Source organism: Macaca fascicularis, chromosome 14, assembly GCF_037993035.2.
Source record: "Macaca fascicularis isolate 582-1 chromosome 14, T2T-MFA8v1.1".
Lineage (NCBI taxonomy): Eukaryota > Metazoa > Chordata > Mammalia > Primates > Cercopithecidae > Macaca > Macaca fascicularis.
The window spans coordinates 17,008,127-17,076,078 of NC_088388.1; the positions used below are offsets into that span (position 1 = coordinate 17,008,127).

Here is a 67,952-nt window from a genome sequence, read left to right on the forward strand (position 1 = left end):
AATTATTATACTTTGAGTTCTAGGGTACATGTGCATAACGTGCAGGTTTGTTACATATGTATACTTGTGCCATGTTGGTGTGCTGCACCCATCAACTCATCAGCACCCATCTTTAACTCCATTTTGATTCTGACAGCTTTCACATTTCCCCCTTTTGATCAAAATATTTTTCCAAAAGCACCACTAGTAATTCATATTGTCATTAAGTTTTAATATTTTTTTGGTGCCAAAATAGACTTGTTCTGAGTTCCTAATCCCATCTCACATTAGAGAGAGTGCTTACTGACTATGAGTAAATGACAAAACTCCATTAGCCATATTGAGCAACATGAGAGGTTTGAAGGAAGAGAATAACAGGCTGAGTCTACCTGGAATTCATTATTAAGTTCAATTCTGTCTGTTGCATAATCTTTTTGCCATCATCTCAAAGTGCTGAGTCAGCATTGTTTTGTTAGAAATTGTATTTCTGGAAAAATTTAACGAGTGACACACACAAAGTTTAAAAGTGGAAAATACAGAGTAAAATTAACAGTAGTATGAAAGTCCCAATTTGTGTAATAGTTTTGACCCTAGGCTTAAAGACAACCAATTGAATAAATCAAATGACTTTTATGCTGCCAAGTGAAAAAGGTAGGCCTGAGAATAGGGAGCCTCATTATAGAGTTTTATTCTGACATCATGGGAAAAGCTGCCTATGGCATTAAGACATCAACTTTTTGTCCTGGTTTGTAGTTTGACTGTCTCTGATTATGATATCAGGTGGTTTGGTAAACATTTTCTGTGGCCCATATATGAGGCAGGAGGCTTGTTCCTTAAAATTTATCTAGTTTCAGCTTATAGGGCTTTTGGAACAAAAAAAGTTTCTGTTTTTAGTAATTCCATAGAAAGTTGTATTGGGAGAATCTAGAAGAATTGAAAATTTAGTGTAGTCTACAGGTAAATAACAAGAACTTAAAAGCAATGCAAACTGCTATAACCGAATAATGGATATATTATACCTTTGCTTTAGAAACATGACTTTTGCTCTGCCTTGATCACATAAAAATCTCAGATTTAAAAACCTCTTAAGCTAGAAAGCCAAACCAAGGCAGACTTTGGATTTTGTTTAAATGCTTACAATCTTAAGGTTCCTAGGCCTGTCAGGAAGTGATAATTTTTACTTAATTCCTTGTAAGGCTGGAAACTGTTGAAATCTGGCATTTTATGCAAATTTTCAAATATGACATATTTTCAGTCAAATCCATGGTAATATGACCAATATTTCTGATTGTGTCCTCCTGTAAAGATAAATCAGATTTTTACTGAAATTATGTTATTACATAGATTGTCATAAAAATTAAGAATACTTATGAATAGTTTTTGAATTGTCAAGGAATTAAATTGGGAGAGAAATCAAAGGGTTTTAATTTTTTTCACAAAATTATCGTTTACCAAATTTGTGTAAATCATCTATAGCTTAAGAGATAATTTTTTCTTAAATCTTGAAAACAAACTACGTAAAGAATCAATAATGTTTTAAATAATGTTTTAAATAAAATAATAAAAACACTATTTTCATCAGTTATTTTTATTGCTTGATCTTGATTAGCAGTTTTATGAACCTATAAGTTTTATGAACCATGAGTTTTATTAATCCATAAGTTTTATGAACCTATAAGTTTTTAAAATCAGAGTTCTAGACATTTTTATTTATGTCATTGCCCTTAAAGTTGTCATAAATCTGCTCAAGAATACTTGTTAGAGTCCTTTCCATGAAAGGCAATTTTGGATTATAGCTAATTGTAAATACTTTTAGAGAAGAATTTAAAGCAATAATTGTGAATGACAAAAAGCTAGAATAGTCATGGATAAAAATCTGATGAAAGTTTTTAATTGACAAGGAAATTTATTTATTATTATTACCTATTACATTTTAAAATATCAATCAGAATTATGACTGGCTGAATCACATCAAGGCTATCAGACTTTTGTAAATGTGATACAACTGAAAATCATAAAATGCGCACATCAATAATACATCCATACAAATATAACTTTAAAGAAGATTAAGCTTAACCAAAATTATGACTGACAATATATTAGATTTTTGTAAGTTTATGTGGATTTTGAAACAACTATATAGATAACATAGCCCTGAATGTAACTGAAAGAAGATTTAGCATCACTTAGTATTTGACAATGTTTTCCCCTTATACTTTACTAAATAAGACTAATCATTTAACAAGACATATGTTCTTGACATATGGGCCGAACTGAGAAATTTCAAACTTAATTATAGATCAGAAAATCTTCATTTTAGAGCCCAGAGCCCCATTTGACTGCCTCTGACACCTGCTCAGCTCCCTGTCCAGGCGAGGACGCCATCTTGTGGGGTTGAGTGTCTTGAACTGAGGGCAGCAACCATGACTGAGTTGCTGTTGGTGGTAACAAAAGCCTCAGCAGGTGGGGAAGATGAAAAGTAGCAGGATCAAGCTGGGAGATGGGACACCAAACAGTTGAAGAGACTGAATCAGGTGATCTTTTCAGTCAGCTACAATGGTAAGTTCTACAAGAATGTGATGGAGGTGGTGAATGATCAAAACTTGCTTATTTCAGTGATGTTCCTGTAGGTGCAGTGTACTCTCGGGTGGCTCATTCACAGAATCAGAAAAGACTTTACATCATGATACTAGGATATCTGGCTCCTTACCAAAGGCTAGGAATAGGAACTACAATGTTAAATCATGTCTTAAACATGTGAAAAATATGGCACTTTTGACATCTGTCTGCATGTCCAGATCAGCCATGAGTCGGCAGTTGACTTCTATAGGAAGTTTGGCTTTGAGATTACGGAGCCCAAGAAGAACTACTATAAAACCATAAAGCCTGCATATGCTCATGTGCTGCAGAACAATCTCAAGTTGTCTTTTGGTCAGAATGCAGATGTGCAAAAGACAGACAACTGAACAAATTACCTTCTCAAAAGGAGAAAGAAAGAAAGCTGAAGGCAATAATATATAACCTGAAAATCATGTGCAGTGAGATACAGCAAAAGTTGAACTTCTGAGATACGAATCTAAAATACTTTAAGAGAAAAAATCTACCTCTAGAAGTAATATTATCATTTTAAATAAAAAAGACAGCATTTCCAACCTGAAAACAGGGAAATTAATTGGATCTCAGGAAGAAATTTGTCAGAAATAGATACTGTTTGCAGTTTAGAAGATGACTGTTACAGAAACAGATTTCAAAATTAAAAATCAAAACTTTTTGAATTTTATTAAAAGCAAATCAACATTTCAATAAAACCATACTGTTTTACTGTAAGGGACAAAGATTTAGTTTCATATTAGTTTATTTTAATACTAAAAAACTTATAAATATTCTTATACATTTAGTTATAGACAACCTGATTACAAACAAAATTTCTTTTATAAATTCCTCTTTAAAATTGTTTTCATGATTTATTCAGACCATTGTTGGCATGTTTGGAATTTTAATCTTGTCCTATGCTTGCTCCTTTTAAAACAAGCATTTTACTTTAGTACAAAAATTATCACACAAGATTTTTTTTCTACAAAATTTTTTAACCTCCTTTGCCAAAAATACATTTTCATACCCATAACTTTTGTTACATCTCTCTCATCTAGTTTTTTTATCTTGTTTTAATTTTTTTCCTAAATCTATTTGTTGAAATAATCTTTAAACAACCTCTGAATTTTACAATATTATTTTTAAAAGAACATATTTTAGGTTTGTAAATAGTTTTTTATGAAAAAAATCTTGTTTTTGATACATTTTCTATGCAGAATTATATTGATTTTGATTTATTTATTTATTTTATTTATTTATTTATTTATTTTTGCGAAGGAGTGTTGCTCTGTCGCCCAGGCTGGAGTGCAGTGATGCGATCTCGGCTCGCAGCAACCTCTGCCTACCAGGTTCAAGCGATTCTCCTGCCTCAGCCTCCTGAGTAGCTGGGATCACAGGCATGTGCCACCACGCCCAGCTAATTTTTGTATTTTTAGTAAAGACGGGGTTTTGGCATGTGGGCCAGGCTGGTCTAACTTCTGACCTCAGGAGTTGGCCTCCCAAAGTGTTGGGATTACAGGCGTGAGTCACTGTTTCTGGCCCAGAATTATATAGATATTAGGTTACTAAGAGTTAAAATTCTAATTAATATCTACCAGGCAGTGTTAAACCATCTGTCATTTATCAGTATTTTATAGAATGGAAGCCATTTTATATATTTCAAAACATGTTTTCCTATAGCATAATTTTTGTATGTACTGATAGACTCTAGTATATTTACTATTTCTATATAATTTAAGAAACCATGAACAAATGTATTTTTGTTCAACAATCAGTTGATTTTGTTAAATTTGGAAATGACCCAGTTATTTAGTGAATGTTTATTATTTATTTAACATAAGATAACTTTACAATTTTAAATTACACGAAAAGTTTATAAACATTTATCTCATTTACATAAATTTTATTTAATTTTACCAGTTTACCTTTATTATCTATGATAATTGACATATTAAAACTAGAATATTTTCAAATTATTTTCCTATCAATTATAGCCTGTGACTCTCAGGTGTTCACTTAAGAACTTAAATTTAATTACATGAGTATTTTATCAATAATTCAAAAAATACAGTGGTTTTCATTAAACTGACAATATAAAATTACCCTTAATGTATCAAAGAATTACAGAAAGATTATTCTGTTTTAGGCTGCGTTTATAGTTTTACAACCTGTGTGTCAAATCTTGACACTTTAAACCATCTAGCCCAGATAAATATAAAAGTGACCAGTAAATTCAGGCAGAAATATATGTTGACAATCCTGCAGATTTTTCTTTCTTACTTTACCAATAATTTTAAAAGCAGTGAATTTATTAAAGCTATACCTATGTCACATGAACTAAAAGTCATTTGGGTTATATATTGTATAATTTTATATGAGTGCTCACTTATTTAAGCCAATTTAAATAAAATTTCATAATGAATGTCTGGCCAACTGCACTAGGTTTTACCATGTAGATACAACATACAACAATATATTTACATATCAATAAGTTTACCTAAACACACGTATATACACACAGTGATTTTATAGTCTTTGTTTTAGTCATGAGACAGTAAACTATAGAAACTCACTGGTTTATTAAAAAACAGTTGTATTCAAATTATATTTTTTATAAAATTGGTACATCCTCACATGACTAAATTTTATTTGCCTGATAGGCAATCTAATGAAGGCTGTGGACCAAAATTTTGTATAAAGCAGCACTTTCCATAGCAATTGGACTTTTTTACACTATTTTTTCCTTTTTTCCCTTTCTTTTTAGCTTTAAGTAAATTTAGGATTAAATATTTGACACTTACATTTTTGCTAGGATTGGCTGAGTTGTACAAGAAAAACAAATTTAAGAGTAGCCTTGAATCTTTCTTTTGTTTTTTGACTAGACAAATAAGAGCGGGAAACCATTTTAGTAAGTCTGGATTTTTTTCCTTTTTTTTTTCTTTTTCCTTTTGGCCCTTGCATAGCAGACAATGTGAACTTTTATCTTATTTAACAAAGACATCTTATATTATTTCCCTGATCTTAAGAGTTTGACTTGTTTGATCTGTTAGCCAAACTTTTATAAACTTTAATTTTGTTTTTTAGACTATTAATCTTTTAACTATTCTACTATCCTAATTGTTAGTCAAACATAATTACATTTATATTTCCAAATTACCATGAAGCTGTTGTAGCTTGTAAAGCCATTGATTTGAAAATTCTTTAAAATCTATTTTTTTAAAAAAATGCCTTGGCTGGAATGTCATAAGAATTGAGTTTTGGCTTCACACCAGTACAAAAGTCAGTAGATTTAAAATAGGCAGAAAAGAAAAACAGAGAAATAGAAAACCTTGACAAATTTACATGTCAATTCTCTAGTTTCAGGGCTCTTTTTTTTTTTTTTTTTTAAGAGAGTTTGACTGATGACCATTTGAGCTTTTAATTTTTCTTAATGTAATTTTCCCATCAATTAAACAATGTATATAAGAATGGACCATATTGTATTGCTAGCTGTTATCCCAGAAAACCTAGCATGTCTTAATATTTGAAAGTAACGTTTTTATACATTAATCTCTTGAGAGAAAAGAGAAGCTTATAAATCCTGTTAGAAAATGTCAGGAGTTTTCAGGACACAGGCATGGGCAAGGACTTCATGACTAAAACACCAAAAATAATGGCAACAAAAGCCCAAATACACAAATGGGATCTAATTAAACTAAAGAGCTCCTGCACAGCGAAAGAAACTACCATCAGAGTGAAAAGGCAACCTACAGAATGGGAGAAAATTTTTGCAATCTACCCATCTGACAAAGGGATAATATCCATAATCTACAAAGAACTTAAACAAATTTACAACAAAAAATCAACCCCATCAAAAAGTGGGCAAAGGATATGAACAGGCACTTCTCAAAAGAAGAAATTTATGCAGCCAACAGACACTTGAAAAAATGCTTATCATCATTCGCCATCAGAGAAATGCAAATCAAAACCACAATGAGATACCACCTCACACCAGTTAGAATGGTGTTCATTAAAAAATCAGGAAACAACAGGTGCTGGAGAGGATGTGGAGAAATAGAAACACTTTTATACTGTTGATGGGACTGTAAACTAGTTCAACCATTATGGAAGACAGTGTGGCAATTGCCTCAAGGATCTAGAACTGGAAATACCATTTGACCCAGCCATCCCATTACTGTGGATATACCCGAAGGATTATAAATCATGCTGCTATAAAGACTCATGCACCCGCATGTTTATTGCGGCACTCTTCACAATAGCAAAGACTTGGAACCAACCGAAATATCCATTGATGATAGACTGGATTAAGAAAGTGTGGCACATATACACCATGGAATACTATGCAGCCATAAAAAAGGATAAGTTCGTGTCCTTTGCGGGGACATGGATGCAGCTGGAAACCATCATTCTCAGCAAACTATCACAAGGACAGAACACTAAACACCCCATGTTCTCACGCATAGGTTGGAATTGAACGATGAGATCACTTGGACACAGGGTAGGGAACATCACACACTGGGGCCTGTCGTGGGTTCGGGGGAGTGGGGAGGAGGGATAGCCTTAGGAGATATTCCTAATGTAAATGATGAGTTAATGGGTGCAGCACACCAACATGGCACATGTCTACCTATGTAACAAACCTGCACGTTGTACACATGTACCCTAGAACTTAAAAGTATAATAACAATAATTAAAAAAAAGAAAATGTCAGGAGTTTAGATCAGTGTTTTACTTGGTGGTGACGCTTTAGTGACTTTCAATGAACCATCTCATGTCCAGCATTGAGTGTATATTTTTACTCCCAGAAAACTCAGAAGTAAAACAAATGAGTCAAATCATTTGCATATGTAAAATAATAAAATCAAAAGAAACCAAGATAAGGGTGTTGTCAAAATTTTTAGCCCATATGTGCAGATTAAACAAAATGTTAAATTAGACATGTAGGAAAAAACCAAAATAAATTCACCTGAAAAGACATGCCTCAGAGACCGAATGTAAATTCCATAGAAACCAGAGTACTCAACCCAGAAAGACACTTGTATTTATACAAAAAAAAAAAAAAAAAAAATTACCAGAAAAGATAAAAAGTATTTTATTATCCCAAGAGGCATCCTTGATTTAAGGCTGCCTTATACAAACATATACTATCAACTTATTCGCACATATGCTATCAACTGACATGATAGAGGCATCAGTGTTTTCTAAAAAAGAACGATGTTTTCGATAAATGGCATTAATTTATATATCTATTTTGAATTAAAAAACTAAGCATCTACCTCATTCCCTATTTAAAATCAATTTCAAATAGTTTAAAGATCTAAATATAAAATACAAATCATAAAGCTTTTAGAAGAAAGCATCAGGGGCATCTTTGTGACATTGGAGTATATACAAAATTTTGAACAGAATAAACAAAGCAATAAAAATATAAAATTAAAGATTAATCAACTTGGAGAAGCCCTTTTCATCAAAATTAACAGTGTCAAAAGGGCCACCCTTGTAATAAAAGAGCACATTTTATTACACGTGCTTCATCAAATATACATGTGTATCTGACAGAGGCCTCATCTGCAAAATGTGAAAGTAGTTCTTACAAATAAATACATAATTGATATGAAAATCAATGTAAAAGTGGAGAAAAGACATGAACACTTTTCAGAAGAAAATATGTAAATGACCATTGCACATATGAAAAGGTTCTCAGTGTATTCATCATTAGGATAATGAAATTTGAAACAATGATACCCACACCATACAGAATGGCTAGGTCTCGACAAGGATAGTGAGCAATTGTAACGATTATGTCTTTCTCATTGGAGTGCACGTTGCTATAATTACTCCGTAAACTCATTTGGAAATATTTACTAATGCTGAACTTGTGTTTATTATGACATAGCAATCCCAGTCTAAGAAGTATACGCAAATGGAAATACAGATTTATGTTAATTGAAACATACAATAGAATGTTCATATCATCACTATTCATAAAACCTCTAGAATAATGAATAACTAATGTGTGGTATACATATAATGTTTAATTGTGCACAGAAATGAGAATGAACCATGTAGAACTACTGTGACAATACATTGAATGAAAGAACCCAGGAATGGAAACATAACATACATAGGATTTTACTCATATAATGTAACAAAAATATCTGTACGTTATGTTGTTAGAAGTCAGAATAGTAGCTGTACATTTTTTGCATGTGTTGGGAGAAGTTCATGGAGGAAAAGAGAATGAAGGATTCTTATGGGGTCCTGACAATGTTTTATTTTGTTGTTATTGTTGTTTCTGTTTAATCTGGATTCTGGTTACGTAGGTTGAGTTTATAACAGTTGAGTTAAAAATTAGGTTTGTAAAAATTTGTTTTGGACATTTACTTATTTGCTTATATGCATATTCTACTTCAATAATAAACCTAAAATCCCACAAAATACAGAAAAAAAAACAACTACACATTTATTACTTTCTCATGTAAATTTTTGAAATAATGCAATAGGCAGTGTTTAAGCACTTTATTGTATCCTTAGCTACAAAGCCATAAAATTCACTGTATTGGAAAAGAGATATTAAGAGTTACAAGAAAAAAAATTATGTTTTAATTCCAGATCTCTGTGTTGCGATAGAGAAAATATAACCAAGAAAAGTGGTGGAAAGGTAACTAAAATAACTCTACTTGTTTGGAAATATAAATGTATTCTATAATTAGCAGATGTCCCATTGGCTTTGTTTGAAGCTTCCAAATGCTTTAGGCATAATTAACACATTGTGTTCCATCTCCTCAGGGAGGGTCTCAAAGGAGGAAAGAAACGCATAAATTTTTCTTATTGGGTTACTTTAGGGACACATGGAAAGCACAGAAAGATCCCTTTTTAGAGGTTAGTAGACTACACCTGTTTCTGTGACTACACCTCAGAGTTCCAGTTACACTTCATGGTCTTATATTCCTTTATCTGTAATTTCTAAAAACTGATGTAGGTGATTTAGCCACAGCCTTAACAGTCTGCTTTTAAGTGAAGTTTCTGAGCTAGTGCAATGTTGCAACCATCTTCAGTATAATCTTTGGTGAAAGCTAGATAATGACTTTTCTGTAGTTAGCTGATTATTTCTTTGAATAGTAAAAACAAAAAGCAAGAACTCAAGTTCTGAAAAAGAAGTTAGTGTTGTTAGCAAGCTCCCACTTTGGTTCCTAAGATTTTTGTGATGATTTTCAACCAAGACGTCAAATATGATCTTGTGATTTGTAGTTAATTGGATGTGTTTCAGAACTTTAACCTCAAGTAACAGATTTCCATGGTGATTTCCAGTTACCTCTTAATTGAAGTAATGTCAGTATTTTATGATTCTTGCATTTTCTCTTTCAGAGGCATGATGCATAGTTCACGTGTTTCCCAAATTTACCAGTATGATTGAAGGAATCAATGTCATTTGCAAAACATCACTTTTAGTTGTAGATAAGACCAAAGCAAAATACTAAAGCATCTATTTTACTACATAGTGCCTCCATCACACTGTAATACCTGCTTTGCAAGAGAACAGATCATCCCCTCTACCTATGAGGGTTAGAAGAGTCTTTGAAACGCTGTAGAATTGTCCCTTGCATGATCAAATGCACATCTACTGGAGATAAGAGCTAAGATTAAAACCGGCACAAATACAGGTATAATCAAAGAACAGTCCTTTAAAAATTACAAAGCAGGAATATATATTTTGCTTAACATTAAGGTGTCTTTTCCACTCCTTATTTATTTATTGGCTATTTCTGAAACTATTTTTTCCACGCAAAATTCACTTTGATGTTTAAATAAATGTAGACAAATGCATTAGTCTGTCATTGCATAACACATTTACTGTTGACTATTTTAGTGTTGAAAGTTGTATTTGTGGGGTGGGGAGGGTGGCAGGTCTGGGGAATGAGCTAGCTTCTCTTCTCTCTCTACCTGGCCTAGTTTCGTAGTGAAGGTCCAAGGCTAAGATACGTCCAGTGTGATTTTTTGTATGTTTAGAGAGTCTAACAAAATAAAATTTTCTTGAAAAACAAATGTTTAAATGTCCAGAACTAGGTCATTTTCATAGTCACATAAAATCATGAAAATATAAATAAAATCAAGTAAAGTGAGTTTAGGGCTTTATATGGAACTGTAAAGATAAGTTAAAGAAATAGCTCATGTATTTTCTCATACATAGGGAAACTAGTATTTACTACCATAAGCTTAGAAAAGAACACGTTTGCAACCTCTCACTTATGCAGCCAAACATGGGTCATACGACTACTTTTCATGTCCATTAGTATATATATAAAATGCATTGTCTCCAGAAAATTAATTCAGTTTTCCTGAATAAGCCAAGTATGTTAGTCTGTAGTAGGTAGGAAATGATATAAAAAAGCCATTGTTTTATAAGTCATCATTAGTGTGAGATAATTGTAGGTTGCTTATTACTATTGTAAAGTTCCCATAGAAATAGATGTTTTTATTTGCAGGGTGAGTGCAATCCAAAGAATGCTGATGCTGCTGTAATTTCACAATGGTCAAGCAATTTTATTTTATTAAATGAAAAACATGAATTCGCTGTTCAAAAATGCGTGACTCAAGGAAGTAGTAAACAGTAGTATGTAGTCACAATAAACATTACTCAATTATTTTTTATAAATTGAAATCCAATTTACAGACAACAGCATGTATCAAAATTTAGTTATAATTAAATAATAACAGGTATGTTATCAAGATGAGTAACATAAAGGTAAATGAAAGCAAAACAGTCCTAATGTGAGATAATTTTTTATTGGAATAAAATAAATTTGACATAAATTTGCATAATATAAAATTCAACATTTAAAAGTTTATAAGCTAGTGCCACTTAATGCATTCAAAATATTGTACAACCATTACCACTATCTAGTTACAAAATATTTTCACTACTCTGAAAGGAAACTCTTGTACCCATTAAGTGATTGCTATACCTTCTCCCCTCCCTTCTGGCCCTGGAAACGATCTGGTTTTTCCCTATGTGGATGAGTTTTAATATTCTGCAAATTTTACATACATTTTAATTAAACAATACTCCTGACAGTTTTTATTTATCATAATGGTCTCAAGGCTCATCTATATTTAGAATGTATCAATACTTCATTCTTTTTATGACTGATTAATATTCCATTGAATGCATATAACACAATTCTTTATCAGTAGATGGGCAGTTGGATTATTTCTACCTTTGGCTATTGTGAATAATGCTGCTCTGAACTTACATATGTTTCATAATGATAATTCTATGTGTAACTTAATGAGTGACTGTCAAACTCTTTTCATAATAGGTGTAATCATTTTACATTCCCAGAGGCAATGTATAAAAGTACAAATCTCTCTACATTCTTGCCAGTAGTTTTAATTTTCCTTTTTATTTGTTTTTATTACAGCCATCCCCGTGGTTACCAAGGGGTATCTCCTTACAGTTTTGATTGTATTTCCCTAATGACAAATGGTATTGAACATCTTTTCATGTGCTTGGTGGCCATTTGTATGTCTTCAGTGAGAAATGTCTGTTCAATTTCTTTGCCCACTTTTATATATTTTATTATAAATTGACATATTAAATTGTATATATACATTGGATACAAAGTTAGCTTATTATTTAAGTAGCCATTGCTGAATAATTAAATCATGCTAATTAACATATCCATCACTTCAAATGCTTTTTATTTTATGTGGTGAGAATATTTGAAATGTAGTGTTTTAGCAATTTTGAAATATGCAATGCAGTATTATCAACAGTCACCATGCTATTCACTAGATCTCAGTAAAACTTCTCTCTAATTGAAACTGTACACTTTCACCAATATCTCTCCATTTTTTCCTTCCCCAGATTGGTAACTACCATTCTGCTCTCTGCTTCTGAGTTCCATTGTTTTAGATTCCATTAAATACATCATAGAGTATTTGTCTTTCTTTGTCTAGTATTTTCTTATTTGCTTAGCATAACGTCCTCAAGATTCATTCATGTTGTTGGAAATGACAGAATTTCCTTCTTTTTGAAGGCTGAATAGGATCCCGTTGTGTATACATACCACATTCTCTTTATCCTTTCATCTGTTGATGTAAACAGGTTGTTTCCATATCTTGGCTATTGTGAATTGTGCTGCAATAAACATGAGATTTCAGATCCTTTGGATATATACCCAGATTTTAAATCCATTGGATATATATCCAGAAGTGGGATTGCCGGGTCATAGGGTAATTCTATCTCTTCTATCTTTAATTTTGAGGAACCTCCATACAGTTATTTTTTGTTATAATGGCTGTACAAATTGGCATTTACACCAACAGTGTGAAAGGGTTTTCTTTTCTCCACATCTTTGCCAACACTTATTATCTTTTGTCATTTTTATGATAGTCTGACAGGTGTGGAGTGATATCGCCTTGTGTTTTTAATTTGTATTTCCATAATAATTAATGATTTAGAACATTCTTTTTCACATACCTCCAGGCCATTTGTCTTTTTTTTTTTTTTTTTTGAGAAATGTCTGTTCAGATCCTTTGCCTATATATTTATATATATTTTGCTATTGAGTTTGAATTTCTTATCTATTTTAGATATTAACCCATTATCAGATGCATGGATGCAAATATTCTCTCTTGATCTGTAGCTTGTCTCTTGACTCTGGTAATTGTTTCCTTTCACATACAGAAGTTTTTTATTTTGATGCAATCCCACTTGTATATTTTTGCTTTTATTGCCTGAGCTTCCAGGGTCTTATCCAAGCAATCACTGCACAGAGCAACATCATCGAGATTTCCCCTATGTTTTCTTCCAGGATTCTTATAGTTTCCGGTCTTACAGTTAAGTTTTAATCCATTTTGAGCTAGATTTTGCATATAGTATGAAACAGGGGTCCAATTTTATTCTTCTGCATATGAATGTTAAGTTTTCCTAACACACGTTGTTGAAGAGACTGTTCTTTTTCCATTGCGTGTTCAACTCTAGAATCTCTGCTCCATTAGTTGATTTGGTCCATTTTTTGTTAGTACCATGCTGCTTTCATTACCAAAGCTTTGTAAAACAGTTCAGAATTTAGCAGTGTGATGCTCTCAGCTTTATTCTTTTGCTCGACGTTGCCTGAGCTATCCAGGATTTTTAATATGTAGTTCCATAGGCATTTTGGGATTTTTTGGTTATTTCTATAAAAAGTGACACCATAATTTTGATAGAAATCATATTAATTCTGTAGATAACTTTGGGTAGTATTAACACTTTAACAATATTGATTCTTCCAGTTCATGAATACAGAATATTTTTCCTTTGTCCATTTTTAAATTGGCTTATCTTTTGTTGTTGAATCTTGAGTCCATTATATATTCTATATACTATACTCTTACTAGATATATGACTATAATTTTTTAAAGTTATGGGGTTGTATTTTTATTCTTTGATAATGTCCTTTGATATACACAAGTTTGTGTTTAAAATTTTGATAAAGTCCAATTTATCAATGCTTTCTACTTTTGTTGCTTGTGTTTTTGTTGTCATATCTCAGAAAACTGTCAGGAACTCAGCTGAGTTTGGAGAAGGAAAATTGTACTGCGAGGTGGTGCAGCTAATTAAGGCAATAAGCCATAAATAAAAGAGTTAATCAGTTACTGCAATGGCATAAGCAAGAGTTTAAGACCCGAGAAAGCAACAACTCCTCCTGTTTCTTTTCTTTCATGGAATTGGCACATTGGTCTAGCATCCAGTGGATCAGTAAAGACACGGAGATTATCTCACTTCTGAGGGAGTCCCGCAAAAATAGGCACTGGCAGTTTTATGGACATTGAGGTGTGCGTATACAGGGAGAGGAAATAAAAAGAGTGACGGTGATGTCTAGAAAATACTGAATAGTGGAGCAAATTACCCTCAAGGTTTCCCCTTTCTCTTCTCGTAGAGGGTCTTGGCATAGGCACCTGGAGAAAACCTCTGCTCTAAGACAAAGAGTTGTAGGGATAAAGGTGCCAAGTTAGAAATTGAAATAAAGTCATGGGTGGCTTAATGATAGAAATATATTCTGAGAAATGTGTCGTTATATGATTTTGTTGTTTTGCAAAAAATCATACACTGTACTCACACAAACCCAGGTTGTATAACCTAAAATACACCCAGGCTATGTGGTACAGCCTCTTGCTTATAGCCTACAAATCTGTACACCGTGTAACTGTACTGAATTCTGTAGTCAACTATAACACAATGGTAATTATTTCTGTATCTCAACATACCTAAACATAGAAAAGGCACAGTAAGCATATGGTATAAAAGATTAAAAATGGTATAACTGTACAGGACACTTACTAAAAAATGGAGCTTGCAGGAGTGGAAGCAGCTCTGGGTGAGTCAGTGAGTGAAAGGTGAGTGAATGTGAAGGCCCTAATACATTACTATATAATAGTGCAAACTTTATAAACACTATATACTCAGACCACACTAAATTTATACAAATTATTTTTACTACTTCAATAATTAAGTACCTTAGCTTACTGTACACTTTTAACTTTATAATCTTTTAAATGTTTTAAACTTCTTGACTCTTTTGTCATAACACTTAGCTTTAAACACACATTTTATAGCTATACAAAAATATTTTTTAATATCCTGAGTCTATATGCTTTTTTCCATTTTTAATTTTTTTTTTTTACTTTTTATGCAAAAATGAAGACACACACATTAGCCTAGACTCACACAAGGTGAGGATCATCAATATCACTGTCTTCAACCCTGTCTTTTCCCACTAGGACATCTAGAGGGGCAATAACATATATGGAGCTGTCATCTTCTGTGACAACAATGTTTTCTTTTGAAATCCCTTCTGGAATCTTACTGTTAACTGTAGTCACCCTACTGTGCATTGAATGCCCTGGAAACATACAACCTCACAAGGCTGTGCTATTTGATTGTGTTCTCATATCGACTTTTGAATTTTTGTTATTTTTCTAGTGATTATCCTTGGGATTAAAATTTAACTCCTAAATTTATAATAACCTAATTTGAATTAATGCCTACTACATCAATAGTACCTAAAAATTTTTAGACAGCTCTACTATCAAATTATCTACTTTACAGATTGCATCCTTATAAATTGTGCACAAATTAATAAAAAATTGTAAGTATTTTATGAATTTGTATTTAAGTCATATAAAAGAGCAAAATAATGAGGAGTTAGGAACCCCCAAAACAATAACTTTAGCTTTTATACCACCTGTTTATTTACCTATTTAGTTACTTTTACTGTTTGGTTTTTGTTTTTAATTTCTTTCTATGGCTTCTAGTTGGTGTCTGGTTTGTCCTTTTATTTCATCCTAAAGCACTTTTTATATTGTTGATTGCAGGGCATGTTTGCTAGCGACAAACTCCTTCAACTTTTGTGTGTGAGTTTATTTCACCTTCAATTTTGAAGAATAGTTTTGCCAGATACACAATTCTTAGTGGATTTATTTTTCTCATGACTTTAATATACATTCCACTACCTTCAGGCTTTCATAGTTTCTTATGAACAGTTACCTATTAATATTATTAAGAATACCTTTTATGTGCTAAACCACCTATTTCTTGCTACCATTAAGATTCAAAGTGCTTTCAACACTTTGATTGTAATATGTTGCACTGTCAGTCCCTTTGAATCTATCCTCTGTTGGGTTTATTAAGTTTCTTTGGATGTGTATATTCACATCTTTCATCAAATTTGCGAATTTTTTGTCATTATTTCCCCAAGTGTTCTTTCTTTCTCTTTCTGTCTCTTCTTTCCTTCAGAACTCTCATTATTCTTATGCTGATAAGTCAAAGTCCTTGTCTAGTAACTCCAGTTTCTGGGCTTCCTCACAATAGTTTCTATCAATTTATTTTTTATCCTTTTCTGAATAAAACATATTTTCTTGTGTCTTGGCATGACTTTTTTTTTTTTTTCATTTAAAGTTTAGCTTTTTGAGTATTTTAATGAGGTTTCTTCAGAAATCATGTATTATTTCCTCTACAGGGTTTGCCTTATTGTTGTGGACCGTAGTTTTGATTTTTTTTTCTAAATTGTTTTTAGATATTATTCTTTCCTAAATTTACTTTTCTAATTTTTTTCTTAAAGAAAATTCTTTGTTATGTATGTTTATTAAAGTCTATTGTGTCATTTTGTCTGCCAGTGATTTTCCAGAGTGAAAATTTTTAAAAAAAGAAAGAAAATAATCTTCTCATATTTTTTAACACTGACTCTGTTTTGGGATAGTCCTTAAACTATTAGCCAGGCAGTTTAAAAACTTCCTTTAGCCTTCACTTCCTGCTTGTGTGGAGCCTAAAGCTCAGCCAGAGTTGAAATCTTAGGGTCTTACCACATCTTTTCCGAGCAATTTTGTAGACCTAGACGTGTATAGCTCTCAAAATTCTCTGAAGCCTTTCAAAGCTTTTATTCATCCATTTATCTCCTTGCTTAGCCTCTTCTTTTTTGGGCTTATTGGTCTATATGCTGTTTGACTTGTCTGTTATTTCCTTTCCCCATGCAACTGCAGTTAGGATATTTGCTTTTAAACAGTTTCAACAAAGTCCTATCAGGAGACTACTCCAGCTCCAATTTCTGAGTGGATCCTTCATGGAACCACTGGATGGGTCAAAACACAACTACAATTCCTGCAGAACAAGGCTTATTTTGTTCCCTTGGTCACCAGGCAGCCACACCATGATGTGGGTCACCATCTTCATGGCTGCCACAGTGCTGGGCAATGGGCCTAGTAGGCAGATAAATTGAAACATGACAACAATCTCAACTAAAATCTAGATTCTAGTATTCTTAAAAATGTAGATTCCGATAGTTTTGTTATCTTAATTTTGTTGCTTTAATAGAGATACACAGTTTTAGAGTTTCCTACTGTACCAAAAAGTGATGTCTATCTATGACAGGTATTATATAAATAATAGTATCTATGTCATACAACATTGTCAACTCAAATTATCACAGGGAGCAATAGAGCAATATATATATATATTTGAGGAAATAAAGAATAAAAATAAAAATAGGTGTACTTTTTACATAATAATTACAGTAAATAGATTCTACAAATTTTCTAAGTGGTCTTCATTTAACTTAATCCAAAGAGTGAATATCTGTTGTCTGGGCCATGCAGGTAAAACAAATCAAATATCTGGTCTCTTCCTCTCTTTCTCTCTCTTATTCTTTCAGTTTTTCTCTTTTTCTCTCTCTTACCCTTTCTTTCCTTCTCTCTCTCTCTTTCTGGGTCTATGCATCTACATAGGATTTCTTCAGGAGGTTTTCATAATGTTAATCATATTAATAATGTTAATGTCTCTCTTAATGACATTAATTTTTCTATAATATAAAGACTTTATTTCTTTGAATCTTGACCTTATTTCCACTGTCATTGCCATGTTTCTCTATTGCTTCTGTTACCCATAAGCAGGAAGTAATATCTAAAGTATTGTTTATATTCAGGATAAAAACCTTTGTTACAAATACTTAAGATTCCCTGCAACCCATAGTTTGTCTTACCAAGTTGGTTCATTATTACTGATGCTAAGTTAAATCTTGGGTTATGATTCTGATGGTTAGAATGTTTTAAAATTATGGCGTTCATTTTGCAGCTAACAAGTATGTGAGACAAATTGTTGGCACAGTAACAGTATGAATACTGTTCTGAACAAATTTCCCCCCATTGAAAGTAAACTTATTTGGTGGTGTTTACACTAGTTTTTTCAGTTAGTTTTTGATCTTAGCTTATATCTCATTATTTTAATGCACTGGGTTAAAATATTCCTCAGGGACAATTAAATAATTGTGTACTGTGTGGTAATATTATCTATTTACAGAAAAGAAAGTTTCATTTGCTTGACCTTCAAGATTTATGGAAAAATACCAAAATTGGAGATATGAAATTATGTTTACATATGTAAAAGAATTATGTACATATAATTTATTCCATATTTATGTTATGTATATGTATATTTATACACATATATGCATATATACACACATATATACTTCTGTATATATATACACACACATGTGTATATATACATATACATATTTTTGTCATGTTTCTTAGAAGTTAATAATTACTTTTATATTTATTCCCAGTATAGGTTCCCTGAGTAACTTGAATGGACAAACACAATCTGACAGTAGTGAACGAATTCATTCTAATGGGAATCACGGACATCCCTGAACTGCAAGCTCCATTATTTGGGTTCCTCCTCATTGTATACATGTTGTCAGTGGTGGGTAACTTAGGCTTGATCATCCTCACAAAGATAGATTCTAGGCTTCAAACACCCATGTACTTTTTCCTAAGGCATCTGGCTTTCACTGATCTTGGTTATTCAACAGCAGTGGGACCCAAAATGCTAGCAAACCTTGTTGTAGATCAACATATAATCTCCTATAATTGGTGTGCTACCCAACTCACTGTCTTCGGTATATTTATCACTAGTGAAATTTTCATTCTGTCAGCAATGGCCTATGACCGCTATGTGGCCATCTGTAACCCGCTGCTCTATACGATCATCATGTCACAAAGAGCATGTCAAGTTCTAGTGGCAATACCTTATCTCTACAGTGTCTTTTTGACTTTGCTGGCTGTCATAAAAATGTTTACCTCATCATTTTGTGGCTATAACATCATCAAGTATTTCTACTGTGATACTCGGCCATTGATATATTTGCTCTGCTCATACACAGAAGACATTAAATTGATCATTTTAATCTTTTCAGCTTTTAATTTGATTTCATCTCTTCTGATAGTCCTTGTGTCTTACACTCTGATCCTTGTCACTGTCCTCAAGATGAATTCTGCAGAAGGCAGGTACAAGGCCTTCTCCACCTGTGGATCTCACCTGACAGTGATAACTGTATTTTACGGCACCCTCTTCTTTATGTATGTTCACCCCAAATCCAGTCGTTCACTTGATGTTGATAAAATGGCCTCTTTATTTTATACTTTGATAATACCTATGTTGAATCCAGTGATCTACAGTTTGAGGAACAAAGAGGTAAAAAATGCTCTATGTAGAACCTGGAAAATATGTGCAAATTATCTATTTAAAATTCATTGTAGGTTATGATAACAGTAAATGATGCGATAACAAATATATACACGAACCAATATTGCTTTACATTTGTACTGTTACCTCCATGTGACGAGCAAAAATCAGAGTGTGATAAGCACAGAAATAGATAATTTCATTAATTACCTTTAAATAAAAATCTATCACTAACAGATGACTAATTCGTACTCATACTTTAACTATTAATCAATACTCAGTTTTAAGTTCAACTTAGGTGCCTTTCCTATGTGTTCTCACATAGAAACTTTCTTCATATCTATTCCATTAACTTTTTAAAATTAAAGCTAGGGGCTGCATATTTTATCAGTATTTTATCTGAAATGCCTTGTACACTGAAAGGCACGTGTATAAATAGATTCATGTGATCAGTAAACAGATATTGTCAAGTTAACCAACATTTCTCTCTGCATGAAGCTTATAGAAAACGGGTGGAATGACAAGTGAGTTATTTTGTATGGTTGACAGTATTGAGTAAAATGAATATATTAGGTTGGTGCAAAAGTAATTGTGGTTTTTACCATTACTTTAAATGAAGCAAGTAGCCAGGACAATTAATTTTTTAATTGAGATTTTCAAGGGATTCCTCTGAGAAGACACTATTTAAGCAAACACTTGAAGAATTGAGTAAGCAGACTGTGTGAATATTTATGGGAAGGCTATTCAAGGGTGAGAGAACTATTACTATAACAGTTTTTAAATAATAATATGACTTTTGTTTTGAAAAGCAACAGTGAAGGGTGGTTGGACCATAAAATAAAATTAAGAAATAAAATATATATTGAAGATTCATAACATAGAACTCAGCCAAGTAAAACTATACAGGCCTTTATAAATCTTGCATTTTATCTTGATAAATAAGCCACTGTAGGATTTTTAGCTAAAAGTGTTCTGATCTATCTTTGGGTAATGGATAGCTATGACTGTTGCACAAGTTAGAGATTGCAGAATACTAAGAATGGAAAATGGAGGGTTAATTATGTGGAGGATTAATTATGATACACTCAGAAGTGAACAGAGGCATTAGCCGGGGTGGGAATGTTCAGGGGATAAGAAGTGTTCCAAACCTTGAATGGAAAAAAAAAATCTTCATATCAATGTGAATGTAAGAGGCTTAAAGATTCATGATTAAGAAAAAGAATGGAAAACATATTTACAGAGCTCACCTAAATATTTCCTGAATATTATCTTCCGCTACCAAACAATACGGAGTAATTGAGAAGAGATTTTAACTTCCCATTTAGACAAGAGAAAGAAAATAAAAGACAATATATGAAACGGTAGCTTTCACAACACAGGTGCCAGGCAACTAAGGAGAGTTCCCACTGAGAAACAGAAAACAAAGCAGTTGATTCCTGTGATATCTTCTCTTTTCTCTCTTATGAGAGTGAACAGACTGGACTGCAGGAAGGGCAAACCCAAGTGAAGCCCAGAATTCCTGAGTTTAAGAGATGGTTGAGAGTCTGCTGAGATAAAGGTAGCCAGGGGAGATTGCAGGATGGAGTACCAAAGATTATATATCTGCACAATGGACATTGTATCTCTGCAGAGAATCATCCTTAATTATTCAAGAGATGACTGATCAGAACATACAAAAGGAAACCACACGTAACTGAAGAAACAATCATCCTAAAAATAAAGAGAGCAGTGTCCAGCACTCAAATAGAGGCAGGGATTATACCAATTTGTTACACACAGACTAGAAAAACTCATAATTCCTGAGGTTATGTGTACAGTATTCAAGATCCTACTCCAGTATAAGAAAATAATCAGTCTTAGACCAAGTACTGATCTGGACTCACCTGATTAATAATAAAAGTGATATCTAAAAGGATTAAATTGTTTTCAACTAATTGTATCCCACAACAAAGCTTAATAGTATTCACAAAATACAAAATTATCCAGCTAACACCAAGGCACAATTGGTAATATGTGGGGTACGTTTAATAATTGTTAGGCATACAAAGAATCAGGAAATCATGATCCATAATGAATAGAATAACCAATCAATTGAAACTAACCAGGAACTGACATGGATGTTAGAATTATCAAACAAGAGCATTAAAAGTTTTGTGAGTACATGCTGTATTTTCAAAAATGTAAGCAGGAGCACAGAGGACACTAAAAAAATTGAATTCCCACAGAGAGATGTACAGTGTAAAAGATGAAAAGTACATGGGATTGTATTCATAGATTAAACATTGTAGGAAAAAAAAAGTGAACTTGTAGACATACCAATAGAAAATATCCCAAATGAAACACAGAGAATCAAAATATTTTTTTAAAAAACAGAGAACAATAAGCTGAACAACTTCAAGAAGCCAAATATATACATGTAATTAAACTCCGCAAAGAAGAGGGACATTAAAATTATTTAAATAAATTGTAGGTGAAAGTTTTCCAATAGTTAAAAATTAAAAACCCTAAGATTCAAGAAGATTAAACAATCCCAGGTACAAACAATATGTAGAAAACTAACTGAAGGCACATTGTAATCCAGTGTGCTATATATATTTGCATATTCCATATATATATATATATCTATATATCTCACATTGGATTATAATGTGGAATACTATGTGGCTGATACAGTATATATGGAATACTATATGAAATATTCAATATATATGTGGAATACTACTGAGCTGTAAAAAGAAGAAAATCATGTCCTTTGCAGTAATGTGGATGCAGCTAAAGGCCATTATTCTAAGCATATTAACACAGGAACAGGAAATCAAATAACACATGTTGTCACTTATAAGTGGGAACTAAAGATTGTGTACAAATAGAAAGATGGGTGGGAATGATAGACACTGCCCAGTATACTGGGGTATACTAGAGGGGAAGAGAGAGCAAGGTGCAAGGGTTGAAAAGCTACATATTGGGTACTGTGTTCACTACCTGGGTGATGGGATCACTCGTATAACGAACTTCAGTGATACTCAAATTACCCATGTAACAAACCAGCATATGTAGCCCTAAACCGCAAACAAAAGTGGAGAGAAAACACAACAAAATAAAAACAAAACACAGTTTCACATAGCAAGTGATAAAAACCTTAAGCAGTCAAAACACAAACACTTTGTATACTGAGGAATAGGAAAAATAATAACATTTTATTTCATGTAACATCATTGTTCATTTAGCTTCTCCTCAAAAACATTGTAAGTCAAGATACAGCAGAGCAACAGCATCAAAACACTGAAACAGAATAACTATCACCTAGGATTCTTTACCCAGGGAATATATATTTTGAAAAAGAATGTGAAATAAAGTTATTTCAGACCTATCAACATTGAAAGAACCCTTCATGATTAAACCTGCACTGGAAGAAATGATAAATGAAGCCCATCAATCAGAAGGGAAAAATACCAGATGGAAACATGATTCTAGACAAAAGAATGAACAACACCAGAAATAACTATAGTGATTTCAATAATTTAAATCTATGTGAAAGATAATTATTTGTTTAAGAGTAATAAAAATATATAACAAAATTGTTATAAAGGACATGGCAGGAGTGATTAAATACTGTAAAGTTCTTACTTTATATGCGAAGGGGTATAATTACATTTGAAAGTAAACTGTTACAAGTAAAATATCTATACCTTAAAACAAACACTGAAGTAAAAACCAGCACCACCTCCACAACAAAAAGAGTTGTAACTTTTCAAATGCAGGGATAAATATAACATATTACATTGATACAGCATAGATTAAATTCTTAATAGAATGTTTGCGCATATCAATTGATATAGCAAAGCTCTATGTATGTCAATATATGAATATTACATTAAATTTACTCTACATAACGGTATCACAGTTTTTCTTTAGTACATTTCTATTATGTTCGACAATTTTGGTGAAATTTTAATATTCTTAAAGAGTCAAAGATAACGTGCAGCTAATAAAGGTTAAGATCTAGGCCCCCCTCTGCTCCCTGGGTGGGACTTTAGTAACGAACTCACAATGAAATACATCTTTGCCAAAGTTGCAAAAGCAACTGATAACTCTTTGATAGCACGACAGGGTGACTAAAGTCAATAATTACTTGTACATTTTAAAACTTTTATCATTCTTTTAGGAAAACAAATAAAAATAAAACACAGAAATTATTATTATAAAGTATTATAAAAGCAAGATATTTTAACTAAAATTTACAATATTGTTCTTTGTACGCTGTGCTCGAATGCACAGGAAAGAGAATTGCTGATCATACTGCTTTCAGCATTTATTTTGATCCCTACCTGCTGGTACTGCTAGTGTCAAACATTCTGATTTTGTCAGCCATATGTTGAATGCATTCTGCAGGAAAAAAGCTTTCTCCATGTGTGGTTCTCATCTTACAATGGTAGTTACGTTCTATGGATCTCTACATTTTGATATGGATAAATGGCCTCCTTGTTCTACAGTTTAATGATCCTCAGATTTAACCTCTTGATTTATAGCTTTAGCTTAGAACATTGTTCCAATAAATTATGAGAAAATATTTATCACTTGATAGTGTTTCTAATAGATATAATTACATTCTTTATGACTCTACAAAAAAGACCCATTTTAATACTTCATAAATTTGTTGTTCTCATTATAATCAGCCAATTAACCCTCATATAATAGAATTCAATGAAAATACCACTTCCTTCCAAAATGTCTTTCTTCTGATTTACTATTTTCTTTAGTGATCTCTTACCCTATATTCTACCAGCAGAACACACATTAAGCTATATTTTAGTAAACTATATATTTGTTTTGTAGAGGTTTTTTCTTTTTTTTAAAATAGGATGTACATTCTCAATCTTGTTTTCATTTTATTTAAACAAAGTGAGTCAGACTCGTGCAGATGGCATATATTTGGATCACATGATTTTTTTGGTTTGTTTAATTTATTCTGTCAATTTCTTTCTTTTAATTGGAGAATGTAATCCATGTCCATTTAAAGTTATCACAAATAATGGAGAACAACCTTTTGGCATATTGCTATTTGTTTCCTATAGGTCCTATCCTTATTGTTGGTCATCCTTTCCTCCATAAGTTTTCTTGAGACTTTGGCTGAACTCTAGACGTGTGCATGGCATAAAGCTGTTAAAAGAATGACCAGGAAATTGTAAGCTGAAACATTTCATAGAAACTACACAGGGCAGGAAGACATTAGAATTCTAAAAAGTCATAGTGGAAAGTCCTTTTACAACACATAAGACATCCAGTAGAAATCTCAGAAATAAAGCTATTTTAAACCCCTTTGCTAGCTTGAAAACAAGTCTCAAATAGAGGCAACTGATAACTGTTTGATAGCACGACAGGGTGACTAAAGTCAATAATTACTTGTACATTTTAAAACTTTCTTTTAGGAAAACAAATAAAAATAAAACACAGCAATCATTATAAAATTTACAATAGTCAACATCCAATCACAGATTCTAGTCCTATGAGAAAGCAGCAATGTGCAACCTTCAAAGTATTATTATAGATGTTGGATATACTGAATGATTTAGCACAAATACCAACATTGTGAGAAATAAATGAAACTGAAAATGTCAGATGGGACTTCAAGAGATGAAAATACAATATAAGATATGATCAAATATTTACTAGGTAAAATACATATTATACACTGAAAAAGAAAAGATGTGACTTGTCAACAATAGAGACACTCAGAATGAAGCCAGACAGAAACATAATACTAAAAACAACACCCATGGAAACAGTCTCAGTCATCCATAGAACAATAGAACAATAACAAGATACCTACCACATGTTTTAATTATAAAGTCTAAGTGGAAAGAAAAAACTATTATAGGACAAGAAATATGGAAAAAGTTGTTAGCCAGAATTTCTTTCTATTTTTTTAATAATGATGAAGATATAACAGGATAAAATAACTCTAAGCAAAATAAACAGAAAGAAAATGATGGTAAAGTGCTTCACCATCAATTATAAAAAATTATTTAAAAATATGATAAAAATTATAACAAAATGTTTCAAAATTGCTAGTGATTAAAGATATATTATAAACAGATGAAGAAATGATTTACCACTGATATATTGGCAGAAAAAATAAAAGTCATGACACTTTCTTACGTCAACCAATAACTATATGTCTGGTAGTATTATACTATAATCACCAGAAGTATCCTATGTCAATGGATGTTGTATTATCAAATTTTGCATGTTTTTTTCCAGAATTTTTTTTTTCATTTGCTAACAAATTGCATGTGTGGGTGTCTGTGTGGTGTACTTAATATGAGCATAATATTGTGTAACTGAAATGCTGACAAAATCATAATTTCCTGTGTCTAGTCATATTGCATAATTCAATTATTCAGTTAGACTGAAACATAAAATATTATGACTTTTTCTAATGGAAAATTCTGAGAATTAACAAATATCCAAGACACTCTCTCTCAGGTAATTATGTACAATTTTTTATCCTTGAATCAGATTGAAACTTCAACCAAATGAGTCTCAAGGGGGTTAGAAAAGAACCTTAAATCTATTCTGTAGCCACCTGTGAGGGCTAAAGAAGTAGAAAGCAAAGCAGATTCTCTGTTGAAGTAAGTAGAAGCATTGATCATTGACAATTTTTAGGGGCAAAGCTTAAATTAAGTTATCACCAAAGATGTTGAAGGCCCCTATACGCTGCAAAACTATTTCCTCCTTGCAATATAGTGCTATTAACTTAATGCTTCACACTTTTCATCTATTTTTAACACGGATCTTTGTCTGTCATTATCTACCTAGTGCCCCTCTTGTCCTATTCTCATTTCCTATCTATGTATGTTACAGCGTTTATGAGAACATATTCTAAAGCAGGATAACTTTATCTGAATGAAGAACAAATGTGGCATAGGTCACACTTTTTTTTCCAGATATGCACTTTCAAGAAATTAATTCTTGCCTGGAATCCTGGAAAGCCCTTCCTGTGATTGATTAAATAGCTGCTTCCTTCTCAACCTTTAGGTTTCAACTCAAATGCCACCTTCTCAGAAGAGCCTTCCTTGTGAAAATATTAATATTCCAAGTAAAAGTACTCTCCCAGGTTATCCTAGTATATTATCTTGTTTGTTTTACATATTATGCTTATTTAAATCTGCAATTATTGTGTTTATATGTCTTCTAAACAGATTTTTCTCTTCCCTATCATTACAATAACGTATTTATGATTTGAGGTTCAGGTAATTTATCTGAAGCTCGAACATAGTCTGGAACAAAGTACAATTTTAATAAATATGCGAAAAATAAGAGGATGATTCACGGAACCCAAAGGAAAAATTTACGCTTGGTATCATCAGACAAACTGGTACCAGACATCCGACAATGTTAGGAGTCATTTTGGTCTTATTTCTCTGTTTTTTTTTTTTTAGTCACTTCATTATTTTTTCTCACTGCAGAATAATTATTTGTTTTTCTTTCTACTCTATCTCTTTTAGAAGGAGAGAAAATGTCAATAGCTCTGACCTTTTAAAATTCAGACCTTTGTGATAATATATTGTTAACTTTCTGGAACTTAATTGCAAACTTTAAAATAAAGAAATATGATAAGACTTATTTGGACCAGGTGCCCACCACTGGAACTATCAACTGTGACTCCAACAGGACATGAATTCACTTCGTAAGGGGCAAATAATCATGATTAAAATATACAACTCTAGGAAAATATTCATCCATACCAAAATAGCACGCTGAATCTATGGCAAATACATGCAACATAATTATAAAAACTCTCAAAATGAAGGTGTTTTTTTCTGTTACAATAATATAAATATCAAAAACATAAAAAAAGATCAGCTAAAATTAAGAGCAGGTTTATTGTGTCAATTTAAGAAATATAACATTTTATAAACAAAAAAACTGATTTAGAAGAAAAATCATGAAAAAAACATGGAGAATTGTACAAATTTTAGCACAAGGAATAGTCATGAGAGGGAAGAAATAGAAAGTAGTACCCAGGAAAGCATAATGTCAAGGAATTACAAAAATGATAAAAATTTTACTGATATTATTTATGGGAACCTAAGAAGAGAAACAGCAACCTGAAAAATAAATCCGAAGACATTACCCATGTATTTTTGTCTGAGTCAATAAAATGGAAAGAGCAAAAGCAGTAAACAGACATGCATGTTGTAATTTGTAAGCTCAATATACATCTAATACATGTTATAAAGGGATATAATTCTTAAAATGAAGAGTATAGTACCTATTCTTGAGACAAAGTAGAATTATCAGATTAGGAAATTGCAAGTAGTCACTGGATTATTTGGTGATATACAATTTCTTAAGCCTTTCTCATGATCAATGCAAAAATCATCAGATATATCTCGGCTTCAAATGTTTGTAAGCTAAGAACATATTCTTAATTCAATTACACTGCAAGGCAGTAAACCCTCAAAATGTTGCAGGATGCTGAAACAACTATTTACTTTGCCATACTACATTTACCATACTTGCTTTACTCTCTCCCAAATGATTGCAAAGCTGATTTATTAGACTCAGAACACTGAGTTTAAAAACTGAATTAGATTAATACATGACAAGAAGATCTCACCCAGGAATTGTCCTTGCCATCTAATGGAAGTCCTAGAAAATGATTCCTTAAAGTCTCTAACCACTTATTTTCTTCCTCAAACAGATGAATTTCCAAACTCTGACATGGCTCCTGAAAATTTCACCAGCGTCACTGAGTTTGTTCTCACGGGTGTCTCTGGCTGTCCAGAGCTCCAGATTCCCCTCTTCCTGGTCTTCCTGGTGCTCTATGTGCTGACCTTGGCAGGGAACCTGGGCATCATCACCCTCACCAGTGCTGACTCTCGACTTCAAACCCCCATGTACTTTTTCCTGCGACAGCTGGCTATCATCAATCTTGGTAACTCTACTGTCATTGCCCCTAAAATGCTGATTAACTTTTTAGTAAAGAAGAAAACTACCTCATTCTATGAATGTGCCACCCAACTGGGAGGGTTCTTGTTCTTTATTGTATCGGAGGTAATGATGCTGGCTGTGATGGCCTATGACCGCTATGTGGCCATTTGTAACCCTCTGCTCTACATGGTGGTGGTGTCTCGGCGGCTCTGCATCCTGCTGGTCTCCCTCACATACCTCTATGGCTTTTCTACAGCTATTGTGGTTTCACCTTGTATATTCTCTATGTCTTATTGCTCTTCTAATATAATCAATCATTTTTACTGTGATATTGCACCTCTGTTAGCATTATCTTGCTCTGATACTTACTTACCAGAAACAATAGTCTTCATATCTGCAGCAACAAATTTGGTTTTTTCCATGATTACAGTTCTAGTATCTTATTTCAATATTGTTTTGTCCATTCTAAGGATACATTCATCAGAAGGAAGGAAAAAAGCCTTTTCCACCTGTGCTTCACATATGATGGCAGTCACAGTTTTCTATGGGACAATGCTGTTCATGTATCTGCAGCCCCAAACCAACCACTCACTGGATACTGATAAGATGGCTTCTGTGTTTTTCCTCTAGGATTTTTATGGTATTAGGTCTAACATTTAAGTCTCTAATCCATCTTGAATTAATTTTCGTATAAGGAGTAAGGAAAGGATCCAGTTTCAGCTTTCTACTTATGGCTATCCAATTTTCCCAGCACCATTTATTAAATAGGGAATCCTTTCCCCATTTCTTGTTTCTCTCAGGTTTGTCAAAGATCAAATGGCTGTAGATGTGTGGTATTATTTCTGAGGACTCTGTTCTGTTCCATTGGTCTATATCTCTGTTTTGGTACCAGTACCATGCTGTTTTGGTTACTGTAGCCTTGTAGTATAGTTTGAAGTCAGGTAGCGTGATGCCTCCAGCTTTGTTCTTTTGACTTAGGATTGTCTTGGAGATGCGGGCTCTTTTTTGGTTCCATATGAACTTTAAAGCAGTTTTTTCCAATTCTGTGAAGAAACTCATTGGTAGCTTGATGGGGATGGCATTGAATCTATAAATTACCTTGGGCAGTATGGCCATTTTCACAATATTGATTCTTCCTATCCATGAGCATGGTATGTTCTTCCATTTGTTTGTGTCCTCTTTTATTTCACTGAGCAGTGGTTTGTAGTTCTCCTTGAAGAGGTCCTTTACATCCCTTGTAATGACCCAGCCATCCCATTACTGGGTATATACCCAAAGGATTATAAATTATGCTGCTATAAAGACACATGCACACGTATGTTTATTGCAGCACTATTCACAATAGCAAAGACTTGGAATCAACCCAAATGTCCATCAGTGACAGATTGGATTAAGAAAATGTGGCACATATACACCATGGAATACTATGCAGCCATAAAAAAGGATGAGTTTGAGTCCTTTGTAGGGACTTGGATGCAGCTGGAATCCATCATTCTTAGCAAACTATCACAAGAACAGAAAACCAAACACCGCATGTTCTCACTCATAGGTGGGAACTGAACAATGAGATCATTCGGACTCAGGAAGGGGAACATCACACACCGGGGCCTATCATGGGGAGGGGGGAGGGGGGAGGGGGGAGGGATTGCATTGGGAGTTATACCTGATGTAAATGATGAGTTGATGGGTGCAGCACAGCAACATGGCACAAGTATACATATGTAACAAACCTGCACGTTATGCACATGTACCCTACAACTTAAAGTATAATAATAATAAATAAATTAAAAAAAAAAAAAAAAAAAAAAAAAAAAGATGGCTTCTGTGTTTTACACATTGGTGATTCCTATGCTGAATCCCTTGATCTACAGCCTAAGGAATAATGATGTAAAAGTCGCCTTAAAGAAATTCATGGAAAATCCATGCTAATCTTTTAAATCAATGTAATCTTAGAACTATATACATAAATGAAGAGATAGTTCATGTACCCTGCCATTACGTGAGAGAAATAAAACTTTAGGTGCCTGACTTACAAGTTTACAAGCAATCCTGAGAATTACCAAGAGGTAGGATTTAAAGATTTTTGAATTTAAAAAGTGAAATACATGGAAACATTTTGAGTTGCGAGAGAAATACAAAGCAAAAATATTATTCATTAACTTTGCCCAGAAATAATCAGGTCATCAGTCTGAATAAAATATATTCAGGAGTAAGGAGCAGTATCAGTTTTAAAAGGTGAAGTTTGAACAGAGCAACAGAATGTGAACGAGGGAATTAAAGTGAATATTTTTCATTCTGTGGACTCCTTTTTTTTTTTTTTTTTCCCGGGTATGGTTGGGTAGCGTGGATCCCTGCATCTTGAAAAACTGTGAATACAGATGACTAAAATCCTTTTTACAACAAAGTTAGCAAACTTGAACTGACAATAATATTTAAAATAAAGCTCTTTAACTCTTTTTAAATATTGTTTGAAGAAACAATATAGACATACTACCAATTAATACATATTTTCAATCCTCACCATGATATAATTGAAAATATTTTATTCCAATTAATATATTTTCTACAATTTTTAAATAAAATGCACAGACTACTATCATTGAATATGCTTTTATAATACTGGGTTTGCTTTGTAAACATATTTTATAAAAATTTCCTTTTCTCCTTCCTCTAAATATCATTCTTCCTTAATATGGAAAACAAATGTTCTATTTGGGTATATTAATAAACTTTAAAAAAAACTTGTCTTTGGGAAGCCGAGACGGGCGGATTACGAGGTCAGGAGATCGAGACCATCCTGGCTAACACGGTGCAACCCCGTCTCTACTAAAAAATACAAAAAACTAGCCGGGCCAGGTGACGGGCGCCTGTAGTCCCAGCTGCTGGGGAGGCTGAGGCAGGAGAATGGCGTAAACCCGGGAGGCGGAGCTTGCAGTGAGCTGAGATCCGGCCACTGCGCTCCAGCCTGGGCGACAGAGCGAGACTCCGTCTCAAAAAAAAGAAAAATAAAAAAATAAAATAATAAAAAACTTGTTCATGGGAGTTTCTTAGATCATTAGAAATATGTTTTTAATTTTTCTTTTTTCTGATAGTTTTTGATCAATAAGTGTACACTTGAACCTATTGTACAACTTATAATATATAGGAGTAATCAGACTATATCCCAGACTTGTCAAATAAAAATCATAAAGCAAAGGTCAGAAAATTCATATTATAAGTGCCAATGGGGATTCTGGCATTGAAACTTAGGAATATATCCTTACAAATAAAGAACTAGACTGGAAGATACATATGGAAGACTATGTTGACATTCTATGTGTGTGTTCAATTTACTTGTAAGTTGGTTCCAGTGTTGAAGAGTTCCTTCAGGACTAAACCAAAGAAACTAAATCTTCAGTCATGAATAATTATGAATAATTATGATATGATATGAATAATTATGAAGATATAAATCATTGTGATATTAAAAAGGAAATACAATACAACTCTACAGGACAAAATTAGACTCAAGTAACTGGAAAAGTAATGATTGGGTATTTTTAAATTTGCCTTGGTGTTGAGATATTCAGTCTACTTTTTATACCAATCTTTCTTCCACTTGGTGAAAGAATGAAAACACAGGAAAAAGCTATCTTGTTTGCATAAGATGAGATGTCTGAGGTAATATAATCACTTTTCCACAGTCCCAAATTCATTCCCATTTTTATTGTGTATTACATTTCCATCATAATTTTGTTTTTATAAAAATTATCTTTGGATTCCACTGAATATCATTTTCTAGTTAGGCCTTCTATTGAACAATGGAATAATGTAACCACATGTTTAATAACAAAATTTGTTCCACCAAAGTCAGTTTTCATAAACCATTAAGAAGGTCCTCAAATGACGATTTTTAGATTTAGGAAGAAAGGCTAGAAGACCATAAAATTGTTTGTAGCCAAATATGACAAATGAAATATGATGAATTTTACCAGATCTATTATATATTGATGTCAGGTTTTTATTTAAATTTTCAAGTCTAAATATTATAATGCAATGAAAATTTATCAATTGAAAAATAATTGGTTTACCTAGTGTGATAATAAATGAATGGAGTACTATTTATGTGTATGCATGTAATAATCTGGGAATTTCTAATGTGAAGAAGAATTATCCTTCTTAGAAATTAATTTGCCAGAAATGCTTGGGCATCTATACGAGTCTGGTATTGTGAAGAGTGTTCCAGAAAATAGGTAACTTTATTTTGACCCTAAAGTAGGGAAAAATATTAAAACACTCGGTGCATAATGATAAAGTCATGTCAGGTATTTTTTTTTCATTTTTAATAAATTTTGTGTTATGCAAGCTAATGGTGCTATGAGTACAACTTCATTTGGAAGGAGATTTCTGGGTATGTTAATCTTCAGAGGTTTCTTCGTAAAAATATTCAATCCTATCTGTTTTACATGTCCTCTCTTCTGTGGATCTCCACACTTGGGTGTTCTCTATTACTTTCATTTATTACCCAGCTTTTTTTTTTTTTAAAGTGTCCCATATTTTTTAAATGCAATGTTTATAGTAACTAAATGATTCACTATAAATTTACCATATATATATATATGAGTGTTTATCCACCACTGTTGATATTGCAAATTAAAAAGGAGGCTTATAAAAATATTATTTGTTAAAGGAAATGAGAATGTCGAGCTAGGAAAGAGTGAACTCTTACACTGGTAAGTCAAAGAGATGTTGTTTCCCTCCAAATGATGTGATGTGAGAAGATGTGACCAAAGATGATATCAAGGATGAAAAGATAAAATGCCAATAAGAATGGAGTGAGATGGAAAACAAAAAGTAGGAGGTAGAAAAGAGAGGTGGAGCAAATGAAGACACTTTGATATAATGTGTCCTGTGCTATAGCCTCTATGTATTCATTGCATAAATATCTATTAAGGACCATGTTCAGTCAGAAAGAAAGAATGCACGACTGTCATATTACAGTGACAAGAACTATGACAGAAGAAGCTTGTGTAGAATTTCTATATTGTGACTTGGGCCATAGAGAGTAGGAAAGAATCGGAAACCAACATAATCAAACTTAGAAAACTCCCTTAAAGCCTAGTATCTTCTGATGATCACTAGAGACTAGCACGTTCTTTGTGACCTACTTATGACTATAGAGACCAACCACAAAGCTCTTAAACATACAGGAATAAAATTAGCAATAAACTTAACCAAAGAAGTAAAATATCTCTACAATGTAAACTAGAAAACATTATGAAAGAAATTGAAAAGGATATAAGAAAATCTAAAGATATTCCATGTTCATGGATTGAAATAATCAATTATCATAAAGATGTTCATACAGTCCTACACAATCTACAGATTAAAAGCAATTCCTATCAAAATACCCACGCCATTCTTCACAGAAAGAGAACAAAAATCCAAAAGTTTATACACCAAAGTGTGTATCTTGCTTCCCACCTTTTTGCTTCATATCCTGCCTACCCCAAAGGATTTGGAAATATTTTTATATTTATCCACATAGATGTCTTAATTTTCCTAAAGAACTGTCCCCACTTTCCAGAAGTGCCAGATAAATATTTATTGAAATCCATGTCATGATGAATTTTCTGCCGGCCAAAAATAGTCATTACCTTATGTGCAGTAGGAGTGGGACACTTTAATTTAGAGATGGGAGGAGGGAGAGCATCAGGAAAAAATAACTAATGGATACTAGGCTTAATTACCTGGGTGTTAAAATAATCAGTATGACAAACCCTCAGGACACAAGTTTACCTATGTAGCAAACCTGCACATATAGCCCTGAACTTAAATGTTAAAAAATAATAATAGCCATTCTCACTGGGGTGAGATGGCATCTCAGTGTCGTTTTGATTTGCATACCTCCAATGATCAGTGATATTGAGGTTTTATTCATATGCTTATTGGCCACATCTATGTCTTCTTTTGAAAAATGTCTGTTTAAGTCCTTTGTCCACTTTTTAAAGGAGTTTTTTTTTTTTCTTGTAAATTTGTTTAAGCTCTTTTTAGATGCTGGATATTAGACCTTTGTCAGTGGCATTGAATGCAAAATTTTTCTCTCATTCTGTAGGTTGTCTGTTTACTCTGCTGAGAATTCCTTTTGCTGTGCAGAAGCTCTTTAGTTTAATTAGATACCTTGTCAATTTTTGCTTTTGTTTTGGTTGCTTTTGGTGTCTTCATCATGAAATTTTTGCCCATTCCTATGTCCAGAATAATATTGCCTATTCTGTCTTCTAGGGTTTTTATAGTTTGGGGTTTACAGTGAAGTCTTTAATCCATCTCGAGTTAAATTTTGCATAGAGTGCAAGAAAGGGGTCTGGTTTCCATCCTCTGCATATGGCTCGCCAGTTATCCCAGCACCATTTATTGAATACTGAGTTCTCTTCCCATTGTTTGTTTTTGTCAGCTTTGTCAAAGATCAGATAATTGCAAGTTTGTTGCCTTATTTCGGGGTTCTCTATTCTGTTCCATTGGTTTATGTGCCTGTTTTTGTACCAGTACCATGCTGTTTTGGTTACTGTATCCCTGCAGTGTAGTGGGAAGTTGGGGAATGTAATGCCTCTAGCTTTGTTCCTTTTTTTTGTTATCATTACCTTGGCTATTTGGGATCTTTTTTTGGTTTCATATGAATTTTATAATAGTTTTTTCTAGTCCTGTGAAGAAAGTCACTGGTAGTTTGACAGGAATACCATTGAATCTGCAAATTGATTTGGGAAGTGTGGCCATATCAAGGATATTGATTTTTTCTATTCATGAGCATGAAATATTTTTCTATTTGTTTGTGTCATCTTTGATTTCTTTGAGCAGGGTTTTATAATTCTCATTATAAAACTCTTTCACCTTCCTAGTTAGCTCTGTTGCTAGATATTTTACTCTTTCTGTGGCAATTGTGAACGGGATTATGTTCCTAATTTGGCTTTCAGCTTGGCTGTTTGGTAGATAGGAATGCTAGTGATTTTTACACAATATTTTTGTGTCCTGAAACTTCTGAAGTTGTTTATCAGCTGTAGTAGCTTTTGGGCCAAGACTATAGGGTTTTCTAGGTATATAATTTTTTCTTGGTTAGTGTGGCTACAGGTTTCTCAATTTTTTTTTTTCATGATTTCTTTGTTGTTGTTGCTGTTTTTAAGGCTTTCTTTTTATTTAAAAATATTTTATCTTAAGTTCAGGGGTACATGTGCAGGTTTGTTACATAGGTAAACTTGTGTCATGGGGATTTGTTGTACATGAGATTTTCTGTACAACATAGATTGCTCAATGTGCTTACATTTGTTCTTTTCTGTTTGTTTATTATCATTATAATTTATATCTTTTGTCCCTTTGCAGATATTTTACTATGCATATTCTAACCTGATTCTCCTCTTCACAGACACTAGCTCAGCTCTGAATTTTTGAAACTTTCAACAAAGTTGCAGATGGGGGAAATGTTGGGGCTCAGAGCACCATATTTTAAAGTATGGTATGTTGGCATGCTCAGTGCTTTGAATCAAATGAGACTTAAAGGACTTCAGAACTTTCTCCTACCTTCCTTTCTTTTGCTTTCCCTTTTCTCCCAAGGCAAGCCTTAGAAACTAGAGTTTCTCTTCCCTAAGATGTGTCACAGAAAATAGAATTTCCTTCTCCAAAGCAAGCAAGCAAGCAAGCAAGCAAGCCCTAAAAATATTACTGCGATCTTCCCCTGATTTTCTGTGTAAAAGCTCATTGTAAAGAAATTCTCTGATTTATGTTGTCCCAAAGTAGGTCATAGACCCACATTCCAGAAGGGTCCTGTCCTATACCTAAGGAAAAGGAATGTTACACCAAAGTTTTATAATGAGAATTACAGAACACCAAAAGTCCAAATAGAATCTGAATACCAGGTTTGCTAGGTTACTCTCCTCCCACAATCTTTTGCCATCGGATTATATCCTTTTATCCTAATCCCACTTCTACATAGTTGGCCATTCTTCATTGAACCTATGCATAAAACTAGACAGTTTCCCTGGACCCTTGGATCCTCATTTCAGCAGGCTCCCATGTCACATAAAAATTTCATTAAATAAATTTGTATGCTCTCTCCTGTTTATCTTTGTCAATTTTATTTTCAGACCTAGCTAGGAACTCTAGGAGAGTTGAGGAAAGTTTCCTCCCTTACAATAGTAATAACACTTATATGCAGCTTTATTAGGCATTGAACACTCATATAAATGTTACCGTTATTAACTCATGTAATCCTCATAGCAACTCCAAGTGGTTGCAGTATTACCTTCTATTACACATGAAGAAACAATGCACACAAACCTTAATTTGCTCGATGCCGCATGGTTCTTAAGAGTGATGTGAGATTCAAACCTAACTTACTTAACTACAGAGTTCCTTTTTGCTTGTTATATATGGATTGAAAGAATTGACTGATCTTTTTTAACTTACCAACTTAATTTTTTTGCTTCTAACAATACTTTAGGAAACATTAACAGTTTTCCTACAGCCAATGACAGAAATAAGAGAAAAAGAATGCACTTAAAAATATTGGTGAAGTGGTTTCTACTAAACTTGCTAATTTATTCCATTCATTGGGATATGAAGAGTTTACGGGTTTTGGCAGTCAGTGATCAAAAAGATAAAGACAAAAAAAGAAAGAAAAGAAAGGAGAAAAAAAGAGCAAAGAATTTAAAAATTTAAGAGAAGAGTGGATGTGATGAATTATATCTGGATAGATTATGAGATCCCATTCAAGATGCAGAATGAGATATTGCAGTGGTAAGTCTGGATTTACGCAGAAGAGCAATATTTGAAGTCATACCAATGCAATGTGTAGTATTCAAAGGGTATATAGAGCTTCTCTTTCCACATAGAGTGTGGAAAACTACAAAGAACCTTCCTCCCAACCTATTTAAAACACTTCAGTTAATCTATGAAATCATAATTTTTGTGAGTCTATCTTGGAACTAAGGCTGCGCTGCAAATAGGACACATGAATTGTTTCACTTTTGGCAAAGGATGAGAGAAAGATGAGGCCACCATGTAGGCATGTAGGAATAAATCAGCTAAGTTAAAAGCAAAACAAAACAAAACTTAAATCCAAGTGTGTACTGTTGAGAAAATCAGAAAGTTCGAGATTGAAAGGATTTACATTCACTATTAGTTTTCTCTGCAGGCCCCTACCAAATGCTTATGAGATTTACTAATAACGTCAATTTTTCAAATACAGGTGCTCCAGATGGGTGTTGACTAAAGAGCATTTGCAACTATGAGAATGAACGTTATAGTGGAGAGAGTAAGGAACATGAATAAATATGACAGAAATTTCATCAGATAGTGACTACAGGAGGTGTCCAGTGAAGTAAGATCACCCACCCAACTCTCCAAACACACACTCACAGTATTGGAGACGAAGCATTCATTCAACCAGCTCATCAGTGGAGTCTTTAAGGATCTTAGAGGAAACAATTTGTGAACTTGAAGCTCACAAATAGTAATTAATTAAAGAGAAAGAAAGTTAAAGAAAAAAAGTTGCAGCAAAAGTATGCAAGAACTCTATGGCAATGTGAAGCGGTGGCGGGTGCCTGTAGTCCCAGCTACTCGGGAGGCTGAGGCCGGAGAATGGCATGAACCCGGGAGGGGGAGCTTGTGGTGAGCTGAGATCGCGCCACTGCACTCCAGCCTGGGCCACCGAGCCGGGGGTGGGGGCGGGGAAGCAGAAGAATGGAGAAAATGGAGAACAGAATAGAACAGAAGCTTGAGAAGTATAGTGAATAATTTTGTAAAAGTAAGAAATCCATCAAACCATTGGTCAAAGAAGGTCAGAGGATCCCAGGAAGGATACATACAAAAAATGAAACTAAATGAAGCCTATTTTCAGGAAAATACATACACATACACGGATACCTACACACATGCTCAGTGCACACTCATGCTGAAATAATTGATAATCAGGCGACTTGTGCTCCAACTATTTTCCAGGCAAAGGGTGTGTAATAACTAAGAAAACATGGCTTCACACAAATAAAGAAATTAAAATGTATAACTGAAAATAAAAAACAACAAATATTGGACGTTTTAATTCCTTTAAAAAAAAAATCTAGCAAAACTATGCTGATGTCTTGAGTTTAAACCATACAAAACAGTAAAATTTATGACAAAAAATAGCAAAATGAATGGAAGAGAAGATCTGACTTGACACTACCCAAAGGGTCTTATGTGAAAAGATATCTTGTAGATTATTTTATTTCAACTATAATATATAAACCATGCGTTTCATAATGCAGGGTCACCACCAAGAAGAGAGAGGATAAATATTACCAATATCCGGAATGAAATAAGGCATTTTATTATGGTCCCCACAAATACGAAAAGAAAAGAAGAATATTACAAACAACATTTTGCTATAAACTTAAATGAAAAGTACTTAAATGAAAACTATTAAATGAAAAGTACAATTCTCTAAAGAGGCTTACATCAGAAGAAATGGTTAACCAGGGTAGTCCTATGCCTACTTAATAAATTGAATACATTCATAAAAACCATCCCTATGAACAGTGAGCTTCAAATTACCTTCCTAGTGTCAAAAAATCTCACCTTTTCCTCTCACTGGAATGTGGACAACGTACTAGATTAACTCTCTTCAATAACATAGAAGAGGACAACATCAAGGAGAAAACAGAGCAATAACATAAAAGAACCTGTGTCCTAGGATTGCCTTGTGAAAAACAGCTCCCACAAAGTCTAGTCAGGTCAAGAGTGTAATAGGATAAAACAGAGAAAACTCTGCAGATTATATTTAGGAATACTTTGTTGTAGTTGGGTCTCTGTGTTTCTGAATCTTTTTTATTTTTTATTTTTTAGATCAGAAAATCCTGTATTCTGATTAAATACAAATTTTCTCACCAACATCCTCCCATCTGATAAACTGTTCTTTCTTTATTGAGTTATTTTTCTGTAAATCGGACTGTACCTATATATTTGAGATTGAGCTAGTACTGCCAAAATCACACTATCCTCTATCAGCAGCCCTAGAGAATGTATATCAGCAGCGTATACCTTTTAATAACCTCTGTTATTTTGTTAATGTCTTTAAAAAATATCAAATTCTATTTTTTCAGTGTGATTATAGTAGTAAACCATTGTATTTTTTAAAAAGTTGGAGAAATTATTGAATCTCTCTGTGTTCCAGTTTCATGGTCTTTAAAATTCAGTCTTCAAATACATTTATTAAGGTACTGTTCTAGGTGCTGGGGGAAAGTCCTTTGCTCTTAGAGCTTACATGATAATAGGGGAAAACTGATACAAAATAAAAGGCACAAGAAAAATATTCAGAACATCAGGTGGGAATAACTGCTATGAAAAAAAAAAAGAATGTTTGCAAGAGGATGTGAACAGCTACCAGTTTTAATAGGGTAGTGAGGAATTTTCTTGTCAAGAAAAGGATAAGAAAAAAATCATGCAATTATCTTTGGGGAAAAAAAGTTTCAGCAAAAAGAAAATGGAAAAATTTCAGGCAGTATTTGTACTATTGTTTGCAGAGAAGACCTGAGAGGTCATGGAGTAGAAATAAAGTGAGCGTGACAGATGGATAATAAGAAAGGAATTCATAGATTTAAGAACTGAGGACATCATTTTTAACCAATGAGCATTTGTAAAGCTCTTGGCTTTTACTCTTAGTGTGATGAAATATTGCATAGGGTTTGTGAAGAAAAATTATGATCCAACCTACTGTTTAACAGTATAATTCTGGCTCCTACATTGAGATCAGACTCAAGAGGAATAAGAAAAAAATAGGTGCATGCTACAATATTGCAGCAATAATTGTGAAATGGAAAATATAGTTATATTGGCCAGGATGGCAGCAAAAACGTGTTAAAGTAGACACCAAATATAGTCTATATTTAGAATCACCTTAATATGCTGATGGAATGGAACTAAAGTGTGTTCAATAAGAAGAAAATTCCACGATAATTCTTAAGTCTTTGCTTGAACAAGTAAAGCGTGGTTTTCCATTAATATGAGGTTAAACTTTGCATACTGCTAGTGCTGACCTGACAGTTAAATTATAATGATACATTATGTTAGTTTGATTTATATAAAGCCTTTGAATATTGCCTGACCATGGAAAGTGCTCAGAAAAATATATTATTACTATTTTCCTATAGCCATAATTATTTGGAAGTAAAAAAATAGCTGTTCAGATCTTGCTATGCTGAATTACAGGGTTTTTTTTCATATTTATATTATATGGCATTTTGGCATGACACTATGAACCAGACAACTATGTCTTCAATTAGACAATATCTTACATAAAATATACTTTACACCAATATAATAGGGAAAGTGTAGGCCAAATGTGAACAGTCTAAATCTTTCATGTTGTGCATAGATTATTGTATACTTTTTAGTAACATTATGTGAATATGTTTTAGCCTGTATTATGAAGATGATAGGGTGGTCCTCATTAAATTAGAATGTAAGCAATTTCTCTGCATGTGTTGACCACGAAGTGGTAGATTCGGTTGACCATCTTTGTAACCCAAATTGACAGGATCCATTTTCTAAATCATAGAAGTAGACATAAATGAAACCAAGATAAAACCATAGCTCATAAGAATAAATAGAAAAATGGAAAGAGCTTGTAAATACATGAACTTATATTATGCATTTATAAGACGAGAATGAGCCAAAAACATATTATTAAATAATAAATGTCGATTAAATACTTATTTCTAATCAAAGGAAAACAAATAGATACGTGTTATCTATATCTATACATACCTATAGATATGTATTCCTGAAAACATGAATATCAAAGCAAAAATTAAATCATAATAACTTTATGTGGCATTAATACTTGAGAAGCAAAATTATGAAATAAGAAAGGAAATAATATGTATTAAAAGATTTGAATTTGCTAGTTGACAGTTTGAGTTAGTGAAATTTTATTAAAATGTTAACTCCTAAAATAGAGGTTACAGTCTATTTTAAACACTCAAAATGCACTTAGAAAAAATCAAATATAATTATACAAACAAAACAAATTTCAATATACAAAAAAAGTTTTGCTTGAATGAAAACTAGTAACTGTTACAAAAGTTTAAACAAAAAAGACAAATACTTGGAAAATAAAAAGTAGCTTCTAAAGGGTCCTATAAATAGCAGAGAAAAACAAAACTGTGATTCCAGACTATGTAAGGAAAATATTTAAAAATAAAAGACATTTAAGCACATTACCTGACTAAAATTGACAGGATGTCACAACATCTGAATTCATTGTCAATTCTTTGCTTTACATCTTTTTTGTACTAAGAAATGTAAAATCAATGAATAAAGCATTTAATTCAAAGAGTTATTTTTAAAACTGAAACAAACCTGTAGAAATCAGGAGAAAGGTAATGAGTTTTAAAGGCACACAGGATTTTAATAAAGAAGCAATCTGACACATTACAGAAATCCAGTTTTCACATGTTTAGCATGCAAAGGACATATCACTGCATGTGTATTTTTAACCTGATGAATTTATATTTCAAGTCCAAAACATTGTGAAATGAGTCTTGATGGTGCCCATGCATCAAGAAAACTTTATATTACAGTTGGCAATGACAAAGAGATTATCCAATGTTAAACTTGTAAATGAATACAGAAAGCTGAAAATAGTACGTGGAAAGTGATAGAAATTTTGTTTATATGTGTTATATACGTGCACATATTTGAAACTATTGATCTAGCAGAACCTGCACAAAATTCAATATTTGTTTTTCTGAAACAAAACAAGTTTATTAGAGAAGTAAATAAACAAAAGAATGGTGACTCCACAGGAAGAGCAGACAAAACTCAGTATTTGTAGAGGATTTCCATTTTTTCAATATTTTACGGTATTTTTCAAATTTTCTCTAACGTTATATTAATATATGCTATTTTTCTATGACATAATTCTACTGAAATATTTTACTTCTGAAATCCAAAACTGTGTGCTGCTGATTTTTTTTTCTTTTTAGTTCTGTCAATTAAATTAACCAAAAGTAATTTGTAAAACACAAGTTTACATGCTTGAAAAAAGGCATTGTGCAGTAATGTAAGTTTTCTAATGATAATGGGAAGCATTAATTATCGTTGCCTTAAATACTCTACAACTACCCTCTGATCAGATTTGGAGTTATTATTTATCTTGTGCACTTAGGGAAAGGAGGCTTAAGCTTTAGGTAACAAATTAATGACTATACAGCTGAAAGTGTAGCATATTTATAATCTAACACTTGGAAAATTTTATTCCAAAATAAGTACTCCTACACACTCCACTATAATTCTTCCTCATATAATAAATGGAATGACATCTAAAACTATTATCATTGTGTCCCAAATAGTTCTTTCTATAATAAATTTATCTACAATTGAAGTATACAGAAGAATTTGAATAATATAATTTTAAGTGACAACCATATTTTCTTATTTTCCACATCAGTTGCTTCAAAAATATATATGTAGACAGAAAACACGACACACATATTATGATTCTAATTACCATTTGGATTTCTAAAAACACATGCCTTAAAATGTTTTAAATCATGTTTAGTCAAGCAGAGTAGCACAACAGAAATGCAAACAAATTAAAGGACTTAATTGTTTTTATAGAGATGCCAAGAAAATACCCAAATAGGAATGAAAGAAAAGATGAGATTAAATGTTCCATTTCTGCTCTTTTAACTACCTGGAGTCCTGTCTTCTCTGCATGACTCTAATGAGAGCATTTTTCACTTCTTTGTTTCTAAGACTATAAATGAGTGGATTCAGCATGGGAATCACAATAGTATAAAACACAGAAGCCACTTGATCCCTTCCCAAGGAATAAGACTTTCTTGGTTTTAAATAAGTAAAAATCATAGTGCCATAAAAGATGGTGACTCCCAAGAGATGAGAGGTGCAAGTAGAGAAAGCTCTCTGCTTTCCTGAAGTGGAATTAATTTTCAGGATAGTAGAGAGAATGCACACATAGGACGCAGATATTGTGAAAAGGGACACCATCAGGGTGGAACCAGCGATAATGAATATCAGGATTTCGGTGTTGTATGTGTCAGTGCAGGACAGAGCTAAAATTGGGGACGTGTCACAGAAAAAGTGATGAATTATGTTTGAGTCGCAGAAATGCAATCTGCTCATGCAAACCACGTTGACAAAGGAGTCCATAAAGCCAATCACATAGGGCCCAGTGAGGAGAGCGAGGCAGAGCCTTTTGGACATAATAACTGGGTAGTGTAGAGGACTGCAGATAGCTACATAGCGATCATAGGCCATTGAGGAGAGAAGATAACATTCAGCAGTACCCAAGAAGACAAAAAAGAACATCTGGGCAAAGCAGCCCGTGAAGGAAATAGAGTTGGAAGTCAGTAAGTTTGCTAAGGTTTTAGGTGTGATGACAGTTGAGTAACTGAGGTCAATAAATGATAGGTGAATGAGGAAAAAATACATGGGAGTGTGAAGTTGGAGGTCCAGGCGGATTATCAATATCATCCCCACATTCCCCAGCATAGTAATTACGTATATCAGGAAAAACAGCATAAAGAGGGCCATCTGGATCTCTTCAGAATCTGACAGTCCCATAAGGATGAAGTCAGGTACATTTGTGTTATTCCATCTACCCATCATGTTCGCCTGCTCTAAACTGCTGAGAAATCAAAGCTGATAGGTAGAAGGGGCGCCTGTAATCCCAGCTACTGGAGAAGCTGAGACAGAAGAATCGCTTGAACACGGGAGGCGGAGGTTGCAGTGAGCCGGTATCGCACTATTGCATTCCAGCCCCAGCAACTGTGCCAGACTGCGACTCAAAAAAAGTAAACAAACAATCAAAAAAAATTTGTTTATACGAATGACCTAGCATTTAATAATTAGTTTAGCCTTCTATAAGTTGCTAACAAATTTATAGAATATGACTCAAGAAACTAATTTTATTGCCAATATAGATATATGTACAAATTAACATTTGCATATATTATAATAAAACTAATTGTATTGCCAATATAGATATATATACAAATTAACATTTGCATATGTTATAATAAAATATAGCATATTGCATAATTAGAATGAACCTGACTTTGTTCTGAATGGCTTCCTTTATTGACATATTTAATCCACCTGAAAATATTATACCATAGATACTACTATTATCCACATAGTTTAGGTGAGGGAAAAAAGTGTATGGAAGGTTGGAGTAACTTATTCAACGTTGTTGGATCAATTTACTGTTGACACTGATTCTACAAAGATATCTTAACTTCAGAGAGAAAGCTTATAATACTACACTCTTGTTTATAAATTATTTCAGAAAACATTATAACTTTTCCTATTTTCCTTTGTGCGTTGTGTGTACATGTACTTATAGAGAAAACAGCTAGACGTGTAATAAAAAATGAAACAGTTTTATTATATCATTTACGGCCCTTTTGTTTCCAATATTATTTAATAATAATTTTCAATAAATTTCACCCTTGGGGATTTTAGTCAGCTACATTAAAATTATAGACAATATATAAGTATTAATTTACAAAAGAGGTGATGTTTTCCTGACTTAACTAATCAAAATCTAATTTCTTCCAAAAATTATATTTTCAAAATACATACTTTGCTTGTAGACTCTGATTCTGACAACTCCAAATTTGTTTCACAAACCCTGACATTACTTAGGGTAAAGAGTAAATGATATGCGTATGTATTGGTATGTTATTCTGATAAAGTCCCCATTTTATTTCATCTGAAGTAAAATGTGAAACAAAATCTTCCAATTTTGAAAATAATACTTACTGTGTGTGAGTCAACATTCATGAAAAAATTTTCTTCTTATCAGTCTGGAAATTTGTCAACTTCAAATTTTTGTTATAAATAAAATATGAAAACTCTTTAAGGAGGTGATTTTTTAATAATATTTGTTTTCCTTGAGATACTTTGTTTTTACATTTTTGTGCATTCATTCTGTTTTATTCTAAGTTAAAATAAACCAATCTAGACATTTTGTTTAGGTTCTGGTCTAACGGAAAGATGACCAAGAAGCTATGTATCGAGGAAGACCGGCAGCCACTGTGACCATAAGGAGACTGTTCTTTCCCTCTCACTCTGATAGTTCCAGAGGACCTCACATACCAGAGGCTGATGATAATGCACCTTTTGCTAGGCCCTGGGGACCATTTGCCAAGGAAGATTGTTTGGCATGTTTCCAAGGACAAAAGTTCAGGGACTAAAGAGAGCCATGTTAGGTTTTGTGCAAAGACTTCCCTTTTACCTTAGAAGCCACACAAATGGAGGAAATTATGAATTGGTCTTTTCTTGTGACGTTCTCAATATTTTATGGGGGTGGTGAAGAAGCCATTTCCAGAAAAAAATAGTTACTCAATGACTGACACCATCAAAATGGAATAATACATTTTTCACAATTAAATTTCTTAATATTTAAAAGTGTGATAGTATCATAGAAGTAAACCATGTTAATTGGAAAAGAATCAGAAGATAACAAAATTCAAAAAAGTAAATGAAAACAATACAAAACTGTCATTAACATTTTGTTAACATTATAATTTTTCCTATTTTCCTTTGTGTGTTGTGTGTACATGTACTTATAGATTGCATAACAATTATTGTACTATATATTCAGTGTCTTTTCCTCATTTAATAACCAAAATTTTATGCTATGCCATGAGCTATCTTATATGAATGTTTTATCAACCACACAATTCTATGGTTCGTGTATTGGTTAGTGCCCTGTAACTTACTAAGTTAACTATGCGTTCACCAGCTGATAAATAGACATTTTGAAGCATTATCAAAAAATGGTGTAGGTTATTCATTCTGGTGTGGTGCTGTCATCTAATTCATCCACATGCAATATTTGTGCAATATGTTTTGCTGTTTTCCTGTATGTTTTAAAATTTTATGAAACAAAAGTAAGAGCAGAAAGACAAAATCAGCCCTGAGACTAATAAACATTTTATAATTAATTTATTAGCCAAAAATTTCCTTCCTCCGTATATAGTCAGGTCAAATTTTTTTCTTAAATACGAGTTAAAATTAAAATACAAAAAGAGAGCTGAAGTATTCTACTAAGAATTATTTGCCCAAGATGAGGAAACAAGGGAAGATTCTGAAACAATATACAATACGAATCAGAGTAAAATATTAAAGTGAATCTTAAGTCATTATAATAAAATCTATTTCATGTCCATTTAAAAGTGAGTCTAGAAGGAAAGCATGCCCATAATCTAGAATTTCAGGAGATAATCTGTTGGTAGGTATAAAGCAGCTACATTTGTATGTATTTATTGTACCTTTGGTGAGCTTTGGGAAGGATGATGGTATTCATCAGAAATTTAGTGATCCTGAGACAGGTTGATTTGAAGATTTAAAAGCCAGCGTCACACTCTTTAACAATAGATAACATTAGGGTTTAAACCAAAGAAGAGGCAAAAGGTGACTATGTCAAAACCACCTCAATAGGCTTGGTGTTCATAAAATCTCCATGAGCAAGGGATTTTCTTGCTTGATGTTTTTCTAACATTGAAAACCATTTTGTTCCGGTTCAGAGTTGTTTATCATGGCAGGAAAATTATTTTACCATTTACTATGTCATTGTTGAAGCCTAATTCTGATCAGAGATTTTAGATCTCTTTCAATTTAAATGATGAAATAATGTAATGTCCTCGCTAGTCATATTTTTTTATGATTTATTTATTTATTTATTTATTTAGAGACAGAGTCTCACTTTGTTGCTCAGGCTGGAGTGCAGTTGTGCTATCTCAGCTCATTGCAACGTCCACCTCCTGGGCTCAAGCGATCCTCCTGCCTCATCCTCCCAAGTAGCTGGGACTACAGATGAACTCACCACCAGGCTCAGCTAATTTTTTATAGTCTTTTTAGAGTTCTCCCTATGTTGCCCAGGCTTGTCTTGAATTCCCGGCTCAAGGTATCATCATCTGCCTAGGCCTCCCTAAGTGCTGGGATTATAGAAGTGAGCCACAGTGCCTGGCCTTAGGTCATTATATTTCAAACTATGTTTCTTATTCTCTTCTACTGTCTCTCTCTCAATATCTCTCTCTCATGGATTATGTTTTTTTTAAATCTTTGGCTCAATTAAAAAAAACTTTTTTGTTATATTTTGTTCAAATACTTATTAATTTGTTTATTCATTAGTTATTTTAGTTATTCTTATTTTAACATTTTATTTCCCCTACTTTATCAGGTTGGATTCATTATTTTTTCCTCTACCACCTAGTAACAGTATTTTCTTATGGTTACCTGTTTAATATTAACAGAATTTAATATTTGCATTATCCATCCAGGTGTCACTTTTCACCTATATACATAGTGATCTCAGTTATTCCTATTGCAGAGTATTACATAAGTAGTCTAAAGTTAAATTTTTCATTTCTTATTTAAGATTAACCTCAGCTATGCGTAGTTACTAAGTTATTAAAATCATAGTAAAATTATGATTCTAATTTTTTAAAATTTTGAGTTTAAATTATTTTTACCATTTATTTATTTATTTGGAGTCTTGCTCTGCTGCCCAGGCTGAAGTGCAGTGGCACAATCTTGACTCACTGCAGCCTCTGCCTTCCGGGTTCAAACATTTCTCCTGCCTCAGCCTCCTGAGTAGCTGGGACTACAGGCACGCCCATCATGTCCGACTCGTTTTTATATATTTTTAGTAGAGATGGAGTGTCACCATGGTGGCCAGGCTGGTCTCGAACTCCTGACCTCAACTGATCTTCCTGCCTCAGCCTCCCCGAGCGCTGGGATTACAGGTGTGAGCTACCGTGTCCAGCCAATATTTACTTTTTATTGAATTGCCTTGTGGTTATGACTGCTTTAAGCTTTGTAAATTTGTAAATTACTTTTAATCAACTGGTATAAATTACTCATAGATTCTGGGAAAGAAAGATTCATACGTCAATATGCAAGTCTGGCTTTTTCTATTACAGTATTCGTAGATTATAAATTCTCAGCAGGAGCAAACAGAAATAAATACAAAAATGAGTGATTCGACTTTATTAGAAGGAGAAATGTACTATAAATAAACTAAAGGAAATGTAAAACAGCATAAAAGATGGGAGGGGTGTTCAGAAACAGGGGCATGAGGAAGCAACCAAAATGGAGGACAAGGTGTTTCTCAGTGAAAAGGTGACAGCTGAGCAAGGACTTGAAGGAGGGAAGAGTTAGTCATGTAGGTACAAGGTGGGAATGTGTTCCACACGGATGGAACATCAGGGCAAAGAACCTGTGAAGAGGATGGACCAGGTAGTCGAAGGAATGACAAGCAGGACTATGTGGTAAGTGTGCTGTGAAGAAAAAGTGGAGGTAGTGCATGGAGACTTTTGAGCTTTCTTTCTTAAAAAATAATTTTCAGAAAAGTCTTCAATGATAGGGCCATACTGAAATAAGTGAAATAGAGAGCCATAAAAATACCCGGAGAATGTGAGCTTCAGGCAAATGGAAGAGTAAAAACAATGTTCTATAAAATTAGAAACTTTGTCCTAATGTTTTATATCACTTTATTTTAGTAAAAATTGTGTAAGCAAAATAATATACTGAGTTCTGAACAATCTTTGGCTTTTTAGAGGCATTCATTACCATTAATAAATGTAAAAGTTATATAGTTCTCTAATATACTTATATTTCATCATGCTAATATTTCTATACATTATTTTCTAAAATATATTTTCTTTTGTATCTGTTGTCTTTAGCTATTACTTTTAGACAGTTTTTCTACCCATCCTTCTCTTCCCCTATTTTAAAAGGCAAATATCTGTGCAAATTCCTAGCCATTCTACACTAGTTACTCCAAGTAACAGATAATAACTTTGAATTCATTTTAAATGGACTTTTAATATTAATATACAGCTAGGAGAATGAAATACTTCTTGAAATGAAACAAGTTTTAAAAACAATTTTTAAAAACTTTTGATACAAAAATGTATCTTAAAGTTAGTGAAATAGAACACAAACTCAAGGAATACAAATGGTGGACAGCAACATTACAAGGGCACCACTGATTAAACAGACAGAACCAAAACTATGTATCTTTATTTTGAAGCCTTGCACATCAAACATATTTTAAATTGAGTGTTTTTCTTCAGCATATTAAAAAAGAAAAGAGACATCTGGACTATTGCACAGAGTAGGATACTTCTAGGGACTTAGTTTCAAAGACTACAATTAATCTTCTGATGTGGGAAAGATCGAGTGCTGGAAGAGTGCGGCAGAAGGAACGACTGGAGAAAAGGCAAGGTTTATCCTGGAAAGACTTGCATTACAGGATCTAGAGGGAAGGTGCACACAGAGCAACTAGAAGAGAGAATGGTGGGAGATATTAATATACCAGGGGCAATTGTGAGAAGCATATTGAGAAGAGTATATATGGAAATTTAGGCACAATTTGGGGTAAATAAAATACATTGTTATGTGTTATGAGCAAAAAATGTGGGGTATGGTTTTGCTCCTAGAAACAGATTAGCAATAAAACGTTAATAACATTAAAAGATAAATTTGATACATAATTTTATTAATACTAAGTAAATAAGAATATTTGAAATTATCTATAGAAAAATATACATTCAGTACAATTAAAAGTAAAAATGCATACATTAGAATCAGGGTAAACGTAGTAAAGTGTAAAAGTCATGTTTTATACACTTATAAAAGTGATCATTTTATTTAGAATGTATGAATGTGTAGTGATGAAGTGAATTTCCATTTCCCTCTGAAGTTTCAAGTCAGCTGAAATGAACTGACAATAAACCGGAGAAAAGGCATGCACATTTGTTAATCTGCATAAGCACAAGAGCCGCTCAAAATATGAGACTCAGAGAAGTCTCAGATGGTTGAGGCATAAATACCCCTTTCATAGGGGAGAAATAAATGAGCCCAAAGCATAGACTGTTTATAAATGATTCTAGAAGGAAACTGAATGGAACCAGCAATTTAAGGGAAGGGACAGAACTGTGTTGTGAACAAGTGCCGTCTATTATGCTGATAAAATCTCTTACAGAATCTCTTGGAGCTGCCCTCAGAAGAACAGATGAAAACTATTGTGTGCGTATGGTGACAACTTTTAGTGTCTTCTCTTCTTCAGTGGTTAATCTTTCCTAGTTAATTAATGAGACACCTAGAGAAGGAGTTTAAGACAATTACTTTTCTTTTCAGAAGATGTTTCCTCACTCAGGTAAGAAAATTCCAGAGCATGTCCCTCTCTGTACTTGGTAGGAGGGAAACAGAGAAGGTTAACAAGTCTTTGACTCCGAGGCAGCTTCTAAGGTCTTGTAATTTCTTATTTCAAAGTGATCAGGATGCCAAAGCATTTTTCTTTGCAATATCATTTTCTGAGTCCCAACCATGTTCACACCCAGGTCCATTCACATGAGCTATTCTCAGCCACTCCCAAGACTGAAGACTGATATTCTCTTTACAGAAGTAGGTTTGTGACATATGGAGAGATGAGAATTCCTAATCAGTTGTCTTCTGTTATTTAAATTCATATATACAGCATATACTTAGTTCCATATTCTAGCCATTCTGAAAAAAAAAGTCATTTGGGAAGAAATATATCTGTAAATCACTATGCCATGTTTAATATATAAATGAGAAATGTTTGAGAAAGAATTCTAGAAATAGAATTTCTAACGAAACTGACATTTGAATAAGATTACGTAAAAAACTGTCCAAGCACCAAAGAAATATACAAATATAAGTAAGACCCTGTGGTCCTGATGAATTCATCATTGTGCTTCCACACACAAATGAAAACAAAAGAAAATATTTACTTATATACTTCATATTGATACATTTGCTAGTTGTTATGAAGTGCGCAAATACAAATAGGCAAACTTTTCTCTCAAAGAGCTTACAATCTTGCTAGAGAGTAATACTATAAGCACATTCATTTTCTTTCAAAAGAGCTTCATCAAATTAATCTTCCATTCCTTTCAACATACATTTTAAATATGATAGCCCAACTCTGATAATTATTCATTCATTAATAGACATGAAAGGCAGTACTGATAAAACTTTTTCAATGGTTACTTTCTAACCACAACTGGGAGAGTTCATTAAATCAGGTTTAAGTCTCTTTTCAAGAAAAGCACCACCTCTTCCACCCCATGCACATGAACAATACACACACATTTTCGTCTTTTAATACTATAGATTCAACAACGTCTTTTTGTTTGATTTGGTGATGCAAGAATCTGTATAAATCCAGAACTATCTAGGGATTATGCCACAGCTAGTGAGACATTCCATGAGAAATTAAACTCTGCTGTTTTTATTTTTTAAAATGTCATAAACTAATCACTTTTCTATGTAAAGAAAAATCATGTTCATATATACATTATCAAGAACTTAACTGTTAGGGGTAAATGACTCCATATTATCAAGAGATTTCTGTATACTGCCTGTTGTCTGTTGTTCCATTAGTGCTTGCACTGAACTTACTTCAATCTTTTATTTTTCCCTGTGGCTAATATTGCTTTGTTATTTTTGTTTGTTTCTTTAGTTCTGGATTCTTTGCTTTTGGGTGATCAGCATTTTATATTTTTTGTAAAATTTACCTGTTCTTATTTCTTAATCTTCCAATTTTCTACTCTCAGTTTGCTAGTAGCTGAGAAAACAGTGTCTGATTATATTGCCAATTTAATATTTTTCTTACTTTTTCAGATATTTTTATTTTTAATGTTTGTAGATACATAGTAAATGTCTATATTTATTGAGTACATGAAATATTTTGAAACAGGAATGCAATGTGAAATAAGCACATCATGGAGAATGGGGTATCCTTGTTCTGAAGCATTTATCCATTGACTTATTATGTTGGTGCAAAGTAATTGTGGTTTTTGCTGGGTTTTTTTTAATGACAAAAAACCACAATTACTTTTGCACCAGTCTAATACAAACAATCCAGTTACATGATATAAGTTGGGCACAGAATGACAAAAATTGCGTGTTCTTAATGTAACAATTTTAAACATGTTTCAGTGTGATGGCATGCTTACATATGCATGTTTAGATGCCTCTTATTTCCTTGTACATATCTATATCTGAATAATTTATATACTGAATTGACCTCCAAATATAGTGAGGTGAGTTAGTGGTCCATATAAACGAATGAAATAATAATTCCATTCACGAACTTCAAGACTGTAAGTTCTCATTTAGATTGTGTTATGCTTTTTGAGGTCACTCTACTATTATCCTAGTTGTTGGCATAATTGAATTCCTGAAGTCATCCATGTTTGTTTTAATTGTAACATACAGAAATTTGTCATGGAAAAAGTTTTCTATGTATGACTCTCAGAAAAGCATTTTTCACTTCTTTGTTCCTCAGACTGTAGATGAGTGGATTCAGCATGGGAATGACAATCGTATAGAATACAGATGCCACCTGTGCCTGGGTGAGCGATGATGTGTTATCAGGTTGCAAATAGGTGAAAATCAGAGACCCATAAAAGATAGTTACACCGGTGAGGTGGGATGTGCAGGTGGAGAAGGCCTTCTGCCTGCCTGCTGCCGACTGGATCCTCAGGATGGCTGAGATGATGGTGATATAAGTGACCGTGATGATAAGAAGAGAGCTAAGAAGAGTGAATCCAGCTAAGACAAAGATCACCATTTCTGTGCCAAATGCATCTACACAGGACAGTGCTAAAAGAGCTGTGGTGTCACAGAAAAAATGATTGATGCTGGAACCACAGAACACCAAACTACTTATCACACAGACGGATATCAGAGAATTTGTGAAGCCTATCGCATATGGCATTACTCCCAGCCAGTTGCACACTTTTTGGGACATGACTACTGAGTACAATAAGGGATTGCAGATGGCTACATAGCGATCGTAGGCCATTGATCCCAGAAGGAAACACTCACTACACACCAATCCAACAAAAAAGTACATTTGAACAAAGCAGCCAACAAAGGAGATGGATCTCTGATTGGACTTGAAATTCACCAATGCCTTAGGCGTTACAGTAGAGGAGTAAAGTATGTCAATGAATGCTAAATTGCTCAGGAAAAAGTACATAGGGGTATGAAGCTGAGAATCAATTCTGATTAACATGGTCAGTCCCAAGTTTCCCAAAATAGTGAATAAATAAATGAAGAGAAACATCAAGAAAAGACTGACTTGTAATTCAGGGTGATTTGCAAATCCAGAGAGGATGAAGACAGTCACCTCAGTGAAATTGTTGCCAGCCATTTATATCAACTCACGCCTTTGACTTACCTGCTGAATAACAATAAGGAAAGTTAGAGAAGGATTCAAATCTAAAGGTCCTATAATCAAATTTGACTCAGACTCCAACCATGAAAGTGTTACAAATGGAAAGTAAAATTTAATGACTTCAAATTAGAGATTTATGCATCATTTTTATTTTCTACAAAACTGAAAACTTACAGACATTAATACAGAAAAAAACACAAGTTAACGATCGTGCAGACTAAAAAATACATGTCTGGACAGATGTGTAGAAATTCCTCCTAAGTGTACCATTCTCTACCCTTGTCTGTCATGGGGTCTGGCAATTTATCTAATGAAATCAATTGTATCTAACAAATATAGCAAATTATCAAATGAAATCAATTGTATCTTATGAATATAGCAACTTATCTAATGAAATTAATTTTTATCTAATAAATATAACAATTTATCTAGCAAAATGAATTGTATCTAATGAATAGAGCAATTAAATGAAAAATTCAGTGAGATAAGACCAAATGAGGATTTTCATCTATAACATAGTTGAAATTCTTTCATGTATGTTTGTTCAAACAACATGATTGTTTCTGGATATAAAGCACATATTAATCTATGACATCAGATGCTAGCCAACTTATTGCTGAACAGCAGTCTTTAAGACAATGATATAAACGTTAAAAACAGTAAAACAAGCCTGATTTGTTACATTTAGAAATAAGAATTAAATTACAAGGTGGGCACGCTAGAAACTGGAGAACTTAATTGCCTAATTAACTTAACATAAATATATGACAAATAAATGCAATCGAAACTAGCCCGCCATGCAAAGTTAAATCACCTTTGTTTAAATATTAGCACTCTCCTTGAGTAACCAAAGGGGACTTGTTAATAATTATTATCAATAATAATATAACATTATTCTTATTGTATATCACATGTACTTAATCATTTAATATGTTCCATGGTCACAGTGTTCTTATTTATCCATTCATTTGCTTGACAAGCATTTATTCAATGAAGACATTTTGTCTTGCCTGTCATGAAAGGCATTTTTCTTAAAGCCTAATGTAAGATGCAGACATTAAAAAAAGAACAAGTTTCCCAATATGAGAAACATGCAAACTATACTCACAGACAGACACATAAATTTTAGGAAAAAGAAGATGAGAAAATTAGACGTACCTGGGATTCAGTCATCCAGAGGGAACATCTTACGTTTCATCAATCTTTCACTTATTTTCAGGTTCGATATATTTGCCTCCTCTACATTGCTAAACATCAAATAACAAAAGTTTTTATTTAGCATAGAGCTCAATTTCCTGTATAATGGACCCTAAATGCTATGATGTTGATGAAAAAATGTTGGTGGGTTTGATGATAGTATTGGGTATTGTATATATTACCTTCCATTGATAGGATAGAAATAAGAGCCAAATTAACTTCTTGTTAACTTGTATTTATGCACATTCTTGAGAATTAAAAATGTATGTTTTTTGCTCAAGCCTGAATTCCCGTTTAGAATTGTTGTTGTCTTAGTGTATTTCTAAAGCAATCCCACGACAAAAGACTTTCTTTTGAAAGCTCATGTGTTAAGCAGTATTCTTATACCGGCAACTCTTCCTCAAACACTTCGACTCACCTAATAAAAAGTTGGTCAGTTAGCATCTTTGATCTCTTGAGATTCATATTTTAATTGTACTCCAGGGTCTATTCTTAATTTGCCTGGTGTATATCTCTAATGGAAGTGTTAGGAAATACATATTCCTCATTTTTGTTTTTCAGTTAAATGGTAGCAGACACATTGAAAAATTCAATTGATGTAGTTTTAAAAATCACGTTATTTTCATGTTATTGGTAGATATATAGACATGAAACATGTATGAAACATTACATTATTATGAAACTAAAGGAGACATATGATGTTAGGGAATCTCAGGTAACCACTGCCTTTGTCTGTTTCCCAGATAACCCTCCAATGAAACGGAAGTAAGCTTTCCTACTCACTGATTTAATGCTGTTAATATGTGTTGAAATTATATTACCATCTATGTCAACAAACATGGATGTGTTTACTTTTAACTCAGGCATTCAATTATTTTTAATTGTGCTTAATGGTATATATGCAATATCATTGTCTGATGATAAGTATGCCATCTAGGAAAATGAACAAGAAACCTATGGTACAAATCAAACTCATGTTCTCCATTTAATGCTCAATTTATGAGTAAATACAATATTTCGCACAATTGTATTCACATTATCTCTTGAGTTTGTTTGTTTCAAAGCAGCTTCCTAGCCTATGCTACTGTACAGATTCTGGTTTATTAGGTCTGATATTGACCCATAAAATTAAATTTTTCAAAATACCCCACATTACATGGGTTACACATTGACAAACACTAGCTAGGCAGGATCTCACAGACTCCTAATGAAATTCTTCTTCTACTGTGATTGTTATATTCTCTTATACCACTTATATTTTAAAGGGGCTTATTTTTTAATTGACAAATATATTCATGGAGTACAAGTCAGATCATATATATCATCTCAAACATTTATCATTTCTTTGTGTTGGGAATATTCAATATTCTCCTTCTCACTATTTGAAACTACATAATACATTATTGTTAACTATAGTCGTTGTACAGTTGTATAGAACAATAGAACACATTCCTCTTGTTTAGCTGTAATTTTGTATCCTTTAACAAATCTCTCCCAAGTGTTACATAATGAAACAAGACAGTTGCCTTATGAGAAAAAAAATACATTTTTTGTAGTGATAGAAACTATCTCTAATATTAGAGATTTTAAAAAAGAAAATCTATTATAGATGTACCATATCACTTACTGATTATCAATATCATCAGATATTAGGACAAAATAAGTTGTAGACAGTAGTCCCCCATTATCTGTTACCCTTGGTCAATCAGTCTGAAAATATTAAAAGGAAAACTTCACCAGGAATGGACAATTCATAGGTTTAAATGTGCTTTTCTTAGTATTGTTATAATGGCTCCATTTTATAAGTAGTTATTGTTGTTAATCTTTCACTGTGTCTAATTTAAAATTAATCTATATCTCAAGTATGTATGTACAGGAAAAAAAAACCAGTATATATCGAGTTTGATACTATCTGAAATTTCAGGTATCCACCAAGGGTCGTAGATTCTTTGAGGATAAGGAGAGACTACAGTAATTTCTTCCCCCTCTAAGTGCTCCACTTGAGAAAATAAAACTTTGAAAGAATTGAGTTGTACACCTGCAGTCTCAATGTTTCATCTACCGTTTTACTTATTTGTTCAACGCAAATTGATTAAACAGCTGTTAGACAACAGGTACTATGCTTTGTGTGTAATATGAAAATAGTATCATTTCTCCTTTCACACTACCTAGTGTTAATTGCCTGTTTCAAGATTCAAATTTTGCCTCAGCTATTTAATATTCTGATACTTGGTGAACTAACATGTATAGTGGTCACAAATACACAGTTGATATAGGGCTATTGTTGACCATATTACAGGATAAATAGACATTTAATAACTACTTGATTAATTGAATTTACATTTTTTCTATACATCTATTTTGGTGTCTGTCGATCAACTCTTTTTAACTTTTTTATTAAATAATTTTAGACCTACAGATTTTCTATAAACACTTATTCTAGCTTTACTCATGTTAAAATTAATCACAGTATGAATATTAATACATCCCGGGAGGCAGAGACAGCAGTGAGCCAAGATCGTGCCATTGCACTCCAGCCTAGCGGTGGAGGGAGACTCCGTCTCAAAGAAAAGAAGAAAAAAAAGAAAAGAGATGATGGATCTATGCTGACTTGCCAGATATTTGGCTTGTGAGTGAATGGAAACATTTTATTCAAACAAAATAATATAAAAATAGAAAATGGGTGCATGCAATACTGTGATATTAGTTTTAGAACCTTGGGGTTGAGGAAGTTGAAAGGCATTCAGAAAAATAACTATTTGTCTTGGATGAGATGTAAAATACTCAGATGTCCAATAAAATGTGAATATCTCTACTCAGATTTTCTTAGTTATGTTTGTTAGCTTGTGGAACAAGTTGCTGTTTCATGGTATGTACAGCAAAATGCAAAATGGACTGAAGTTCAGAATGCTTAGGAAGTCATATGATCTAATGAAAAAACATATATTGTGTCCCATATTTGGTTTTGTCGCCAGAAGAACAGATTAGAAGTTTCCCTTTAACTCTTAATTTTTCTGATTTTAAAAAATCACATGAAGACAGTAAAAAGGGCCATTTTCAGTTTTTTCATATTTCTAAGTTGGAGAACATTTGCTAGCCACCAGTAAAATGCCTCATTGTTGGGATGGTCTTCAGAAACCTACACACATAGCCATCCATCTGATATTCAAACCTCTCCCTACAAAGTATCACCAATTGTTCACTTTAGCTTAAATATTCCAAGTGATGTTTTTCACTGCATCTTGGGGTAGTCTATATTGAGTTAAAATGTGTTTTCACATAGCATATAAGTAGTTAATTTATTATTAAATATACATTCAATTGACTTTGAACTGCACTTGTTCAAAAATTTTTTAATTTTAATAATTGGATTCCTTTGAACCCTATAAAACAAATTTAATCCCTTCTCTTTATGGCCTGTTTTCAATAAGAGAAAATTATAAATTGTTCTCTAACCCTTTCAATTCAATATTCTCCACATGATGTTTTTTATTATCCTTAATACTTTCCCTTGCAAAGAACCTGAACAATTTGGAACATGTTAAATGTACAATATCCACAGCTACACATATTAATTCAAGATTGACTACTGAGGATTCAAGTGGATCATAAACACCTTAATCGAAGCATAGAAACACTCCTTTTCATTCTTATATCTATATAAAATATAGACATATAGATAAATGAAATCAGCATTGCACTGCTAACAGAGGCTTTTACTAGAAACAAAAGTTAAGCACAAATTTTTAGATTGACTATGGATCTAAAGAAAGAAACCACATCCATTCACATGCTGTTAAACTGTTTTAAGCTGTTTTAATGTATAAAATACATGTCAGAAACATGGTCATCACAGAGTACAAAAGCAGATAAAGTAAACTACAGAGATGTATTTGCTTGACTAGGGTTATTTAGTGATTGTTGGAGAAACTATCCATAATCTAAGGTCTTCCTAGATCTGATGAATTAATTTTTGTAGCCTTTTTATATTAAAGCTAAAGCTGTTGGGAAAACTTTCCTAACAATTGATAGTTTGAGTAACAAATATTTAAAGACTTCTAGGTTTCTTGTAGCTTTAATGGTATTTCTAAATAATACCCCTCTGTGTAAGTTTATAGTATTTCAGAAAGTCTATCCCCTTGAATTTCATCTTCTGTTATTCAATTTAATACGCTTCTTTTTTCACGATTTTGGTCCAACGAGCATAATCTCAAATCCATTACTAAGTAAAAACACAGAGAAACCTTACTTTCTCAAATTGTTTCTCATGAAGCTAGTAAATAATTTGTGGAAAGATTATGTTTAATCATTGTATTTTCGTAAATTTTCACATTGTTGGTTTTATCTTTCTTTCTTTTTTTTTTTTTTTTTATTTGTTTTTTTGAGACGGAGTCTCGCTCTGTCGCCCAGGCTGGAGTGCAGTGGCCGGATCGCAGCTCACTGCAAGCTCCGCCTCCCGGGTTCACGCCATTCTCCTGCCTCAGCCTCCCGAGTAGCTGGGACTACAGGCGCCCGCCACCTCGCCCGGCTAATTTTTTGTATTTTTAGTAGAGACGGGGTTTCACCGTGTTAGCCAGGATAGTCTCGATCTGCTGACCTCGTGATCCGCCCACATCGGCCTCCCAAAGTGCCGGGGTTACAGGCGTGAGCCACTGCGCCCGGCCTCTTTTTCTTTTCTGGAGATTTTATTATACAATATATTCATTATTTCTATCTGCTATAATAACTAAACTTTTAAATAAATACAATAATTGCACTGCTGAAGTAATTAGATTCTATACAAAATTTTGGAAAATAATTAGGCAAAATATCAAAACAAATATTTATATACATTTTACCAAAAAATGCCATTATTTGGATGTTGTCTGATCAAATATTGATGTTGTCTGATCTTGGGTGAGTTTTTATCCCATTGATGCTTGGTTTCATATTCTTCTTTCAGAAGAATCTCAAAATCTGCAAAACGGCTCAGCTCTTGGACATCACTAAGAAGAAGGAGAAGTCAGTACACTTCCTTTAACCTATTCTTCTTGAGAGATGTGTGTGTGTGTGTTTGTGCATCCATGTGTGAGTGTGTGTATGTGCCTGTGTGTCTGGTACATGTCTCTGTGATTGTGCACCTACTGGTTCTATATTTTTTACAAAACTAGAGATTGTATTTTATAACTAACCAATCCACAGACAATGGGTGACAGTTTATCACATAGGAAGTTCGATTTTCAGAATCACAATTTGAAATTTGAAAGGATTCAAATTATACCAAAGTAGCATAAAAATATTTTTATCTGAAGACATTTGAGATTCAGCAAATGCAGAAAGAAGCTTTATTAGAGCTTTTCTTATACTGAAGGCAGAGACTTCTGAGAATGAAACCTCCATAAATTGCCTCTAGCAGGAGGATTTTCTGCCTGGAAGAAGAAAGGGAACACAGGAATCTGCATAAAACAAACAATATCGGAAACATTGTGTCCTATTTGTTCTGTTAAAAGTTCATTTGTTCTTCCCATAGAAACCTTTCTCATCCTTTGCTTTCGTGTGGCAAATTAGGTGTATAAACCCTGGTCTCTAATTATTGAGCCAGTTCTTTTGTGTGCCCCCATATATGTATGAATAAACTTTGCCTCTTCTCTTATAAATCATTCCTTTGTCATAGTATTTAATGGGCCTTCCAACTAAAAAACCTAAAAGTGTAAAACAAATGTTTCTCAGATATATGTGTGTATGTGTATGTTCCCACATGTGCACATGTATGTTTCTGAAGGCTAAAAATGAATGCATCTTTGCACATACACTGCTTTGAAAATAGCTTTCTGCCTCCACCCCAAAGGTCCTGCATATATTTAACAACGTACTTACTGCAGCATCGAGAGTCTTAAGTGTTTCTGGCTGAAACTTCATGTTCGCTGAGGAAGTATTTTCCTCTTAATAATTATTTTCATGGCTTCTTTGGCTTCTCTGTTTCTCACGCTATATATTAGAAGATTTAGTATCGGCAGCAAAAGTGTGTACAATACAGACAGAATTTTGGCACTATCCTGTGAGTAGCTAGAGCTTGTTCCCAGATAAGTAAATATCACTGTTCCATAGAAGAGAGTCACTACCATTAGGTGGGAGGCACATGTGGATATGGCTTTATTTCTTCCCCTGGTGGAATGTATCTTCACGACAGTGAGCAGGATTCCCAGATAGGAACTAACCACTATCAAAAATGTAGTCACTGATGTTACTCCAGAGAGGACAGTAAATAAAACCTTACTGCGTTGGGTGTTGGAACAGGAGAGTTGGAAGAGCAACGGAATGTCACAGAAATAATGGTTGATAACATTGGGCCCACAGAAAGACAAATTGAGCAAGCTACTCAGGTGGGTGAGGGAGTTTGCAAAGCCAAGCAGGTAGGAAACAGTCACCGGGTAGATGCAGCAAGTAGGAGTCATGAACCCTTTGTAGTGAAGTGGGCGGCAAACAGCGAGATACCGATCACATGCCATGGCAGCCAGGAGGAAGCATTCAGTAGTCAGGAACAAGCTGACAAAGGAATACTGAAGGAGGCATCCATGATAGGAGATGACTTTCTGTCCTGCTGTGTAGTTCACCAACATTTTAGGAATCAAAACTGAAGAATAGCAGAAATCCAAGAAAGCCAACTGGCTAAGGAAAAAGTACGTGGGTGAATGGAGCTGGGCACTAACAAGAATGATTATGATAATCCAAATGTTGCCCAACACAGTAATGAGATAGATTAATAGAAAGAGCACAGAAAGGACAACGTTCATTTCAGGGTTATCAGTCAGCCCCAGGAGGATGAATTCAGTTATCACACTGACATTTCTGTCAGCCATTTATATGGCTGCCCTATGGGGGATCTGCAGAGAACAATAGGAAAAATAAAATAACCACAGAGTACAGCTTGAGTAGATAAATTGCAGCTATTAACTTCCTTCGAAAATACATAGTTTCAATGATCAATAATAATTATCTGTGGTAAACTTGAATTTTCATGCAAAAGTTAATCTGATACAGACCTTTGTTGGGTCTCACTAAGGAATATTAATGAACATTATGCACCTTATAAGAACCTGTGGAAAAATTAGAGTTTCCCTGCAGAGCTCTAATAGGAACATTTGTTTAACAGAGAGATGTTAGGAGATGGATTCTGGGTAACAATATATTCCAGATTCAGTAATAGAAGGCAAGGACTTCATCCATTAAGGAAGAAAATTATGTAGCAAGGAGCAACAACAAAATCCCAAACATCCTCAATATTTAACACGTGGAATTTTTATACATCTGGCATAATTAATTTCTATGATATTTGGACAGCTAGTACACATGACACATACATTAAACAATAACACAAAAGAATGTATATATGTGTATGCTTTTATATATGTGGATATGTGAATGCATATGCATACATATAATCTCATCTAAGAAAACATACAGGTTATTTATGAAAAAGGTGAGAATCAGGGAGTGTCTGGAATACAGAATTTAAAAAATCAAACATTTTCTATCATAATAAAATTGTTTATTTTTAAAAACACATTTATACCAGAAAGTCATCTTCTGAAACTCCAAGTGATATTCATCACTGCACCCTCTGACTTCCTATAGCATTTATTATCCAACAGCTTGGATTTGTCTATACCTGACATTTTCATAATGTTTTACTTTTTTTCATTATTTATTGGGTCATGAAAGCTTTTCACAATCTTTTAATCTCTGCAGCCAAAGTCTCTCGTTGTATTTCAGGGACAAAGCATGTGTATCCTGCACATTAAATCACATATGGATCTTTTTATTTAGAAAAAGGTTATTGTATTTTAGGTTTTATCATTTAACCCAAAATGCATAAAAAGTAAGTTTCAAGTATCTAATATATTTGGAAAACACTGGGTTACATATGTTTAAGGAAAATTGTCTTTACAAGTTTTAGGAGTACTTATACTGCTGTGGTAGATAGTTTCCATAAACAAACAAAAACATTTTTTATATTAATTTGACAATGGCATCTATATTCACAGAACATTTATGGGTGTGATAATTCACAATCCACAATCCAAAATTATTTGGGAATAATATTTCCCTAATATTGGTTAAAGAGCGATAAAGACATGGGCTTTGATTTCTACCTTGTACTACCAGTGTGAGGTAAAGTAAGCTATTTAATAACATTTAAATACTGCAAACACGCTCCAAGATAGCTTCAATTATGTCCATTTTACTGCAATTACAAAAAGTTAAAAAGAATGACTAGTCACTTTTTACCAGAGAAACTTGTAATTTCATGCCCAAAGATTGAATTCATCTATAAATCTTCCTCTAGATATAACTATGAGAATTAAATAAAACATAAGTGCAAATTTGTAGACATGGAATAATAGACATTGGAGACTCGGAAGTGTGGGAGGAGAGAGGGAAATGAGGGATGAGAAATCAATTAATGGGTAAAATGTACATTATTTGGGTAATGGTTACAATACAAGCCCAGACTTCACCATGACACCATGTATCCATGGAACAAAGCTGCACTTGAACTCCTTAAATTTATACTAATAAAAGAAAGAAAATATGTGAAAACGTCTGGCATGCCATAGGAGCTCTCTGAATGTCTGTTTCCTATTCGAAATAAAATGAAGAAAATAGACTGAGAAAATAGAGGTGTCTGTCCACATACTTGACAAATTACTTTTTGACTAAATTAACATTTTTGTTCTTTGCCTTCTTTGGTTTAATATTGTTTAGCCAGCTTTGCCTTGATTGACTTTCTTTTTTTAAAAAAATAAATTTGTGACTTTGACTATGAGTTTCTTCTTATTCACTAATTTCATAGTTGTTTCTTTAATGTTTATTTAATAAATGATCATTTTGACCTGGACTACTTTTCACATTGTATTTTTCTTTTGCTATAAAATCAGTTACAATAAAATAATGTTTGAGTCTCAAAATTGTTGCTTGAAATAAGGCCAAAGAAATTGCTGTTCCTTTTCTCAGATTTAACAAAATTCAACAGTTTATAATAACTAGCCTTATATTTCAAAGAATTTCTTCAAATAAATTCTCTTCTGCAACTTATATCAATCAAAGACATGAAGTTTTAAATACAACTACTTAAGGAAAACATAAAATAAACCCACAAATTATTTCACAAAAGCCAGTTGATGTTGGGAATATTGTAATTCTGTTTCACTTATCTCAATGATTGAACTTGATTTGAGGCAAATGCTTCTTTCTCATATCACACTCGCAAGGTACTGAGAGTTTCTCTTTATTGAAAACAGGAGAAGGTATTTTATAAACCCTTTGTTAGAACACATAAACAAGATACCTACCTGGTGTTGAGAGGAAGCCCTGGCTCTTTTCTCTTAATTTCCAGACAATTGTGTTTATATTTGGCTTAGGACCTTTGGAGGATAGACTCCCCAGTGATTTATTAAAAACTAGATTTCATTAAAACAGTTAAAAAATAGGCCCGAGGAAAGTAAGGCCCCAGCACTCTTTCCAAAGTGTAACAATTCATATATTTGGCCTTTTCTCACTTGCAGAGAAAAATTGTCGTAGATGTTCTTGTCTCACCTATGTAAGGCTCTACAAGGGAAATTAACTCCACTGGTAATAATTAAAATTTACATAATTTATATGTACATATTATAGGTGATATAGTATATATATTATTTGTAAAGAGCTCTAAATTCCAATTTGTCATGGTCATATCCTTCTACTAATACATTATTATTTATAGTAGCTATGAAAAATATATACATGTTCCAGTGTGAGAGAATCCAAAAATGTAGAAGCAATTACTAAATAGAATTCAGGGGGGTGTGTGTGTGTGTGTATGTGTGTGCATATGTATGTATGTGAAGTTTCATATAGTAGATTACTTTTTAATATTAGGGGTAACTTAACAAATTAGGATACTAGGATAATTATCAGGTTCAATATTTTTGTCATTTTATTGGCTGAACATAATAATAATTTTTAAACTATTGAGTAGGTGGGGAGGGAACAAGATGGAAGACACATTTCAGGATATTATCCAAGATAACCTCCCTAACCCAGCAAGGCAGGCCAAAATTCAAATCCAGAGAATCCAGAGAACCCCATTTAGATACTCCATGAAAAGAACTATCCCAAGACACACAACCGTCAAATTCTCCAAGGTCGAAATGAAGGAAAAAATGTTAAGGGCAGCCTGAGAGAAAGTCCAGGTCACTTACAAAGGGAAGCCCATCAGACTGAAAGCAAACTTATCAGAGGAAACCCTACAGGCCAGAAGAGATGGGAGACCAATATTCAACACTCTTAAAGAAAATAATTTTCATCCCAGAATTTTACATCTGGCCAAACTAAGTTTCATAAGTGAAGGAGAAATACAATGCTTTTCAGACAAGCAAATGATGAGGGATTTTGTCACCACCAGGCCTGCCTTGTAATTGCTCCTGAAGGAAGAACGAAACATGGAAAGGAAACACCATTACCAGTCACTACATTAACTTTAAATATAAATGGGCTAAATGCCCCGTTTAAAAGACACCGAATGGCAAGTTGGATACACAGACAAGACTCATTGGTGTGCTGTATTCAAGAGACACATCTTAGGTGCAAAGACACACATAGGCTCAAAATAAAGGGATGGAGGAAAATTTACCAAGCAAATGGAAAGCAGAAAAAAAGGAGGGCTTACAATCCTAGTTTCTGACAAAATACTTTAAACCAACAAAAGTAAAAAAAGACAAAGAAGGTCATTACATAATGGGGAAGGATTTAATTCAATAAGAAGAGCTAACTATCCTAAATACATATGCAGTCAGTCCAGGAGCACCCAGCTTCATAAAACAAGTTCTTAAAGACCAACAAAGAGACTCAGATCCCCATACAATAATTGTAGGAGACTTTAATAACCCACCGTCAATATTAGACAGATCATATAGAGAGGAAATTAACAGATATTCAGGACTTCAACTCAGCCCTGGATTGAGTGGACCTGATAGATAACTACAGAACACTCCACCCAAAAACAAGAGAATATACATTTTTCTTGGTGTCACATGGAACATACTCTAAAATTGGTCACATAATTGGAAGTAAAACACTCAGCAAATACAAAAAAACTAAAATAATAGCAAACAGTCTCTCAGACTACAGTGCAATCAAATTAGAAATAAAGATTAAGGAACTCACCCCAAACCACACAACTAAATGGAAATTGAACAACCTGCTCCTAAAAGACTTCCAGGTAAATAATAAAATTAAGGCAGAAATCAAAAAGCTCTTTGAAACCCATGAGAATAAAGAGACAACATACCTGAATATCTGGAATGCAGCTAAAGCATAGTTAAGAGGGAAATTTATAGCACGAAATGCCCACACTGAAAAGCTAGGAAGATCTTAAATTGACATCCTAACATCACAACTAAAAGAACTAGAGAACCAAGAACAAACGCACCCCAGAGCTAGCTAGGAGACAAGAAACAACCAAGCTCAGAGTGGAACTGAAAGAGATAGAGATACAAAAAATCCTTCAAAAAAATCAACGAACCCAGGAGCTGTTTTTTTGGAAAACAATAAAGAAAATAAATAGAGTGTTAGCTAGACTAATAAAGAAGTAAAGAGAGAAGGTTCAAATAAACACAATCAGAAATGATCAGGGAGATATCATTACAGACTCCACAGAAATACAAGCAACTGTAAGAGAATACTATAATCATGCAAATAAACTAGAAAATCTAGAATAAATGGATAAATTCCTGGACACATACACTCTCCAAAGACTGATCTAGGAAGAAGTTGAATCCCTGAATAGACTAGTAATAAGTTCTGAAACTGAGGCAGTAATAAATAGCCTACCAACCTGAAAAGGACATGATCTTGTTCCTTTTTATGGCTGTGTAGTATTCCATGCTGTGTATGTACTAAATTTTTTTAATCCAGTCTATCTCTAATGGACATTTGGGTTGATTCCATGTCTTTGCTATTGTGACTAGTGCTCCAATAAACATATGTGTGCATGTATCTTTATGATAAAATAATTTATATTTCTTTGGGTATATACCCAGTAATGGGATTGCTGGGTCAAATGGTATTTCCATTTGCAGGAAATCAAACACATTTTTCACCAATAAGTGGGAGCTGAACAATAAGACCATGTGGATACAGGGAGGGGAACAACACACAATGTGGCCTGTGGAGAGGAGGATGGTGAGGGAGAGCATCAGGAAAAATAGCTAATGCGTGTCGGGCTTAATACCCAGGTGATGGGTTGATCTGTGCAGCAAAACACCATGGCATACGTTTACCTATGTAATAAACCTGCACATCTTGCACATGTACCCTGGAACTAAAATAAAATAAAATACAAATATTGAGTAGGCTGATAATTGGAGGATAGAACAGCAAATATAAGAAGGGCTGAATATAAAAAAGGTATCATTAATATAGTTCAAACGCAACTTAAGAATCAAACACAAATGCGTAAGAACATAGTGGTGAAAACTTGGAACAATTTTAAAATACAGCAATAATGAATATGAACTAATAAACATGGAATATTATAATAAATATTTAAAAGAGTATTTTCTGCCATTGCAAAAATTATCAAGAAGAATCCTAATTGGAATGGCTTCTATTTATTAAATGCCTATGATTTTTCAAGCACTTCACAACTGTTATCTCTAATCACTATATGATTTTGTTTAATTACATATTCTAATTTACATGATTCACATTACTGGTGGCCCAAAATTTTAAGGAGCTGGGTCAGGCGTGGTGGCTCATTCTTGTAATCCCAGCACTTTGGGAGGCCAAGGCAGGCAGATCAACTGAGGTCAGGAGTTTAAGACTAGCCTGACTAACATGGCGAAACCCCGTCTCTAATAAAGTATAAGAATTAGCTAGGCATGTGGTGGCAGGAGCCTGTAATCCCAGCTACTTGGGAGACTGAGACATGACAATCACTTGAACCCAGGAGGTGGAGGTTGCAGCGAGCCGAGACCG

General features: G+C 33.3%; 5 protein-coding genes and 1 pseudogene across 5 annotated transcripts; 3 read left to right on the forward strand and 3 right to left on the reverse strand.

Moving 5' to 3' along the window:
* Positions 1 to 2,451: 2,451 nt before the first annotated feature.
* Positions 2,452 to 3,352, forward strand: LOC102118364 (N-alpha-acetyltransferase 50 pseudogene; annotated as a pseudogene).
* A 15,258-nt stretch (positions 3,353 to 18,610) lies between these two features.
* LOC102143810 (olfactory receptor 8K3-like) lies at positions 18,611 to 20,921 on the forward strand. The gene has a single exon (XM_005578876.4). The coding sequence runs from the start codon at positions 18,698 to 18,700 to the stop codon at positions 19,655 to 19,657; it is 960 nt and encodes a 319-aa protein (XP_005578933.1). The 5' UTR covers positions 18,611 to 18,697; the 3' UTR covers positions 19,658 to 20,921.
* Positions 20,922 to 28,289: 7,368 nt separating this feature from the next.
* On the forward strand, positions 28,290 to 29,143 carry LOC102118749 (olfactory receptor 8J3). Its single transcript, XM_015435292.3, has one exon. The coding sequence runs from the start codon at positions 28,304 to 28,306 to the stop codon at positions 29,141 to 29,143; it is 840 nt and encodes a 279-aa protein (XP_015290778.3). The 5' UTR covers positions 28,290 to 28,303.
* A 10,821-nt stretch (positions 29,144 to 39,964) lies between these two features.
* LOC102119116 (olfactory receptor 8H3) lies at positions 39,965 to 44,348 on the reverse strand. The gene has a single exon (XM_045370708.3). The coding sequence runs from the start codon at positions 44,144 to 44,146 to the stop codon at positions 43,208 to 43,210; it is 939 nt and encodes a 312-aa protein (XP_045226643.2). The 5' UTR covers positions 44,147 to 44,348; the 3' UTR covers positions 39,965 to 43,207.
* Positions 44,349 to 52,802: 8,454 nt separating this feature from the next.
* Positions 52,803 to 53,735, reverse strand: OR8I2 (olfactory receptor family 8 subfamily I member 2). The gene has a single exon (XM_005577889.4). The coding sequence runs from the start codon at positions 53,733 to 53,735 to the stop codon at positions 52,803 to 52,805; it is 933 nt and encodes a 310-aa protein (XP_005577946.3).
* Positions 53,736 to 60,850: 7,115 nt separating this feature from the next.
* LOC135967252 (olfactory receptor 5J3-like) lies at positions 60,851 to 61,795 on the reverse strand. Its single transcript, XM_065529701.1, has one exon. It carries the CDS (start codon positions 61,793 to 61,795, stop codon positions 60,851 to 60,853), a length of 945 nt encoding a protein of 314 aa, XP_065385773.1.
* Positions 61,796 to 67,952: the final 6,157 nt, after the last annotated feature.

Bases quoted from the DNA above. Each gene is read 5' to 3' on its own strand.
- LOC102143810 (XM_005578876.4), top strand. From the start codon at position 18,698: ATGGACAAACACAATCTGACAGTAGTGAACGAATTCATTCTAATGGGA.
- LOC102118749 (XM_015435292.3), top strand. From the start codon at position 28,304: ATGGCTCCTGAAAATTTCACCAGCGTCACTGAGTTTGTTCTCACGGGT.
- LOC102119116 (XM_045370708.3), bottom strand. From the start codon at position 44,146: ATGATGGGTAGATGGAATAACACAAATGTACCTGACTTCATCCTTATG.
- OR8I2 (XM_005577889.4), bottom strand. From the start codon at position 53,735: ATGGCTGGCAACAATTTCACTGAGGTGACTGTCTTCATCCTCTCTGGA.
- LOC135967252 (XM_065529701.1), bottom strand. From the start codon at position 61,795: ATGGCTGACAGAAATGTCAGTGTGATAACTGAATTCATCCTCCTGGGG.